The sequence below is a fragment of the Eucyclogobius newberryi genome, unplaced genomic scaffold (genome assembly GCF_026437365.1).
Source record: "Eucyclogobius newberryi isolate DKJ021-1_F unplaced genomic scaffold, fEucNew1.0.hap1 SCAF_23, whole genome shotgun sequence".
NCBI classification, from domain to species: Eukaryota; Metazoa; Chordata; class Actinopteri; order Gobiiformes; family Gobiidae; genus Eucyclogobius; species Eucyclogobius newberryi.
In genome coordinates this window covers 75,663-147,751 of record NW_027315868.1, presented here as the reverse complement: position 1 = coordinate 147,751, position 72,089 = coordinate 75,663, and the positions used below count along the sequence as shown (strand labels likewise).

Sequence of the window (72,089 nt, the reverse complement as noted above, 5' to 3'; positions counted from 1 at the left end):
TGACCCTGACCAAACACGTGATCTGACCCTGACCCTAACACGTGATCTGACCCTAACACGTGATCTGACCCTGACACGTGATCTAACCCTAACACGCGATCTGACCCTAACACGTGATCTAACCCTAACACGTGATCTGACCCTAACACGTGATCTGACCCTAACACGTGATCTGACCCCAACACGCGATCTGACCCTAACACGCGATCTGACCCTAACACGCGATCTGACCCTAACACGCGATCTGACCCTAACACGCGATCTGACCCTTACACGCGATCTGACCCTAACACGCGATCTGACCCTAACATGTGATCTGACCCTAACACGTGATCTGACCCTAACACGTGATCTAACCCTAACACGTGATCTAACCCTAACACGTGATCTGACCCTAGCACGCGATCTGACCCTAACACGTGATCTAACCCAGACCCAAACACGTGATCCGACCCCGATCCAAACACGTGATCTGACCCTGACACGTGATCTGACCCTAATCAAACACGTGATCTGACCCAAACACGTGATCTGACCCTGACCAAACACGTGATCTGACCCTGACATGCGATCTGACCCTGACCAAACACGTGATCTGACCCTGACCAAACACGTGATCTGACTTTGACCCTAACACGTGATCTGACCCTAACATGTGATCTGACCCTGACACGTGATCTAACCCTAACACGTGATCTGACCCTAACACGCGATCTGACCCTAACACGCGATCTAACCCTAACACGCGATCTGACCCTAACACACGATCTGACCCTAACACGCGATCTGACCCTAACACGCGATCTAACCCTAACACGCGATCTGACCCTAACACACGATCTGACCCTAACACGCGATCTGACCCTAACACGCGCTCTAACCCTAACACGCGATCTGACCCTAACACGCGATCTGACCCTAACACGCGATCTAACCCTAACACGTGATCTGACCCTAACACATGATCTAACTCAGACCCTAACACGTGATCTAACCCTAACACGTGATCTAACCCTAACACGTGATCTAACCCTAACACGTGATCTGACCCTAACACGCGATCTAACCCTAACACGCGATCTGACCCTAACACGTGATCTGACCCTAACACGTGATCTGACCCTAACACGTGATCTAACCCTAACACGTGATCTGACCCTAACACGTGATCTGACCCTAACACGTGATCTGACCCTAACACGCGATCTGACCCTAACACGCGATCTGACCCTAACACGCGATCTGACCCTAACACGTGATCTAACCCAGACCCAAACACGTGAACCGACCCCGATCTAAACACGTGATCTGACCCTAGCACGTGATCTGACCCTAACACGTGATCTGACCCTAACACGTGATCTGACCCTAACACGTGACCCTAACACGTGATCTGACCCTAACACGCGATCTGACCCTAACACGCGATCTGACCCTAACATGTGATCGGACCCTAACACGTGATCTGACCCTAACACGCGATCTGACCCTAACACGTGATCTAACCCTAACACGTGATCTAACCCTAACACGTGATCTGACCCTAGCACGCGATCTGACCCTAACACGTGATCTAACCCAGACCCAAACACGTGATCCGACCCCGATCCAAACACGTGATCTGACCCTGACACGTGATCTGACCCTAATCAAACACGTGATCTGACCCAAACACGTGATCTGACCCTGACCAAACACGTGATCTGACCCTGACACGCGATCTGACCCTGACCAAACACGTGATCTGACCCTGACCAAACACGTGATCTGACTCTGACCCTAACACGTGATCTGACCCTAACACGTGATCTGACCCTGACACGTGATCTAACCCTAACACGTGATCTGACCCTAACACGTGATCTGACCCTAACACGCGATCTGACCCTAACACGTGATCTGACCCTAACACGTGATCTGACCCTAACACGCGATCTGACCCTAACACGCGATCTGACCCTAACACGCGATCTGACCCTAACACGTGATCTGACCCTAACACACGATCTGACCCTAACACGCGATCTGACCCTAACACGCGATCTGACCCTAACACGTGATCTAACCCAGACCCAAACACGTGATCCGACCCCGATCCAAACACGTGATCTGACCCTGACACGTGATCTGACCCTGACACGTGATCTGACCCTGACCAAACACGTGATCTGACCCTGACACGCGATCTGACCCTGACGCGTGATCTGACCCAAACACGTGATCTGACCCTGACCAAACACGTGATCTGACCCTGACCAAACACGTGATCTGACTCTGACCCTAACACGTGATCTGACCCTAACATGTGATCTGACCCTAACACGTGATCTGACCCTAACACGTGATCTAACCCTAACACGTGATCTAACCCTAACACGTGATCTAACCCTAACACGTGATCTGACCCTAACACGTGATCTGACCCTAGCACGTGATCTGACCCTAACACGCGATCTGACCCTAACACGTGATCTGACCCTAACACGCGATCTGACCCTAACACGCGATCTGACCCTAACACGTGATCTGACCCTAACACGCGATCTGACCCTAACACGTGATCTGACCCTAACACGCGATCTGACCCTAACACGTGATCTGACCCTAACACGCGATCTGACCCTAACACGTGATCTGACCCTAACACGTGATCTAACCCGAACACGTGATCTAACCCTAACACGTGATCTGACCCTAGCACGTGATCTAACCCGAACACGTGATCTAACCCTAACACGTGATCTGACCCTAGTACGCGATCTGACCCTAACACGCGATCTGACCCTAACACGTGATCTGACCCTAACACGCAATCTGACCCTAACACTTGATCTGACCCTAACACGCGATCTGACCCTAACATGTGATCTGACCCTAACACGTGATCTGACCCTAACACGCGATCTGACCCTAACACGTGATCCAACCCTAACACGTGATCTAACCCTAACACGTGATCTGACCCTAGCACGCGATCTGACCCTAGCACGTGATCTGACCCTAACACGCGATCTGACCCTAACACGTGATCTGACCCTAACACGCGATCTGACCCTAACATGTGATCTGACCCTAACACGTGATCTGACCCTAACACGCGATCTGACCCTAACACGTGATCTAACCCTAACACGTGATCTGACCCTAACACGTGATCTGACCCTAACACGTGATCTAACCCAGACCCAAACACGTGATCCGACCCCGATCCAAACACGTGATCTGACCCTGACACGTGATCTGACCCTAATCAAACACGTGAGCTGACCCTGACACGCGATCTGACCCTGACGCGTGATCTGACCCAAACACGTGATCTGACCCTGACCAAACACGTGATCTGACCCTGACACGTGATCTGACCCTGACCAAACACGTGATCTGACCCTGACACGCGATCTGACCCTGACACGCGATCTGACCCTGACGCGCGATCTGACCCAAACACGTGATCTGACCCTAACACGTGATCTGACCCTGACCAAACACGTGATCTGACCCTGACCAAACACGTGATCTGACCCTGACCCTAACACGTGATCTGACCCTAACACGTGATCTGACCCTGACACGTGATCTGACCCTGACACGTGATCTGACCCTGACACGTGATCTGACCCTGACACGTGATCTGACCCTAACACGCGATCTGACCCTAACACGCGATCTAACCCTAACACGTGATCTGACCCTAACACATGATCTAACTCAGACCCTAACACGTGATCTAACCCTAACACGTGATCTAACCCTAACACGTGATCTGACCCTAACACGCGATCTAACCCTAACACGCGATCTGACCCTAACACGTGATCTGACCCTAACACGCGATCTGACCCTAACACGCGATCTGACCCTAACACGTGATCTAACCCTAACACGTGATCTGACCCTAACACGTGATCTGACCCTAACACGCGATCTGACCCTAACACGCGATCTGACCCTAACACGCGATCTGACCCTAACACGTGATCTAACCCAGACCCAAACACGTGAACCGACCCCGATCTAAACACGTGATCTGACCCTAGCACGTGATCTGACCCTAACACGTGATCTGACCCTAACACGTGATCTGACCCTAACACGTGATCTGACCCTAACACGTGATCTAACCCAGACCCAAACACGTGATCCGACCCCGATCCAAACACGTGATCTGACCCTGACACGTGATCTGACCCTGACACGCGATCTGACCCTAATCAAACACGTGATCTGACCCTGACACGCGATCTGACCCTGACGCGTGATCTGACCCAAACACGTGATCTGACCCTGACCAAACACGTGATCTGACCCTGACCCTAACACGTGATCTGACCCTAACACGTGATCTGACCCTGACACGTGATCTAACCCTAACACGCGATCTGACCCTAACACGTGATCTAACCCTAACACGTGATCTGACCCTAACACGTGATCTGACCCTAACACGTGATCTGACCCCAACACGCGATCTGACCCTAACACGCGATCTGACCCTAACACGCGATCTGACCCTAACACGCGATCTGACCCTAACACGCGATCTGACCCTTACACGCGATCTGACCCTAACACGCGATCTGACCCTAACATGTGATCTGACCCTAACACGTGATCTGACCCTAACACGTGATCTAACCCTAACACGTGATCTAACCCTAACACGTGATCTGACCCTAGCACGCGATCTGACCCTAACACGTGATCTAACCCAGACCCAAACACGTGATCCGACCCCGATCCAAACACGTGATCTGACCCTGACACGTGATCTGACCCTAATCAAACACGTGATCTGACCCAAACACGTGATCTGACCCTGACCAAACACGTGATCTGACCCTGACATGCGATCTGACCCTGACCAAACACGTGATCTGACCCTGACCAAACACGTGATCTGACTTTGACCCTAACACGTGATCTGACCCTAACATGTGATCTGACCCTGACACGTGATCTAACCCTAACACGTGATCTGACCCTAACACGCGATCTGACCCTAACACGCGATCTAACCCTAACACGCGATCTGACCCTAACACACGATCTGACCCTAACACGCGATCTGACCCTAACACGCGATCTAACCCTAACACGCGATCTGACCCTAACACACGATCTGACCCTAACACGCGATCTGACCCTAACACGCGCTCTAACCCTAACACGCGATCTGACCCTAACACGCGATCTGACCCTAACACGCGATCTAACCCTAACACGTGATCTGACCCTAACACATGATCTAACTCAGACCCTAACACGTGATCTAACCCTAACACGTGATCTAACCCTAACACGTGATCTAACCCTAACACGTGATCTGACCCTAACACGCGATCTAACCCTAACACGCGATCTGACCCTAACACGTGATCTGACCCTAACACGTGATCTGACCCTAACACGTGATCTAACCCTAACACGTGATCTGACCCTAACACGTGATCTGACCCTAACACGTGATCTGACCCTAACACGCGATCTGACCCTAACACGCGATCTGACCCTAACACGCGATCTGACCCTAACACGTGATCTAACCCAGACCCAAACACGTGAACCGACCCCGATCTAAACACGTGATCTGACCCTAGCACGTGATCTGACCCTAACACGTGATCTGACCCTAACACGTGATCTGACCCTAACACGTGACCCTAACACGTGATCTGACCCTAACACGTGATCTAACCCAGACCCAAACACGTGATCCGACCCCGATCCAAACACGTGATCTGACCCTGACACGTGATCTGACCCTGACACGCGATCTGACCCTAATCAAACACGTGATCTGACCCTGACACGCGATCTGACCCTGACGCGTGATCTGACCCAAACACGTGATCTGACCCTGACCAAACACGTGATCTGACCCTGACCCTAACACGTGATCTGACCCTAACACGTGATCTGACCCTGACACGTGATCTAACCCTAACACGCGATCTGACCCTAACACGCGATCTGACCCTAACACGTGATCTAACCCTAACACGTGATCTGACCCTAACACGTGATCTGACCCTAACACGCGATCTGACCCTAACACGCGATCTGACCCTAACACGCGATCTGACCCTAACACGCGATCTGACCCTAACACGCGATCTGACCCTAACATGTGATCTGACCCTAACACGTGATCTGACCCTAACACGCGATCTGACCCTAACACGTGATCTAACCCTAACACGTGATCTAACCCTAACACGTGATCTGACCCTAGCACGCGATCTGACCCAAACACGTGATCCGACCCCGATCCAAACACGTGATCTGACCCTGACACGTGATCTGACCCTAATCAAACACGTGATCTGACCCAAACACGTGATCTGACCCTGACCAAACACGTGATCTGACCCTGACATGCGATCTGACCCTGACCAAACACGTGATCTGACCCTGACCAAACACGTGATCTGACCCTAACACGTGATCTGACCCTGACACGTGATCTAACCCTAACACGTGATCTGACCCTAACACGTGATCTGACCCTAACACGCGATCTGACCCTAACACGCGATCTGACCCTAACACGTGATCTGACCCTAACACGCGATCTGACCCTAACACGCGATCTGACCCTAACACGCGATCTGACCCTAACACGCGATCTGACCCTAACACGCGATCTGACCCTAACATGTGATCTGACCCTAACACGTGATCTGACCCTAACACGCGATCTGACCCTAACACGTGATCTAACCCTAACACGTGATCTAACCCTAACACGTGATCTGACCCTAGCACGCGATCTGACCCTAACACGTGATCTAACCCAGACCCAAACACGTGATCCGACCCCGATCCAAACACGTGATCTGACCCTGACACGTGATCTGACCCTAATCAAACACGTGATCTGACCCAAACACGTGATCTGACCCTGACCAAACACGTGATCTGACCCTGACACGCGATCTGACCCTGACCAAACACGTGATCTGACCCTGACCAAACACGTGATCTGACTCTGACCCTAACACGTGATCTGACCCTAACACGTGATCTGACCCTGACACGTGATCTAACCCTAACACGTGATCTGACCCTAACACGTGATCTGACCCTAACACGCGATCTGACCCTAACACGTGATCTGACCCTAACACGTGATCTGACCCTAACACGCGATCTGACCCTAACACGCGATCTGACCCTAACACGCGATCTGACCCTAACACGTGATCTGACCCTAACACACGATCTGACCCTAACACGCGATCTGACCCTAACACGCGATCTGACCCTAACACGTGATCTAACCCAGACCCAAACACGTGATCCGACCCCGATCCAAACACGTGATCTGACCCTGACACGTGATCTGACCCTGACACGTGATCTGACCCTGACCAAACACGTGATCTGACCCTGACACGCGATCTGACCCTGACGCGTGATCTGACCCAAACACGTGATCTGACCCTGACCAAACACGTGATCTGACCCTGACCAAACACGTGATCTGACTCTGACCCTAACACGTGATCTGACCCTAACATGTGATCTGACCCTAACACGTGATCTGACCCTAACACGTGATCTAACCCTAACACGTGATCTAACCCTAACACGTGATCTAACCCTAACACGTGATCTGACCCTAACACGTGATCTGACCCTAGCACGTGATCTGACCCTAACACGCGATCTGACCCTAACACGTGATCTGACCCTAACACGCGATCTGACCCTAACACGCGATCTGACCCTAACACGTGATCTGACCCTAACACGCGATCTGACCCTAACACGTGATCTGACCCTAACACGCGATCTGACCCTAACACGTGATCTGACCCTAACACGTGATCTAACCCGAACACGTGATCTAACCCTAACACGTGATCTGACCCTAGCACGTGATCTAACCCGAACACGTGATCTAACCCTAACACGTGATCTGACCCTAGTACGCGATCTGACCCTAACACGCGATCTGACCCTAACACGTGATCTGACCCTAACACGCGATCTGACCCTAACACTTGATCTGACCCTAACACGCGATCTGACCCTAACATGTGATCTGACCCTAACACGTGATCTGACCCTAACACGCGATCTGACCCTAACACGCGATCCAACCCTAACACGTGATCTAACCCTAACACGTGATCTGACCCTAGCACGCGATCTGACCCTAGCACGTGATCTGACCCTAACACGCGATCTGACCCTAACACGTGATCTGACCCTAACACGCGATCTGACCCTAACATGTGATCTGACCCTAACACGTGATCTGACCCTAACACGCGATCTGACCCTAACACGTGATCTAACCCTAACACGTGATCTGACCCTAACACGTGATCTAACCCTAACACGTGATCTAACCCAGACCCAAACACGTGATCCGACACCGATCCAAACACGTGATCTGACCCTGACACGTGATCTGACCCTAATCAAACACGTGAGCTGACCCTGACACGCGATCTGACCCTGACGCGTGATCTGACCCAAACACGTGATCTGACCCTGACCAAACACGTGATCTGACCCTGACACGTGATCTGACCCTAATCAAACACGTGATCTGACCCTGACACGCGATCTGACCCTGACGCGTGATCTGACCCAAACACGTGATCTGACCCTGACCAAACACGTGATCTGACCCTGACACGCGATCTGACCCTGACACGCGATCTGACCCTGACGCGCGATCTGACCCAAACACGTGATCTGACCCTAACACGTGATCTGACCCTGACCAAACACGTGATCTGACCCTGACCAAACACGTGATCTGACCCTGACCCTAACACGTGATCTGACCCTAACACGTGATCTGACCCTGACACGTGATCTGACCCTGACACGTGATCTGACCCTGACACGTGATCTGACCCTGACACGTGATCTGACCCTGACACGTGATCTGACCCTAACACGTGATCTGACCCTAACACGTGATCTGACCCTGACCCTAACTTGTGATCTGACCCTAACACGTGATCTGACCCTGACACGTGATCTGACCCTGACACGTGATCTGACCCTGACACGTGATCTGACCCTGACACGTGATCTGACCCTGACACGTGATCTGACCCTAACACGTGATCTGACCCTAACACGTGATCTGACCCTAACACGTGATCTGACCCTAACACGTGATCTGACCCTAACACGTGATCTGACCCTAGCACGTGATCTGACCCTAACACGCGATCTGACCCTAACACGCGATCTGACCCTAACACGTGATCTGACCCTAACACGCGATCTGACCCTAACACGTGATCTGACCCTAACACGCGATCTGACCCTAACACGTGATCTGACCCTAACACGCGATCTGACCCTAACACGTGATCTGACCCTAACACGCGATCTGACCCTGACGCGTGATCTGACCCAAACACGTGATCTGACCCTGACCAAACACGTGATCTGACCCTGACACGTGATCTGACCCTAATCAAACACGTGATCTGACCCTGACACGCGATCTGACCCTGACGCGTGATCTGACCCAAACCAAACACGTGATCTGACCCTGACACGCGATCTGACCCTGACACGCGATCTGACCCTGACGCGCGATCTGACCCAAACACGTGATCTGACCCTAACACGTGATCTGACCCTGACCAAACACGTGATCTGACCCTGACCAAACACGTGATCTGACCCTGACCCTAACACGTGATCTGACCCTAACACGTGATCTGACCCTGACACGTGATCTGACCCTGACACGTGATCTGACCCTGACACGTGATCTGACCCTGACACGTGATCTGACCCTGACACGTGATCTGACCCTAACACGTGATCTGACCCTAACACGTGATCTGACCCTGACCCTAACTTGTGATCTGACCCTAACACGTGATCTGACCCTGACACGTGATCTGACCCTGACACGTGATCTGACCCTGACACGTGATCTGACCCTGACACGTGATCTGACCCTGACACGTGATCTGACCCTAACACATGATCTAACCCTAACACGTGATCTGACCCTAACACGTGATCTAACCCAGACCCTAACACGTGATCTGACCCTAACACGTGATCTGACCCTAGCACGTGATCTGACCCTAACACGCGATCTGACCCTAACACGCGATCTGACCCTAACACGTGATCTGACCCTAACACGCGATCTGACCCTAACACGTGATCTGACCCTAACACGCGATCTGACCCTAACACGTGATCTGACCCTAACACGCGATCTGACCCTAACACGTGATCTAACCCTAACACGTGATCTAACCCTAACACGTGATCTAACCCTAACACGTGATCTGACCCTAGCACGCGATCTGACCCTAACACGCGATCTGACCCTAACACGTGATCTGACCCTAACACGCGATCTGACCCTAACACGCGATCTGACCCTAACACGCGATCTGACCCTAACATGTGATCTGACCCTAACACGTGATCTGACCCTAACACGCGATCTGACCCTAACACGTGATCCAACCCTAACACGTGATCTAACCCTAACACGTGATCTGACCCTAGCACGCGATCTGACCCTAGCACGTGATCTGACCCTAACACGCGATCTGACCCTAACACGTGATCTGACCCTAACACGCGATCTGACCCTAACATGTGATCTGACCCTAACACGTGATCTGACCCTAACACGCGATCTGACCCTAACACGTGATCTAACCCTAACACGTGATCTGACCCTAACACGTGATCTGACCCTAGCACGCGATCTGACCCTAACACGTGATCTAACCCAGACCCAAACACGTGATCCGACCCCGATCCAAACACGTGATCTGACCCTGACACGTGATCTGACCCTAATCAAACACGTGATCTGACCCTGACACGCGATCTGACCCTGACGCGTGATCTGACCCAAACACGTGATCTGACCCTGACCAAACACGTGATCTGACCCTGACCCTAACACGTGATCTGACCCTGACACGTGATCTGACCCTGACACGTGATCTGACCCTGACACGTGATCTGACCCTAACACGTGATCTGACCCTAACAAGTGATCTGACCCTAACACGTGATCTGACCCAGACCCTAACACGTGATCTGACCCTAACACATGATCTAACTCTAACACGTGATCTGACCCTAACATGTGATCTAACCCTAACACGTGATCTGACCCTAACACGTGATCTAACCCTAACATGTGATCTAACCCTAACACGTGATCTGACCCTGACACGTGATCTGACCCAGACCCAAACACGTGATCTAACCCAGACCCTAACACGTTATCTGACCCCGACCCAAACACGTGATCCGACCCCGGCCCAAACACGTGATCTGACCCTAACACGTGATCTGACCCTAACACGTGATCTGACCCTAACACGTGATCTGACCAGACCCAAACACGTGATCTGACCCTAACACGTGATCTGACCAGACCCTAACACGTGATCTGACCCCAACATGTGATCTGACCAGACCCAAACACGTGATCTGACCCTAACACGTGATCTGACCAGACCCTAACACGTGATCTGACCCCAACATGTGATCTGACCAGACCCAAACACGTGATCTGACCCTAACACGTGATCTGACCCTAACATGTGATCTAACCCTAACACGTGATCTGACCCTAACACGTGATCTAACCCTAACATGTGATCTGACCCTAACACGTGATCTGACCCAGACACGTGATCTAACCCAGACCCTAACACGTGATCTAACCCAGACCCTAACACGTGATCTGACCCCGACCCAAACACGTGATCCGACCCCGGCCCAAACACGTGATCTGACCCTAACACGTGATCAGACCCCAACATGTGATCTGACCAGACCCAAACACGTGATCTGACCCTAACACGTGATCTGACCCAGACCCTAACACGTGATCTGACCCTAACACGTGATCTGACCCTGACACGTGATCTGACCCTGACACGTGATCTGACCCTAACCCAAACACGTGATCTAACCCAGACCCTAACACGTGATCTAACCCAGACACGTGATCTGACCCTAACACGTGATCTGACCCTAACACGTGATCTGACCCTAACACGCAATCTGACCCTAACACGTGATCTGACCCTAACACGTGATCTGACCCAGACCCTAACACGTGATCTGACCCTAACACGTGATCTGACCAGACCCAAACACGTTCACTCCAGGAACATGACAATAACCTTAAATGACACAATATGAAAGTGTTAGAGTCATAAACACAACACAGACCTCTGCACGTGGTACAAAAATGCGCTCAACTTTAACAGATTTAATTTCTGTCCCTGATTTGAGCTTGTGGCGTAACCGGAAAAGGCTATAACAGCTTCCGGTCAGGATCAGGAATAACCTTCACGAAACATATCTGACGTTTACCAAATATGACACTTTACAAAGACACGAGCCTGATGTTCACGTGGCTCCGCGGCGTCATTTCAACCTATTTACGATTAAAAACAGAAATAAATCAACGTGCAGCCTGCGATGACGAAGGCTAACGGTTAACGAAGCTAACCAAAAACACCAGTCAAATTCACCTTCAAACTTCACACATTTTAAAAACTGCACAGGTTTGAGATTATGTGGTGATGTTTTAGGACTGTTTTGACCAAATGGTCACTTGATTAGAAATAATTAACGTTAAATTGAGAGAGCTTGACGTCTTTAGCTCAATGCTAGTTAGCTGCTAGCGCACTAGCCCCAGCTGTTCAAAACATCACAAACTAGGATCAGATTTACATTAACTATACGTCTAAACGGTCTGAAACACGAACCCACGCGCCTCTGACCGGTGAATGACCGCTCTGACCCGCGGGTGACGGTTGTGTCCGTGTGTGTGCGTTTCTTACCGGTTGTTGGTCCTTGGGCTCGGCGGCCTTCCTTTTCCTGCTAACTGTTTTTCGGGCCATAGTCGGACACACACAGGTCTCTCACCCACATGGAGGTGCGCACAGCGGCCGACTCCAGGCTCATAAAGCGGGGGAAGCTCCTGTGTGCTGGGCGAGCGTGTGGCGCTGCTCTGCGGGAGAATACGCGCTCACATGCGGGATCCACAGCAGCAGCAGCCGCGACGGAGGCCTCTTGTCCGGGGGCGCTAACGGCTCTGCTGCCGCCGGGAGCTGCTCGATGCGGAGGCCGTGGGATCAGCGCTCATCCACGGGGTTAACTTCAGCCCAAAGCGGCCTGTGAGGCGGGCATCGGGCGCACAGACGCGGGGCACAGACGCGGGGCACGGCGGTGGAAACGGAGCGAGGCTGGAGCACAAACAAACCGAGGCACTCGCAGCGCGCAGGCGCACAACGCTCAAACGTCAACAACAACAAGAGCGTGCGCGCTAACGTGCTGACGTCACGAATGTCAAAACGTCGGAAAATAAAACAAAAAGTTAAAAATCTAAATCCTTTTGTCAAATTCCACGTACACAAAGCTAAAAAAAACGATTCAAATGATTAATTATTAAACTAATTAATTATACAAAATCTTTGGACAATACTCCCAGCAAAATGTTTTAATTCTTTCCCCCTTCATCTCTAAGTGAAAACACCTTTATTACGTGTCTGTAAACGGCTTTATAACTCTGAATGCTTTTTATTCTATATTCTAAATTGATTCATGAAGGTTTTGGGTGCTTTATTAAAAATAAATCTAATTTAATTGTCACAAAACATCAAAAACCCTTAAAGCTGAACAAAAAAGACTTTCAGGCATTTATATCATTTTATTCATTTTAATGGTTTAACTTTTTATTTATTGATACATTCGCTATAATTTGATTTGACTAGTTTTATCGCTTTATAAGAGGATAAAACTAGAGCTTTATTGTTTTGGTTGATGAAATGTGCTTATTTATATTCAGTCCATTTCTATTTAGCACTTTATTTTTTGAACGCATGTATTTTATCATAGTTTATGTTCTAAGGATTCACTGTCGTTTGGTTTAATGTCGTCAAAGCAAATTCTGTTTTTCTGATTAGGTAAACAAACATTCAATTGATTCCTTACATCTCGACTTCTCAACGACGGCTGAGCAAATGAACACAAATAAAACCTATTGAGACTGAAATAAACACCACGGCTCATTATTCAACGTTTCTGGGCTTTACAGTGGATTCTATGGAGTCTTTTGTTTGTGCTGCTGGTTCTTTTGGACGGACAAAACACCTGTAAAAAGAGACAAAATAACAGAAGAACGTCTCCTCTTCTGTCAGAACCAGCTCCTTTTACTTTGCAGCCGTTTCATCAAAACTTACATCAGTTTCAGTCACAGAGAACGCTGGGATCTGGCAACCTCTGCTGGGATCTGGCAACCTCTGCTGGGATCTGGCAACCTCTGCTGGGATCTGGCAACCTCTGCTGGGATCTGGCAACCTCTGCTGGGATCTGGCAACCTCTGCAGGCAGGAGAGGCCCGGTCTAGGCCTCATGTTCAGACCTCGTGTTTAGGCCTCATGTTTAGGCCTCATGTTCAGACCTCGTGTTTAGGCCTCATGTTTAGGCCTCATGTTCAGACCTCGTGTTTAGGCCTCATGTTTAGGCCTCATGTTCAAACCTCGTGTTTAGGCCTCATGTTCAGACCTCGTGTTTAGGCCTCATGTTTAGGCCTCATGTTCAAACCTCGTGTTTAGGCCTCATGTTCAGACCTCGTGTTTAGGCCTCACGTTCGGGCCTCATGTTTAGGCCTCGTGTTCAGACCTCGTGTTTAGGCCTCATGTTCGGGCCTCGTGTTTAGGCCTCATGTTCAGACCTCGTGTTCAGGCCTCATGTTCGGGCCTCGTGTTTAGGCCTCATGTTCGGGCCTCGTGTTTAGGCCTCATGTTCAGACCTCGTGTTTAGGCCTCACGTTCGGGCCTCATGTTTAGGCCTCATGTTCAGACCTCGTGTTCAGGCCTCATGTTCGGGCCTCGTGTTTAGGCCTCATGTTCGGGCCTCGTGTTTAGGCCTCATGTTCAGACCTCGTGTTTAGGCCTCATGTTTAGGCCTCATGTTCAGACCACGTGTTTAGGCCTCATGTTCAGACCTCGTGTTCGGGCCTCGTGTTTAGGCCTCGTGTTCGGGCCTCGTGTTTAGGCCTCATGTTCAGACCTCGTGTTTAGGTCTCGTGTTCAGGCCTCATGTTCAGACCTCGTGTTTAGGCCTCATGTTCAGACCTCGTGTTTAGGCCTCGTGTTCAGGCCTCATGTTCAGACCTCGTGTTTAGGCCTCATGTTCAGACCTCGTGTTTAGGCCTCACGTTCGGGCCTCGTGTTCAGGCCTCATGTTCAGACCTCGTGTTTAGGCCTCACGTTCGGGCCTCATGTTTAGGCCTCGTGTTCAGACCTCGTGTTTAGGCCTCATGTTCAGACCTCGTGTTTAGGCCTCGTGTTTAGGCCTCATGTTCAGACCTCGTGTTTAGGCCTCGTGTTTAGGCCTCATGTTCGGGCCTCATGTTTAGGCCTCATGTTCAGACCTCGTGTTTAGGCCTCATGTTCGGGCCTCGTGTTTAGGCCTCATGTTCGGGCCTCATGTTCGGGCCTCATGTTTAGGCCTCGTGTTTGGGCCTCATGTTTAGGCCTCATGTTCGGGCCTCATGTTTAGGCCTCATGTTTAGGCCCCGTGTTTAGGCCTCATGTTCGGGCCTCATGTTCGGGCCTCATGTTCAGGCCTCATGTTCGGGCCTCATGTTTAGGCCTCATGTTCGGGCCTCGTGTTCAGGCCTCATGTTTGGGCCTCATGTTTAGGCCTCATGTTTAGGCCTCATGTTCGGGCCTCATGTTTAGGCCTCGTGTTCAGGCCTCATGTTTAGGCCTCATGTTCGGGCCTCGTGTTTAGGCCTCGTGTTCAGGCCTCATGTTTAGGCCTCATGTTCGGGCCTCGTGTTCAGGCCTCATGTTTAGGCCTCGTGTTTAGGCCTCGTGTTTAGGCCTCATGTTCGGGCCTCATGTTTAGGCCTCATGTTCGGGCCTCATGTTCAGGCCTCATGTTCGGGCCTCATGTTCAGGCCTCATGTTCGGGCCTCATGTTCAGGCCTCATGTTCGGGCCTCATGTTTAGGCCTCATGTTCGGGCCTCATGTTTAGGCCTCATGTTTAGGCCTCATGTTCGGGCCTCATGTTTGGGCCTCATGTTTAGGCCTCATGTTCGGGCCTCATGTTTGGGCCTCATGTTCGGGCCTCATGTTCGGGCCTCATGTTTAGGCCTCATGTTCGGGCCTCGTGTTCAGGCCTCATGTTTAGGCCTCGTGTTTAGGCCTCGTGTTCAGGCCTCATGTTTAGGCCTCATGTTCGGGCCTCGTGTTCAGGCCTCGTGTTTAGGCCTCGTGTTTAGGCCTCATGTTCGGGCCTCATGTTTAGGCCTCATGTTCGGGCCTCGTGTTCAGGCCTCATGTTTAGGCCTCATGTTTAGGCCTCGTGTTTAGGCCTCGTGTTTAGGCCTCATGTTCGGGCCTCATGTTTAGGCCTCATGTTCGGGCCTCATGTTTAGGCCTCATGTTCGGGCCTCATGTTCAGGCCTCATGTTCGGGCCTCATGTTCAGGCCTCATGTTCGGGCCTCATGTTTAGGCCTCATGTTCGGGCCTCATGTTTGGGCCTCATGTTCGGGCCTCATGTTCGGGCCTCATGTTTAGGCCTCATGTTCGGGCCTCATGTTTGGGCCTCATGTTCGGGCCTCATGTTCAGGCCTCATGTTCGGGCCTCATGTTTAGGCCTCATGTTTAGGCCTCATGTTCGGGCCTCATGTTTGGGCCTCATGTTCGGGCCTCATGTTCAGGCCTCATGTTCGGGCCTCATGTTCAGGCCTCATGTTCGGGCCTCATGTTCAGGCCTCATGTTCGGGCCTCATGTTCAGGCCTCATGTTCGGGCCTCATGTTCGGGCCTCATGTTTAGGCCTCATGTTCGGGCCTCATGTTTGGGCCTCATGTTCGGGCCTCATGTTCAGGCCTCATGTTCGGGCCTCATGTTCAGGCCTCATGTTCGGGCCTCATGTTTAGGCCTCATGTTCGGGCCTCATGTTCAGGCCTCATGTTCGGGCCTCATGTTCAGGCCTCATGTTCGGGCCTCATGTTCGGGCCTCATGTTTGGGCCTCATGTTCGGGCCTCATGTTCAGGCCTCATGTTCGGGCCTCATGTTCAGGCCTCATGTTCGGGCCTCATGTTTAGGCCTCATGTTCGGGCCTCATGTTTCACACTCAGATTCTTTCAAACATCTTAAATAAACATGACCTTGTGCTTTGTTAGAAAGAGGACGTTTATTAAATTATTGAAGAAACGTGTCATTCTGTCGTGTGTTCACGGTCGCCCCAGACGAGCAAAAACTACTAATGATTCTTACAATAAATTATGTTTTGTTTCACAACGTAATTTCTTTACTTTGGGTAAAGCTGATTTCATAGACAACCAAATGCCTCAATAACTCGCTGCGCTCGTTTTAAAGGTCAAAGTTCAAACTCAACTTCAGTCACAACATCGACCTTCACTTGATACAAATGTGAGATTATTGAGGAAACTCGGGTTAAAGCGGCAGAATCTGAGAAATGTGTTTAAGCTCGGCCAATCAGAGCGCTGCGACCGCTCTTACTCCTGCTCAGCCAATCAGAGCGCTGCGACCGCTCTTACTCCTGCTCAGCCAATCAGAGCGCAGCCAATCAGAGCGCTGCGACCGCTCTAACTCCTGCTCAGCCAATCAGAGCGCAGCCAATCAGAGCGCAGCGACCGCTTCCGGGTCACACTTTAATATTCGATGCAGACGGCGCACAGTGGTCTCATTTTGTCTGGATAAAGCTGAGGTGGAGAACAATCAGAGACATGAGAAAGTGATCAGAGAAGATCATTTTACACTTATTATTTCAGTGTTGACTTTTTAAACACATTTTGAACCAAATAAAGGTGTAAATCTTTGACTGAAGCTTCAGAGAGAGAACACTTATGAATGAAGAGTGTTATTGAGGAAAATCTGAAATGGTTTATTCTTTTTGGACATGGTTCGTGTCGTCGTTCTAGAAAGTCGTCCTAGTGCGTTGTCGTCATAGCGTGTCATCGTCATAGCGTGTCATCGTCATAGCGTGTCATCGTCATAGCGTGTCATCGTCATAGCGTGTCATCGTCATAGCGTGTTGTTCTAGCGTGTCGTCATAGCGTGTCATCGTCATAGCGTGTCATCGTCATAGCGTGTCATCGTCATAGCGTGTCATCGTCATAGCGTGTCGTTCTAGCGTGTCGTCATAGCGTGTCATCGTCATAGCGTGTCGTCGTCATAGCGTGTCATCGTCATAGCGTGTCATCGTCATAGCGTGTCGTTCTAGCGTGTCGTCATAGCGTGTCATCGTCATAGCGTGTCGTCGTCATAGCGTGTCGTCATAGCGTGTCATTGTCATAGCGTGTCATCGTCATAGCGTGTCATCGTCATAGCGTGTCGTTCTAGCGTGTCGTCATAGCGTGTCATCGTCATAGCGTGTCGTCGTCATAGCGTGTCGTCATAGCGTGTCATTGTCATAGCGTGTCATCGTCATAGCGTGTCATCGTCATAGCGTGTCATCGTCATAGCGTGTCATCGTCATAGCGTGTCGTTCTAGCGTGTCGTCATAGCGTGTCATCGTCATAGCGTGTCATCGTCATAGCGTGTCATCGTCATAGCGTGTCATCGTCATAGCGTGTCATCGTCATAGCGTGTCGTCATAGCGTGTCGTCGTCATAGCGTGTCGTCGTCATAGCGTGTCGTCGTCATAGCGTGTCATCGTCATAGCGTGTCGTCCTAGCGTGTCATCGCCATAGCGTGTCATCGTCATAGCGTGTCGTCCTAGCGTGTCATCGTCATAGCGTGTCATCGTCATAGCGTGTCGTCGTCATAGCGTGTCATCGTCATAGCGTGTCATCGTCATAGCGTGTCGTCATAGCGTGTCGTCGTCATAGCGTGTCGTCGTCATAGCGTGTCGTCATAGCGTGTCATCGTCATAGCGTGTCGTCGTCATAGCGTGTCATCGTCATAGCGTGTCATCGTCATAGCGTGTCATCGTCATAGCATGTCATCGTCATAGCGTGTCGTCATAGCGTGTCGTCATAGCGTGTCATCGTCATAGCGTGTCGTCGTCATAGCGTGTCGTCATAGCGTGTCATTGTCATAGCGTGTCATCGTCATAGCGTGTCATCGTCATAGCGTGTCGTCCTAGCGTGTCATCGCCATAGCGTGTCATCGTCATAGCGTGTCGTCCTAGCGTGTCATCGCCATAGTGCGTCATCGTCATAGCGTGTCATCGTCATAGCGTGTCATCGTCATAGCGTGTCGTCCTAGCGTGTCATCGTCATAGCGTGTCATCGTCATAGCGTGTCATCGCCATAGCGTGTCATCTTCATAGCGTGTCATCGTCATAGCGTGTCATCGTCATAGCGTGTCATCGTCATAGCGTGTCGTCCTAGCGTGTCATCGCCATAGTGCGTCATCGTCATAGCGTGTCATCGTCATAGCGTGTCATCGCCATAGCGTGTCATCGTCATAGCGTGTCATCGTCATAGCGTGTCATCGTCATAGCGTGTCATCGTCATAGCGTGTCATCGCCATAGCGTGTCGTCGTCATAGCTTGTCATCGTCATAGCGTGTCGTCATAGCGTGTCATCGTCATAGCGTGTCGTTCTAGCGTGTCATCGTCATAGCATGTCATCGTCATAGCGTGTCATGGTCATAGCGTGTCATCGCCATAGCGTGTCATCGTCATAGCGTTTCATCGCCATAGCGTGTCATCGTCATAGCGTGTCATCGTCATAGCGTGTCGCCATAGCGTGTCATCGCCATAGCGTGTCGTCGTCATAGCTTGTCATCGCCATAGCGTGTCATCGCCATAGCGTGTCGTCATAGCTTGTCATCGCCATAGCGTGTCGCCATAGCGTGTCGTCATAGCGTGTCATCGTCATAGCGTGTCATCGTCATAGCGTGTCATCGTCATAGCGTGTCATCGTCATAGCGTGTCATCGTCATAGCGTGTCGTCATAGCGTGTCATCGTCATAGCGTGTCATCGTCATAGCGTGTCATCGTCATAGCGTGTCGTCATAGCGTGTCATCGTCATAGCGTGTCATCGTCATAGCGTGTCATCGTCATAGCGTGTCGTCATAGCGTGTCATCGTCATAGCGTGTCGTTCTGGGGAGACCGTGATTCCAGTGCGGAGCCTCGGTTCTGATAAAACATTTTATGGAAAGACTCAAAAATCACAACTTAAACGTCTGAAACAAAAGTGCTGAACAGTAAACGAGCGTCGCGAGCAGAACACAGCGGGGCAGCGAGGGCACTTGGTGAGTCAGACCGGGTCCAGAACCTCCTGAGACCCAGCACTGCCCCCTACGGACGAACCGAGAGAGAGCAGCTCGCGTCGCTCCATCACGAATCTCCAAATCAGTCTTTATCCCAAAACCTTCTGCGTTTCCCCCAAAACTCAAACCGTCTCGTGCTGTGAAAGGGGAAATGGGGTCGCTTTAAACGCTCTCCGCACGACTCCCTCTGGTCTTTGGCTTTCACAAACCCGCTCTTGCAGACGCGCTCTCCTGGGCTCCTCTGCTGCTGCTGCGTGGAGGCACAAAGTCAGTAGAAGCGTGTGTTCTGGAGCAGGAGAGAGGAGAGACCCGGCCCCGCTCAGCTGGCCGCCGCTCGGGACATCAGCTCCTCCAGCGCCTTGTCCTGGTCGTTGTTGTGGAACAGGAGGACCTCCTTTATGGCGTCGCGCTCGAATCCCATCTCCCCGAACCTGGACATGAGCTGGAGGAACTGCAGCGCCTGAGGAAGGACACGATTATCAACCCACAACTCTCCAAGCACACGTCATAACTAGTGTTCATAAGTAGTGTTCATGAGTGGTGTTCATGAGTGGTGTTCATGAGTGGTGTTCATGAGTGGTGTTCATGAGTGGTGTTCATGAGTGGTGTTCATAAGTAGTGTTCATAAGTAGTGTTCATAAGTGGTGTTCATAAGTAGTGTTCCTAAGTAGTGTTCATAAGTAGTGTTCATAAGTAGTGTTCATAAGTAGTGTTCATGAGTGGTGTTCATGAGTAGTGTTCATGAGTGGTGTTCATGAGTGGTGTTCATGAGTGGTGTTCATGAGTGGTGTTCATGAGTAGTGTTCATAAGTGGTGTTCATAAGTGGTGTTCATAAGTAGTGTTCATAAGTAGTGTTCATAAGTAGTGTTCATAAGTAGTGTTCATGAGTGGTGTTCATGAGTGGTGTTCATAAGTAGTGTTCATAAGTGGTGTTCATAAGTAGTGTTCATAAGTAGTGTCCATAAGTAGTGTTCATAAGTAGTGTTCATAATTGTTCATAAGTAGTGTCCATAAGTAGTGTTCATAAGTGGTGTTCATAAGTAGTGTTCATAAGTAGTGTTCATATGTAGTGTTCATAAGTGGTGTTCATAAGTAGTGTTCATGAGTGGTGTTCATGAGTAGTGTTCATGAGTAGTGTTCATGAGTGGTGTTCATGAGTGGTGTTCATGAGTGGTGTTCATAAGTAGTGTTCATGAGTGGTGTTCATGAGTAGTGTTCATGAGTAGTGTTCATGAGTGGTGTTCATGAGTGGTGTTCATGAGTGGTGTTCATAAGTGGTGTTCATAAGTAGTGTTCATAAGTAGTGTTCATAAGTGGTGTTCATAAGTAGTGTTCATAAGTAGTGTTCATAAGTAGTGTTCATAAGTAGTGTCCATAAGTAGTGTTCATGAGTGGTGTTCATAAGTAGTGTTCATAAGTAGTGTTCATAAGTAGTGTTCATAAGTAGTGTTCATAAGTAGTGTTCATAAGTGGTGTTCATGAGTGGTGTTCATGAGTGGTGTTCATGAGTGGTGTTCATGAGTGGTGTTCATGAGTAGTGTTCATAAGTAGTGTTCATAAGTGGTGTTCATAAGTAGTGTTCATAAGTAGTGTTCATAAGTGGTGTTCATAAGTAGTGTTCATAAGTAGTGTTCATAAGTAGTGTTCATGAGTGGTGTTCATGAGTGGTGTTCATAAGTAGTGTTCATAAGTGGTGTTCATAAGTAGTGTTCATAAGTAGTGTTCATAAGTAGTGTTCATAAGTAGTGTTCATAATTGTTCATAAGTAGTGTCCATAAGTAGTGTTCATAAGTAGTGTTCATAAGTAGTGTCCATAAGTAGTGTTCATAATTGTTCATAAGTAGTGTCCATAAGTAGTGTTCATAAGTGGTGTTCATAAGTAGTGTTCATAAGTAGTGTTCATAAGTAGTGTTCATAAGTAGTGTCCATAAGTAGTGTTCATAAGTGGTGTTCATAAGTAGTGTTCATAAGTAGTGTTCATAAGTAGTGTTCATAATTGTTCATAAGTAGTGTCCATAAGTAGTGTTCATAAGTGGTGTTCATAAGTAGTGTTCATAAGTAGTGTTCATAAGTAGTGTTCATAAGTAGTGTCCATAAGTAGTGTTCATAAGTGGTGTTCATAAGTAGTGTTCATAAGTAGTGTTCATAAGTAGTGTTCATAATTGTTCATAAGTAGTGTCCATAAGTAGTGTTCATAAGTGGTGTTCATAAGTAGTGTTCATAAGTAGTGTTCATAAGTAGTGTTCATAATTGTTCATAAGTAGTGTTCATAAGTAGTGTTCATAAGTAGTGTTCATGAGTGGTGTTCATGAGTGGTGTTCATAAGTAGTGTCCATAAGTAGTGTCCATAAGTAGTGTTCATAAGTAGTGTTCATAAGTAGTGTTCATAATTGTTCATAAGTAGTGGAAGGACACTATTATCGACCGACAACTCTCATCCAAGCACACGTCCTCACACTCTGTTAAAACATCCAGCTGATATAAAATGTAGAGCTACAGCCAGAACGTTCTCCCACTTAGAAGAACATAGATGCATTTCCACCGTGAGAGTGGAGGACATACTTTATGACCTCCTCACTGTAGACTGCTTCAGAGTCTCAGGTCTCAGGGTCCTGGTCTGGACTCAGAAGGACCTACAGCAGGGTTATGGACTCAGAAGGACCTACAGCAGGGTTATGGACTCAGAAGGACCTACAGTTATGGACTCAGAAGGACCTACAGCAGGGTTATGGACTCAGAAGGACCTACAGCAGGGTTATGGACTCAGAGGGACCTACAGCAGGGTTATGGACTCAGAAGGACCTACAGCAGGGTTATGGACTCAGAAGGACCTACAGCAGGGTTATGGTCTCAGAAGGACCTACAGCAGGGTTATGGACTCAGAGGGACCTACAGCAGGGTTATGGACTCAGAAGGACCTACAGCAGGGTTATGGACTCAGAAGGACCTACAGCAGGGTTATGGACTCAGAAGGACCTACAGCAGGGTTATGGACTCAGAGGGACCTACAGCAGGGTTATGGACTCAGAAGGACCTACAGTTATGGACTCAGAAGGACCTACAGCAGGGTTATGGACTCGGAAGGACCTACAGCAGGGTTATGGACTCAGAGGGACCTACAGCAGGGTTATGGACTCAGAAGGACCTACAGCAGGGTTATGGACTCGGAAGGACCTACAGCAGGGTTATGGACTCGGAAGGACCTACAGCAGGGTTATGGACTCGGAAGGACCTACAGCAGGGTTATGGACTCAGAGGGACCTACAGCAGGGTTATGGACTCAGAAGGACCTACAGCAGGGTTATGGACTCAGAAGGACCTACAGCAGGGTTATGGACTCAGAAGGACCTACAGCAGGGTTATGGACTCAGAAGGACCTACAGCAGGGTTATGGACTCAGAAGAACCTACAGCAGGGTTATGGACTCAGAAGGACCAAGAGCACGGTTATGGACTCAGAAGGACCTACAGCAGGGTTATGGACTCAGAGGGACCTACAGCAGGGTTATGGACTCAGAAGGACCTACAGCAGGGTTATGGACTCAGAAGGACCTACAGCAGGGTTATGGACTCAGAAGGACCTACAGCAGGGTTATGGACTCAGAAGGACCTACAGCAGGGTTATGGACTCAGAAGGACCTACAGCAGGGTTATGGACTCAGAAGAACCTACAGCAGGGTTATGGACTCAGAAGGACCTACAGCAGGGTTATGGACTCAGAAGAACCTACAGCAGGGTTATGGACTCAGAAGGACCTACAGCAGGGTTAGTGTGCATGTTCTGGGTGCATTAAGGTCTGCAGTGTGGTACCTTCTCCTCTGAGCACTGGTACATCTCCAGACACTCCTCCACAGCCGAGGAATCAAAGCCTCGATCGCACAGACGACTGTGGACGAACAGGTAATCCAGCACCTGCAGAGACACAGTTATATCTGACGCTCAGCTCCAGCGGCAACAAAGTCTGCACAGCATTAGGCATGTTACATACTCATTTCAATAAGTATTAGTGTTCATAAGTAGTGTCCATAAGTAGTGTCCATAAGTAGTGCCCATAAGTAGTGTCCATAAGTAGTGTCCATAAGTAGTGTCCATAAGTAGTGTCCATAAGTAGTGTCCATAAGTAGTGTCCATAAGTAGTGTCCATAAGTAGTGTCCATAAGTAGTGTTCATAAGAAGCGTCCATAAGTAGTGTCCATAAGTAGTGTCCATAAGTAGTGTCCATAAGTAGTGTTCATAAGTAGTGTTCATAAGAAGCGTCCAAAAGTAGCGTCCACCAGTGTTCACCAGTGTTCACCAGTGTCCACCAGTGTCCACCAGCGTCCACCAGCGTTCACCAGTGTTCACCAGTGTTCACCAGTGTTCACCAGTGTCCACCAGTGTTCACCAGTGTCCACCAGTGTCCACCAGTGTCCACCAGTGTTCACCAGTGTTCACCAGTGTCCACCAGTGTCCACCAGTGTTCACCAGTGTCCACCAGTGTTCACCAGTGTTCACCAGTGTTCACCAGTGTTCACCAGTGTCCACCAGTGTTCACCAGTGTCCACCAGTGTTCACCAGTGTTCACCAGTGTTCAGTGTTCACCAGTGTTCACCAGTGTTCACCAGTGTTCACCAGTGTTCACCAGTGTTCAGTGTTCACCAGTGTTCAGTGTTCACCAGTGTTCACCAGTGTTCACCAGTGTTCAGTGTTCACCAGTGTTCAGTGTTCACCAGTGTTCACCAGTGTTCACCAGTGTTCACCAGTGTTCAGTGTTCACCAGTGTTCAGTGTTCACCAGTGTTCACCAGTGTTCACCAGTGTTCACCAGTGTTCACCAGTGTCCACCAGTGTTCGCCAGTGTTCACCAGTGTTGAGTCTTTGCTCCTCTGGTTCTAATCTCAGCCTCATGAAGGTCACACTCCTTTATAGGACACTTCCTCTCGTTCTTCTGCAGAATGACTTTGTTCAGCGTTGGTTCAGACATGTTCAGATCTCTCCACAATCACAATCAGAAAAGGTTTATTTCCATCGTCAATGAACAGAATTCACAAACAAAAGAACTTGTTTTGGTGATTCAGTGCAACATAAAACAATGAACAATGAATAAATCAAAAGAGAAACCATTTAAATCTGCGATGGGATAAAATAACAGTAATCTAGAAAAAAATAAAGAAAAGTGAACAGTGAGTGATTAAATGATGGTTACGGTGACAGTGTTGGGGCGCGTGGGGGGGCGGGGTTGGGATGGCAGAGGTGGCCACAGTGGGGGAGGGCGGGGTAGGGATGGCAGAGGTGGCCACAGTGGGGGAGGAGGAGTTTAGATGGCAGGGGTGGCCACAGTGGGGGAGGGGGGGTTGGGATGGCAGAGGTGGCCACAGTGGGGGAGGGGGGTTGGGATGGCAGAGGTGGCCACAGTGGGGGAGGGGGGGGAATGGGATGGCAGAGGTGGCCACAGTGGGGGGGGGGGGTTGGGATGGCAGAGGTGGCCACAGTCGGGGAGGGCGGGGTTGGGATGGCAGAGGTGGCCACAGTCGGGGAGGGGGGGGTTGGGATGGCAGAGGTGGCCACAGTCGGGGAGGGGGGGGTTGGGATGGCAGAGGTGGCCACAGTGGGGGAGGAGGAGTTTAGATGGCAGGGGTGGCCACAGTGGGGGAGGGGGGGTTGGGATGGCAGAGGTGGCCACAGTGGGGGAGGGCGGGGTAGGGATGGCAGAGGTGGCCACAGTGGGGGAGGAGGAGTTTAGATGGCAGGGGTGGCCACAGTGGGGGAGGGGGGGTTGGGATGGCAGAGGTGGCCACAGTGGGGGAGGGGGGGGGTTGGGATGGCAGAGGTGGCCACAGTGGGGGGGGGGGGTTGGGATGGCAGAGGTGGCCACAGTCGGGGAGGGCGGGGTTGGGATGGCAGAGGTGGCCACAGTCGGGGAGGGGGGGGTTGGGATGGCAGAGGTGGCCACAGTCGGGGAGGGGGGGGTTGGGATGGCAGAGGTGGCCACAGTGGGGGAGGAGGAGTTTAGATGGCAGGGGTGGCCACAGTGGGGGAGGGGGGGTTGGGATGGCAGAGGTGGCCACAGTGGGGGAGGGGGGGGTTGGGATGGCAGAGGTGGCCACAGTGGGGGGGGGGGGTTGGGATGGCAGAGGTGGCCACAGTCGGGGAGGGGGGGGTTGGGATGGCAGAGGTGGCCACAGTCGGGGAGGGCGGGGTCAAATCTTCAGTAGAAGGAGAAGTTTTAGAAGTTTGGGTATGAATCAGGGTTTGTTATTGTTGAAGGTCACGTTGGTGTGTGATGGTATCATGCTGTCCTCACAGAATGTATGACATCACAGTGTCTGTGTAGCTCCTCCACTGCCTTGTTGGTCCACGTCTTAGAAGTCCTCACTACAAGTTTGCAGAGCTTCAGCCTCCGTCTGTACGCGGGGATCAGGTGAACCAGGTTTACAGAGTTCTCCTGTAGCAGCTCCTTTGTTCTCCTGTAGCAGCTCCTTTGTTCTCCTGTAGCAGCTCCTTTGTTCTCCTGTAGCAGCTCCTTTGTTCTCCTGTAGCAGCTCCTTTGTTCTCCTGTAGCAGCTCCTTTGTTCTCCTGTAGCAGCTCCTTTGTTCTCCTGTAGCAGCTCCTTTGTTCTCCTGGCTCTGAGCTGAGGGTCGTTGTCTTGTTGGAGATGAACCTTGGCTCTAGTCTGAGCTCCAGAGCCTCAGGTTCTCCTCTCTCCACAGAGACACTGGACATGTGTCAGAGTGACCATCAGGTTCTTAAGGCCCAGGCTCAGTCAAATCATGTCCAACTGAAGTGACCTCAGGTGGACAGGTCAGACTGTCGAAACATCTCAAGAACGTTCAGAGGGAAAAGCATGAAGCTGAGCTCAGAGTGTCAGGGCTTTTAATTTTAATCTTTAATACATTTGCAAAGAATTCAAACAACATTCTTTCACATTGTCATGATGATGAGGTGGTGGTGTTTGTTTGTTTGTTTGTTTGTTTGTTTGTTTGTTTGTTTGTTCCTCCTTTGTGGAATGAGACTGTAGTAGAATAAAGAGTGTAGAGCTCGAGCCTCACCTGCTCCACGTTCTGGCCCTGCCTCTGCATGGCTCGCAGAACGCCCTCGTATGAGTAGCCCATCCCCACCAGGGTCTCCACACACTGCCTCTCTGCAGGGGTCATGCTGAGCAGAGCGCCCCCACATGGCAGACCTCCACCACCTCCACCACAGCTCACAGAGTTCACCTGAGGAGCAGAGCACACTCAGACACCTGAAGGTCCCAGCACACTCCAGCACCACCAGCACGCTCCAGCACCACCAGCACGCTCCAGCACCACCACCACCACGCTCCAGCACGCTCCAGCAGCACGCTCCAGCACCACCACCACGCTCCAGCACCACGCTCCAGCACCACCAGCACGCTCCAGCACCACCACCACCACGCTCCAGCACGCTCCAGCAGCACGCTCCAGCACCACCACCACGCTCCAGCACCACGCTCCAGCACCACCAGCACGCTCCAGCACGCTCCAGCACCACGCTCCAGCACCACCACCACGCTCCAGCACGCTCCAGCACGCTCCAGCACCACCACCACGCTCCAGCACCACCAGCACACTCCAGCACCACCAGCACGCTCCAGCACCACCACCAGCACGCTCCAGCACCACCAGCACGCTCCAGCACGCTCCAGCACCACGCTCCAGCACCACCACCACGCTCCAGCACGCTCCAGCACGCTCCAGCACCACCACCACGCTCCAGCACGCTCCAGCACGCTCCAGCACCACCACCACGCTCCAGCACGCTCCAGCACGCTCCAGCACCACCAGCACGCTCCAGCACCACCAGCACGCTCCAGCACCACCACCACCACGCTCCAGCACGCTCCAGCAGCACGCTCCAGCACCACCACCACGCTCCAGCACCACGCTCCAGCACCACCAGCACGCTCCAGCACGCTCCAGCACCACGCTCCAGCACCACCACCACGCTCCAGCACGCTCCAGCACGCTCCAGCACCACCACCACGCTCCAGCACCACCAGCACACTCCAGCACCACCAGCACGCTCCAGCACCACCACCAGCACGCTCCAGCACCACCAGCACGCTCCAGCACGCTCCAGCACCACGCTCCAGCACCACCACCACGCTCCAGCACGCTCCAGCACGCTCCAGCACCACCACCACGCTCCAGCACCACCAGCACACTCCAGCACCACCAGCACGCTCCAGCACCACCACCACCACGCTCCAGCACGCTCCAGCACCACCAGCACGCTCCAGCACCACCACCAGCACGCTCCAGCACCACCAGCACGCTCCAGCACCACCACCAGCACGCTCCAGCACCACCAGCACGCTCCAGCACGCTCCAGCACCACGCTCCAGCACCACCACCACGCTCCAGCACGCTCCAGCACGCTCCAGCACCACCACCACGCTCCAGCACGCTCCAGCACGCTCCAGCACCACCACCACGCTCCAGCACGCTCCAGCACGCTCCAGCACCACCAGCACGCTCCAGCACCACCAGCACGCTCCAGCACCACCACCACCACGCTCCAGCACGCTCCAGCAGCACGCTCCAGCACCACCACCACGCTCCAGCACCACGCTCCAGCACCACCAGCACGCTCCAGCACGCTCCAGCACCACGCTCCAGCACCACCACCACGCTCCAGCACGCTCCAGCACGCTCCAGCACCACCACCACGCTCCAGCACCACCAGCACACTCCAGCACCACCAGCACGCTCCAGCACCACCACCAGCACGCTCCAGCACCACCAGCACGCTCCAGCACGCTCCAGCACCACGCTCCAGCACCACCACCACGCTCCAGCACGCTCCAGCACGCTCCAGCACCACCACCACGCTCCAGCACCACCAGCACACTCCAGCACCACCAGCACGCTCCAGCACCACCACCACCACGCTCCAGCACGCTCCAGCACCACGCTCCAGCACCACCACCACGCTCCAGCACCACCAGCACCACCAGCACGCTCCAGCACCACGCTCCAGCACCACCACCACGCTCCAGCACCACCACCACGCTCCAGCACCACCAGCACGCTCCAGCACCACCAGCACGCTCCAGCACCACCACCACGCTCCAGCACCACCAGCACGCTCCAGCACCACCAGCACGCTCCAGCACGCTCCAGCACCACGCTCCAGCACCACCACCACGCTCCAGCACGCTCCAGCACGCTCCAGCACCACCACCACGCTCCAGCACCACCAGCACACTCCAGCACCACCAGCACGCTCCAGCACCACCACCACCACGCTCCAGCACGCTCCAGCACCACGCTCCAGCACCACCACCACGCTCCAGCACCACCAGCACCACCAGCACGCTCCAGCACCACGCTCCAGCACCACCACCACGCTCCAGCACCACCACCACGCTCCAGCACCACCAGCACGCTCCAGCACCACCAGCACGCTCCAGCACCACCACCACGCTCCAGCACCACCAGCACGCTCCAGCACCACCAGCACGCTCCAGCACCACCACCACGCTCCAGCACCACCAGCACGCTCCAGCACCACCACCACGCTCCAGCACCACCACCATGCTCCAGCACCACCAGCACGCTCCAGCACGCTCCAGCACCACCAGCACGCTCCAGCACCACCAGCACGCTCCAGCACCACGCTCCAGCACCACCACCACGCTCCAGCACCACCAGCACCACCAGCACGCTCCAGCACCACGCTCCAGCACCACCACCACGCTCCAGCACCACCACCACGCTCCAGCACCACCAGCACGCTCCAGCACCACCAGCACGCTCCAGCACCACCACCACGCTCCAGCACCACCAGCACGCTCCAGCACCACCAGCACGCTCCAGCACCACCACCACGCTCCAGCACCACCAGCACGCTCCAGCACCACCACCACGCTCCAGCACCACCACCATGCTCCAGCACCACCAGCACGCTCCAGCACGCTCCAGCACCACCAGCACGCTCCAGCACCACCAGCACGCTCCAGCACCACGCTCCAGCACCACCACCACGCTCCAGCACCACCAGCACCACCAGCACGCTCCAGCACCACGCTCCAGCACCACCACCACGCTCCAGCACCACCACCACGCTCCAGCACCACCAGCACGCTCCAGCACCACCAGCACGCTCCAGCACCACCACCACGCTCCAGCACCACCAGCACGCTCCAGCACCACCAGCACGCTCCAGCACCACCACCACGCTCCAGCACCACCAGCACGCTCCAGCACCACCACCACGCTCCAGCACCACCACCATGCTCCAGCACCACCAGCACGCTCCAGCACGCTCCAGCACCACCAGCACGCTCCAGCACCACCAGCACGCTCCAGCACCACGCTCCAGCACCACCACCACGCTCCAGCACCACCAGCACCACCAGCACGCTCCAGCACCACCACCACGCTCCAGCACCACCAGCACGCTCCAGCACCACCAGCACGCTCCAGCACCACCACCACGCTCCAGCACCACCAGCACGCTCCAGCACCACCAGCACGCTCCAGCACCACCACCACGCTCCAGCACCACCAGCACGCTCCAGCACCACCACCACGCTCCAGCACCACCACCATGCTCCAGCACCACCAGCACGCTCCAGCACGCTCCAGCACCACCAGCACGCTCCAGCACCACCAGCACGCTCCAGCAGCACCACCAGCACGCTCCAGCACCACCACCACCACGCTCCAGCACCACCAGCACGCTCCAGCACCACCAGCACGCTCCAGCACACGTGTGACTAACGAGGCCGGACTCAGGACTTACACAGACTTTAAAAATAAGAAAGAGCCTTTGGCAGCACTGGTCATGTGACTTTAAAGATCCCATTTCATGCTATTGGATCATAATAAGTGTTGCACCCATAACATAATAGTTATAAATATATATATATATATAAAAAGTGTGTCCCCGGCCACCCCGTGACGTAGTCTCAGTGAGAGGGTGTGTCCCCGCCCACCCCGTGACGTAGTCTCAGTGAGAGGGTGTGTCCCCGCCCACCCCGTGACGTAGTCTCAGTGAGAGGGTGTGTCCCCGCCCACCCCGTGACGTAGTCTCAGTGAGAGGGTGTGTCCCCGCCCACCCCGTGACGTAGTCTCAGTGAGAGGGTGTGTCCCCGCCCACCCCGTGACGTAGTCTCAGTGAGAGGGTGTGTCCCCGCCCACCCCGTGACGTAGTCTCAGTGAGAGCGTGTGTCCCCGCCCACCCCGTGACGTAGTCTCAGTGAGAGCGTGTGTCCCCGCCCACCCCGCGACGTAGTCTCAGTGAGAGCGTGTGTCCCCGCCCACCCCGCGACGTAGTCTCAGTGAGAGCGTTTCCTCTCGATTGCGGGGGCGGGGCCGGGGGGCGTGTTACAGGTACAGAGTGCTTCCTGGAGGAGGGGCTGGAACAGCGTGCTGCGGGGCCCCGTTCTTCTGCTCACCCGAGGGGAAGGAGAGAGACTGTTCTCTAGCTAAAGACTTTGGGCTCATACACGAGGACAATGGCTCTGAGAAGGTTAAAGCTCTGATGATACGGGACCTTTAATGTCAGAATGTTTCATGTGAAGTAACTCACAGCTTTGGCGTTTCCACTCTTGTTCAGCGCAGGCTCCGGTGCCACGATCACTTCTCCCCTCTGCGTCCTCTGGGGGGAACCGTTGGGCAGCCTCGTGGAGGGAGGCGGGGCCTGTTTGAGAGAGGACGGGGCCACGTGGTGCTCAGAGTCTGACAGTTTGGGAAAAGAGAGCGAGCGGATGTTACACGGCCGATCGTCCACGAGGCCGTTTGGTTTGTGTGTGAAGGCTTTGCTCGCCGCGCCGCCGCCGGCCGAGACGGTCGCGGTGCTGGAGGCGGTCGAGGCGGCTGAAGGCGGCGAGGGGCTGCTCCCGCGTGAGCCCGGCCCCAGGCGAGGCCCTTCAGACGGCGAGGAGAAGGGCTGAGGCTGACTCTGGAGGATGCTCCTCAGCTCTTCTTTGTCGTCCAGAGTTTTGAGCTCTAGTTTGTCAAAAGGATCCTCCTCGCGCTCGAAGTCGGTCAGGTCGAGCGAGTGCAGCGCCGGAGCGGGCAGCGAGCTGCGCGGGCCCAGGGAGGGAGCGGGCAGCGGCGTCAGGATGGCGTTGTGGCTCATAGCGGCTAACACGGGGTTGAGCGCCGGCGGTGGAGGCTCGTGAGCGTCTGCGGAGCCAGCGTCGGGCTCTTCTCCACGACCGTCTGCGTCGCCCCGTCCAATCACGGCCTCGTCTGCTCGAGTCTGAGCCAATCGAGCCTCAGCCAGCTCCAGACCCCACTGCACGCTGCGGCGCTCCAGAGAGAAGTCATACTGAGGACAACAGACACAACCACAGACACGTTCAGGTCATACTGAGGACCACAGACACGTTTAGGTCATACTGAGGACCACAGACACAACCACAGACACGTTCAGGTCATACTGAGGACCACAGACACGTTTAGGTCATACTGAGGACCACAGACACGTTCAGGTCATGCTGAGGACCACAGACACGTTCAGGTCATGCTGAGGACCACAGACACGTTCAGGTCATACTGAGGACCACAGACACGTTCAGGTCATGCTGAGGACCACAGACACGGTTAGGTCATGCTGAGGACCACAGACACGTTCAGGTCATACTGAGGACCACAGACACGTTCAGGTCATACTGAGGACCACAGACAAGTTCAGGTCATACTGAGGACCACAGACACGTTCAGGTCATACTGAGGACCACAGACACGTTTAGGTCATACTGAGGACCACAGACACGTTCAGGTCATACTGAGGACCACAGACAAGTTCAGGTCATACTGAGGACCACAGACACGTTCAGGTCATACTGAGGACCACAGACACAGTTAGGTCATACTGAGGACCACAGACACGGTTAGGTCATACTGAGGACCACAGACACGTTTAGGTCATACTGAGGACCACCGACACGTTTAGGTCAAACTGAGGACCACAGACACGTTTAGGTCATACTGAGGACCACAGACACGTTTAGGTCATACTGAGGACCACAGACACGGTTAGGTCATACTGAGGACCACAGACACGGTTAGGTCATACTGAGGACCACAGACACGTTTAGGTCATACTCAGGACCACAGACACGTTTAGGTCATACTGAGGACCACAGACACGGTTAGGTCATACTGAGGACCACAGACACGTTTAGGTCATACTCAGGACCACAGACACGTTTAGGTCATACTGAGGACCACAGACACGTTTAGGTCATACTGAGGACCACAGACACGGTTAGGTCATGCTGAGGACCACAGACACGTTTAGGTCAAACTGAGGACCACAGACACGTTTAGGTCATACTGAGGACCACAGACACGGTTAGGTCATGCTGAGGACCACAGACACGTTTAGGTCATACTGAGGACCACAGACACGTTTAGGTCATACTGAGGACCACAGACACGGTTAGGTCATACTGAGGACCACAGACACGGTTAGGTCATACTGAGGACCACAGACACGGTTAGGTCATGCTGAGGACCACAGACACGTTTAGGTCATGCTGAGGACCACAGACACGGTTAGGTCATACTGAGGACCACAGACACGTTTAGGTCATGCTGAGGACCACAGACACGGTTAGGTCATACTGAGGACCACAGACACGGTTAGGTCATACTGAGGACCACAGACACGGTTAGGTCATGCTGAGGACCACAGACACGTTCAGGTCATACTGAGGACCACAGACACGGTTAGGTTATGCTGAGGACCACAGACACCTTCAGGTCATACTGAGGACCACAGACACGGTTAGGTCATGCTGAGGACCACAGACACGTTTAGGTCATGCTGAGGACCACAGACACGGTTAGGTCATACTGAGGACCACAGACACGTTTAGGTCATGCTGAGGACCACAGACACGGTTAGGTCATACTGAGGACCACAGACACGGTTAGGTCATACTGAGGACCACAGACACGGTTAGGTCATGCTGAGGACCACAGACACGTTCAGGTCATACTGAGGACCACAGACACGGTTAGGTTATGCTGAGGACCACAGACACCTTCAGGTCATACTGAGGACCACAGACACGGTTAGGTCATACTGAGGACCACAGACACGGTTAGGTCATGCTGAGGACCACAGACACGTTCAGGTCATACTGAGGACCACAGACACGTTTAGGTCATACTGAGGACCACAGACACGGTTAGGTCAGGACATGGTCAGGACATGGTCAGGACATGGTCAGGACATGGTCAGGACATGGTCAGGACAGTTGGTGTCAATGCTAATCATAACAACAAAGTGAAGTGACATAAACATGGGGCTTTATCACAGACTGGATTATTCTTCTCATTATGGTCTTATTTTATGGCACATTACAGAGGCGTCTGTGATCACATGACTCACGGTCAGTAAACAAAACTGTTGAACACTGACACATATTGTTTAGTTCTGGACAGACACTGACCTGAGCGAGCAGCAGCGCTGAGTCGGGCACGCAGAAGCCCACAGGGAAACCCACTTTGGACGGGCACCGGAACCTCTCATTCACCTTAAAGGGCACGTCCTCCAGGTAACTCACAGGGCCTGGGCACAGACACAAGCACGTCACAACTACAGACGCAACAACAGACAGCAACGTCACAGACACAACCACAACCACAGACACAAGCACGTCACAACTACAGACGCAACAACAGACAGCAACGTCACAGACACAACCACAACCACAGACACAAGCACGTCACAACTACAGACGCAACAACAGACAGCAACGTCACAGACACAACCACAACCACAGACACAAGCACGTCACAACTACAGACGCAACAACAGACAGCAACGTCACAGACACAACCACAGACACAAGCACGTCACAACTACAGACGCAACAACACAGACACAACCACAGACACAACCACAGACACAACCACAGACACAAGCACAGACACAAGCACGTCACAACTACAGACGCAACAACAGACAGCAACGTCACAGACACAACCACAACCACAGACACAAGCACGTCACAACTACAGACGCAACAACAGACAGCAACGTCACAGACACAACCACAACCACAGACACAAGCACGTCACAACTACAGACGCAACAACAGACAGCAACGTCACAGACACAACCACAACCACAGACACAAGCACGTCACAACTACAGACGCAACAACAGACAGCAACGTCACAGACACAACCACAACCACAGACACAAGCACGTCACAACTACAGACGCAACAACAGACAGCAACGTCACAGACACAACCACAACCACAGACACAAGCACGTCACAACTACAGACGCAACAACAGACAGCAACGTCACAGACACAACCACAGACACAAGCACGTCACAACTACAGACGCAACAACACAGACACAACCACAGACACAACCACAGACACAACCACAGACACAAGCACAGACACAAGCACGTCACAACTACAGACGCAACAACAGACAGCAACGTCACAGACACAACCACAGACACAAGCACGTCACAACTACAGACGCAACAACAGACAACCACGTCACAGACACAACCACAGACACAACCACGTCACAACTACAGACGCAACAACAGACAACCACGTCACAGACACAACCACAACCACAGACACAAGCACGTCACAACTACAGACGCAACAACAGACAGCAACGTCACAGACACAACCACAACCACAGACACAAGCACGTCACAACTACAGACGCAACAACAGACAGCAACGTCACAGACACAACCACAACCATAGACACAAGCACGTCACAACTACAGACGCAACAACAGACAGCAACGTCACAGACACAACCACAGACACAAGCACGTCACAACTACAGACGCAACAACACAGACACAACCACAGACACAACCACAGACACAACCACAGACACAAGCACAGACACAAGCACGTCACAACTACAGACGCAACAACAGACAGCAACGTCACAGACACAACCACAGACACAAGCACGTCACAACTACAGACGCAACAACAGACAACCACGTCACAGACACAACCACAGACACAACCACGTCACAACTACAGACGCAACAACAGACAACCACGTCACAGACACAACCACAGACACAAGCACGTCAAAACTACAGACGCAACAACAGACAACCACTTCACAGACACAAGCACGTCACAACTACAGACGCAACAACAGACAACCACGTCACAGACACAACCACAGACACAAGCACGTCACAACTACAGACGCAACAACAGACAACCACGTCACAGACACAACCACAGACACAAGCACGTCACAACTACAGACGCAACAACAGACAACCACGTCACAGACACAACCACAGACACAAGCACGTCACAACTACAGACGCAACAACAGACAACCACGTCACAGACACAACCACAGACACAAGCACGTCACAACTACAGACGCAACAACAGACTTCCATGTCACAGACACAACCACAGACACAAGCACGTCACAACTACAGACGCAACAACAGACTTCCACGTCACAGGCACAAGCACGTCACAACTACAGACGCAACAACAGACAACCACGTCACAGACACAACCACAGACACGTCACAACTACAGACGCAACAACAGACAAAAACGTCACAGGCACACATCACAGACGCAACAACAGACAACCACAGACACAAGCACGTCACAACTACAGCCGCAACAACAGACAACCACGTCACAGACACAACCACAGACACACAACCACAGACACAAGCACGTCACAACTACAGACGCAACAACAGACAACCACGTCACAGACCCACATCACAGACACAACCACAGACGCAACAACAGTCAACCACATCCACAGACACAAGCACGTCACAACTACAGACGCAACAACAGACAACCACGTCACAGACACAACCACAGACACACAACCACAGATACAAGCACGTCACAACTACAGACGCAACAGACAACCACGTCACAGACACACAACCACGTCACAACCACAGACGCACAACCACAGACGCACAACATCACAACCACTGGCACAACGCCCACAGACGCAACCACGTCACAACCACAGACACACAACACCACAACCACAGACACAGCCACGTCACAACCACAGACACAACCACAGACACAACCACAGACAAAACCACGTCACAGACACAGCCAGAGACGCAACCATGTCACAACCACAGACACAACCACAGACACAGCCAGAGACGCAACCATGTCACAACCACAGACACAACCATGTCACAACTACAGACACAGCCAGAGACGCAATCATGTCCCAACCAGACACAACCACGTCACAACCACAGACACAACCACGTCACAACCACAGACACAACCACGTCACAACCACAGACGCAACCACGTCACAACCACAGATGCAACCAGACACATCCACACAGACACAACCATAGACACAAGCAGGTCACAACCACAGACACACAACAACACAACCACGTCACATTGATTGATCATGGATTGGTCCTCACCGTTGTTGTGTGCGTCTGATCCTGATCCAGACTTCCTCGCAGCCATTGAGAGAGTCTGAAGAAGAAGAAGAGTTACAGACACGATCCTGGACACAAAATAAAGCTCTTGAGCCAGAGGACATGGGACAAAGAGCCACAGCCTCCTGAGCCAGAGGACATGGGACAAAGAGCCACAGCCTCCTGAGACAGAGGAGATGGGACAAAGAGCCACAGCCTCCTGAGCCAGAGGAGATGGGACAAAGAGCCACAGCCTCCTGAGCCAGAGGAGATGGGACAAAGAGCCACAGCCTCCTGAGCCAGAGGAGATGGGACAAAGAGCCACAGCCTCCTGAGCCAGAGGAGATGGGACAAAGAGCCACAGCCTCCTGAGCCAGAGGAGATGGGACAAAGAGCCACAGCCTCCTGAGCCAGAGGAGATGGGACAAAGAGCCACAGCCTCCTGAGCCAGAGGAGATGGGACAAAGAGCCACAGCCTCCTGAGCCAGAGGAGATGGGACAAAGAGCCACAGCCTCCTGAGACAGAGGAGATGGGACAAAGAGCCACAGCCTCCTGAGCCAGAGGAGATGGGACAAAGAGCCACAGCCTCCTGAGACAGAGGAGATGGGACAAAGAGCCACAGCCTCCTGAGACAGAGGAGATGGGACAAAGAGCCACAGCCTCCTGAGCCAGAGGAGATGGGACAAAGAGCCACAGCCTCCTGAGACAGAGGAGATGGGACAAAGAGCCACACATTTAGAGACTCATTCAGAGAGTGTTTCTTGAGTGGCTCCTGAAGAATGTCTCTTTGAGCCGCTCCTCTGCCCGAGGCGTGACACAGAAACTGTTTCAGACGTTAATAACAAACTCTAAAGCTTTTGAGGAGCCATATAGTCCTACACCAGAGTCATAGTCCTACACCAGAGTTATAGTCCTGCACCAGAGTCATAGTCCTACACCAGAGTTATAGTCCTGCACCAGAGTCATAGTCCTACACCAGAGTCATAGTCCTACACCAGAGTTATAGTCCTGCACCAGAGTCATAGTCCTACACCAGAGTTATAGTCCTGCACCAGAGTCATAGTCCTACACCAGAGTCATAGTCCTACACCAGAGTTATAGTCCTGCACCAGAGTCATAGTCCTACACCAGAGTTATAGTCCTGCACCAGAGTCATAGTCCTACACCAGAGTTATAGTCCTACACCAGAGTCATAGTCCTACACCAGAGTTAGTCACATACCAGAGTCATAGTCCTACACCAGAGTCATAGTCCTGCACCAGTTATAGTCCTACACCAGAGTCATAGTCCTACACCAGAGTCATAGTCCTACACCAGAGTTAGTCACATACCAGAGTTATAGTCCTACACCAGAGTTATAGTCCTACGCCAGTTATAGTCCTACACCAGAGTTATATTCCTACACCAGAGTCATAGTCACATACCAGAGTTATAGTCCTACACCAGAGTTATAGTCACATACCAGAGTTATAGTCCTACACCAGAGTTATAGTCCTACACCAGAGTCATAGTCCTACACCAGAGTTATAGACCTACACCAGAGTCATAGTCCTACACCAGAGTTATAGTCACATACCAGAGTTATAGTCCTACACCAGAGTTATAGTCCTACACCAGTTATAGTCCTACACCAGAGTCATAGTCACATACCAGAGTTATAGTCCTACACCAGAGTTATAGTCCTACACCAGAGTCATAGTCCTACACCAGAGTTATAGTCCTACACCAGAGTTATAGTGCTACACCAGAGTTATAGTCCTACACCAGAGTCATAGTCCTACACCAGAGTCATACACCAGAGTCATAGTCCTACACCAGAGTTATAGTCCTACACCAGAGTTATAGTGCTACACCAGAGTCATAGTCCTACACCAGAGTCATAGTCCTACACCAGAGTTATAGTCCTACACCAGAGTTATAGTGCTACACCAGAGTTATAGTCCTACACCAGAGTCATAGTCCTACACCAGAGTCAAAGTCCTACACCAGAGTTATAGTCACATACCAGAGTTATAGTCCTACACCAGAGTTATAGTCCTACATCAGAGTTATAGTCCTACACCAGAGTCATAGTCCTACACCAGAGTCATAGTCCTACACCAGAGTTATAGTCCTACACCAGAGTCATAGTCCTACACCAGAGTTAGTCACATACCAGAGTTATAGTCCTACACCAGAGTTATAGTCCTACACCAGAGTCATAGTCACATACCAGAGTTATAGTCCTACACCAGAGTTATAGTCCTACACCAGAGTTATAGTCCTACACCAGTCATAGTCCTACACCAGAGTCATAGTCCTACACCAGAGTTATAGTCCTACACCAGAGTCAAAGTCCTACACCAGAGTCAAAGTCCTACACCAGAGTTATAGTCCTACACCAGAGTTATAGTCCTACACCAGAGTTATAGTCCTACACCAGAGTCATAGTCCTACACCAGAGTCATAGTCACATACCAGAGTTATAGTCCTACACCAGAGTCATAGTGCTACACCAGAGTCATAGTGCTACACCAGAGTTATAGTCCTACACCAGAGTTATAGTCCTACACCAGAGTTATAGTGCTACACCAGAGTTATAGTCCTACACCAGAGTTATAGTCCTACACCAGAGTCATAGTCCTACACCAGAGTTAGTCACATACCAGAGTTATAGTCCTACACCAGAGTCATAGTCCTACACCAGAGTCATAGTCCTACACCAGAGTTATAGTCCTACACCAGAGTCATAGTCCTACACCAGAGTTATAGTCCTACACCAGAGTCATAGTCCTACACCAGAGTTATAGTCACATACCAGAGTTATAGTCCTACACCAGAGTCATAGTCCTACACCAGAGTCATAGTCACATACCAGAGTTATAGTCCTTAACCAGAGTTATAGTCCTACACCAGAGTTATAGTCCTACACCAGAGTTATAGTCCTACACCAGAGTCATAGTCCTACACCAGAGTCAGTCACATACCAGAGTTATAGTCCTACACCAGAGTCATAGTCCTACACCAGAGTTATAGTGCTACACCAGAGTTATAGTGCTACACCAGAGTTATAGTGCTACACCAGAGTTATAGTCCTAAACCAGAGTCATAGTCCTACACCAGAGTCATAGTCACATACCAGAGTCATAGTCCTACACCAGAGTCATAGTCACATACCAGAGTCATAGTCCTACACCAGAGTTATAGTCCTACACTAGAGTTATAGTCCTACACCAGAGTTATAGTCCTACACCAGAGTCATAGTCCTACATCAGAGTTATAGTCCTACACCAGAGTTATAGTGCTACACCAGAGTTATAGTCCTACACCAGAGTTATAGTCCTACACCAGTCATAGTCCTACACCAGAGTTATAGTCCTACACCAGAGTCATAGTCCTACACCAGAGTTATAGTCCTACACCAGAGTTATAGTCACATACCAGAGTTATAGTCCTACACCAGAGTTATAGTCACATACCAGAGGAGATGGGACAAAGAGCCACAGCCTCCTGAGACAGAGGAGATGGGACAAAGAGCCACACATTTAGAGACTCATTCAGAGAGTGTTTCTTGAGTGGCTCCTGAAGAATGTCTCTTTGAGCCGCTCCTCTGCCCGAGGCGTGACACAGAAACTGTTTCAGACGTTAATAACAAACTCTAAAGCTTTTGAGGAGCCATATAGTCCTACACCAGAGTCATAGTCCTACACCAGAGTTATAGTCCTGCACCAGAGTCATAGTCCTACACCAGAGTTATAGTCCTGCACCAGAGTCACAGTCCTACACCAGAGTCATAGTCCTACACCAGAGTTATAGTCCTGCACCAGAGTCATAGTCCTACACCAGAGTTATAGTCCTGCACCAGAGTCATAGTCCTACACCAGAGTTATAGTCCTACACCAGAGTCATAGTCCTACACCAGAGTTAGTCACATACCAGAGTCATAGTCCTACACCAGAGTCATAGTCCTGCACCAGTTATAGTCCTACACCAGAGTCATAGTCCTACACCAGAGTCATAGTCCTACACCAGAGTTAGTCACATACCAGAGTTATAGTCCTACACCAGAGTTATAGTCCTACGCCAGTTATAGTCCTACACCAGAGTTATATTCCTACACCAGAGTCATAGTCACATACCAGAGTTATAGTCCTACACCAGAGTTATATTCCTACACCAGAGTTATAGTCACATACCAGAGTTATAGTCCTACACCAGAGTTATAGTCCTACACCAGAGTCATAGTCCTACACCAGAGTTATAGACCTACACCAGAGTCATAGTCCTACACCAGAGTTATAGTCACATACCAGAGTTATAGTCCTACACCAGAGTTATAGTCCTACACCAGTTATAGTCCTACACCAGAGTCATAGTCACATACCAGAGTTATAGTCCTACACCAGAGTTATAGTCCTACACCAGAGTCATAGTCCTACACCAGAGTTATAGTCCTACACCAGAGTTATAGTGCTACACCAGAGTTATAGTCCTACACCAGAGTCATAGTCCTACACCAGAGTCATACACCAGAGTCATAGTCCTACACCAGAGTTATAGTCCTACACCAGAGTTATAGTGCTACACCAGAGTCATAGTCCTACACCAGAGTCATAGTCCTACACCAGAGTTATAGTCCTACACCAGAGTTATAGTGCTACACCAGAGTTATAGTCCTACACCAGAGTCATAGTCCTACACCAGAGTCAAAGTCCTACACCAGAGTTATAGTCACATACCAGAGTTATAGTCCTACACCAGAGTTATAGTCCTACATCAGAGTTATAGTCCTACACCAGAGTCATAGTCCTACACCAGAGTCATAGTCCTACACCAGAGTTATAGTCCTACACCAGAGTCATAGTCCTACACCAGAGTTAGTCACATACCAGAGTTATAGTCCTACACCAGAGTTATAGTCCTACACCAGAGTCATAGTCACATACCAGAGTTATAGTCCTACACCAGAGTTATAGTCCTACACCAGAGTTATAGTCCTACACCAGAGTTATAGTCCTACACCAGTCATAGTCCTACACCAGAGTCATAGTCCTACACCAGAGTTATAGTCCTACACCAGAGTCATAGTCACATACCAGAGTTATAGTCCTACACCAGAGTTATAGTCCTACACCAGAGTTATAGTCCTACACCAGTCATAGTCCTACACCAGAGTCATAGTCCTACACCAGAGTTATAGTCCTACACCAGAGTCAAAGTCCTACACCAGAGTTAGTCCTACACCAGAGTTATAGTCCTACACCAGAGTCATAGTCCTACACCAGAGTCATAGTCACATACCAGAGTTATAGTCCTACACCAGAGTCATAGTGCTACACCAGAGTCATAGTGCTACACCAGAGTTATAGTCCTACACCAGAGTTATAGTCCTACACCAGAGTTATAGTGCTACACCAGAGTCGTAGTCCTACACCAGAGTTATAGTGCTACACCAGAGTTATAGTCCTACACCAGAGTTATAGTCCTACACCAGAGTCATAGTCCTACACCAGAGTTAGTCCTACACCAGAGTCATAGTCCTACACCAGAGTCATAGTCCTACACCAGAGTCATAGTCCTACACCAGAGTTATAGTCCTACACCAGAGTCATAGTCCTACACCAGAGTTATAGTCCTACACCAGAGTCATAGTCCTACACCAGAGTTATAGTCACATACCAGAGTTATAGTCCTACACCAGAGTCATAGTCCTACACCAGAGTCATAGTCACATACCAGAGTTATAGTCCTTAACCAGAGTTATAGTCCTACACCAGAGTTATAGTCCTACACCAGAGTTATAGTCCTACACCAGAGTCATAGTCCTACACCAGAGTCAGTCACATACCAGAGTTATAGTCCTACACCAGAGTCATAGTCCTACACCAGAGTTATAGTGCTACACCAGAGTTATAGTGCTACACCAGAGTTATAGTGCTACACCAGAGTTATAGTCCTAAACCAGAGTCATAGTCCTACACCAGAGTCATAGTCACATACCAGAGTCATAGTCCTACACCAGAGTCATAGTCACATACCAGAGTCATAGTCCTACACCAGAGTTATAGTCCTACACTAGAGTTATAGTCCTACACCTGAGTTATAGTCCTACACCAGAGTCATAGTCCTACACCAGAGTTATAGTCCTACACCAGAGTTATAGTGCTACACCAGAGTTATAGTCCTACACCAGTCATAGTCCTACACCAGAGTTATAGTCCTACACCAGAGTCATAGTCCTACACCAGAGTTATAGTCCTACACCAGAGTTATAGTCACATACCAGAGTTATAGTCCTACACCAGAGTTATAGTCCTACGCCAGAGTTATAGTCCTGCGCCAGAGTTATAGTCCTGCACCAGTTATAGTCCTACACCAGAGTCATAGTCCTACACCAGAGTTAGTCACATACCAGAGTTATAGTCCTACACCAGAGTTATAGTCCTACGCCAGTTATAGTCCTACACCAGTCATAGTCCTACACCAGAGTTATAGTCCTACACCAGAGTCATAGTCCTACACCAGAGTTATAGTCCTACACCAGAGTTATAGTCCCACACCAGAGTTATAGTCCTACACCAGAGTTATAGTGCTACACCAGAGTCATAGTCCTACACCAGAGTTATAGTCCTACACCAGAGTTATAGTCCTACACCAGTCATAGTCCTACACCAGAGTTATAGTCCCACACCAGAGTTATAGTCCTACACCAGAGTTATAGTCCTACACCAGAGTCATAGTCCTACACCAGAGTCATAGTCCTACACCAGAGTTATAGTCCCACACCAGAGTTATAGTCCCACACCAGAGTTATAGTCCTACACCAGAGTCATAGTCCTACACCAGAGTCATAGTCCTACACCAGAGTTATAGTCCCACACTAGAGTTATAGTCCCACACCAGAGTTATAGTCCCACACCAGAGTTAGTCCTACACCAGAGTTATAGTCCTACACCAGAGTTATAGTGCTACACCAGAGTCATAGTCCTACACCAGAGTTATAGTCCTACACCAGAGTCATAGTCCTACACCAGAGTCATAGTCCTACACCAGAGTTATAGTCACATACCAGAGTTATAGTCCTACACCAGAGTTATAGTCCTACACCAGAGTCATAGTCCTACACCAGAGTCATAGTCCTACACCAGAGTTATAGTCACATACCAGAGTTATAGTCCTACACCAGAGTTATAGTCCTACACCAGAGTTATAGTCCTAAACCAGAGTCATAGTCCTACACCAGAGTCATAGTCACATACAAGAGTCATAGTCCTACACCAGAGTCATAGTCACATACCAGAGTCATAGTCCTACACCAGAGTTATAGTCCTACACCAGAGTCATAGTCCTACACCAGAGTTATAGTCCTACACCAGAGTTATAGTCCTACACCAGAGTTATAGTCCTACACCAGAGTCATAGTCCTACACCAGAGTTATAGTCCTACACCAGAGTTATAGTGCTACACCAGAGTTATAGTCCTACAACAGAGTCACAGTCCTACACCAGAGTCATACACCAGAGTCATAGTCCTACACCAGAGTTATAGTCCTACACCAGAGTTATAGTGCTACACCAGAGTCATAGTCCTACACCAGAGTCCTAGTCCTACACCAGAGTTATAGTCCTACACCAGAGTTATAGTGCTACACCAGAGTTATAGTCCTACACCAGAGTCATAGTCCTACACCAGAGTCAAAGTCCTACACCAGAGTTATAGTCACATACCAGAGTTATAGTCCTACACCAGAGTTATAGTCCTACATCAGAGTTATAGTCCTACACCAGAGTCATAGTCCTACACCAGAGTTATAGTCCTACACCAGAGTTATAGTCCTACACCAGAGTCATAGTCCTACACCAGAGTTAGTCACATACCAGAGTTATAGTCCTATACCAGAGTTATAGTCCTACACCAGAGTCATAGTCACATACCAGAGTTATAGTCCTACACCAGAGTTATAGTCCTACACCAGAGTTATAGTCCTACACCAGAGTTATAGTCCTACACCAGTCATAGTCCTACACCAGAGTCATAGTCCTACACCAGAGTTATAGTCCTACACCAGAGTCAAAGTCCTACACCAGAGTTATAGACCTACACCAGAGTTATAGTCCTACACCAGAGTCATAGTCCTACACCAGAGTTATAGTCCTACACCAGAGTTATAGTCCTACACCAGAGTCATAGTCCTACACCAGAGTCATAGTCACATACCAGTTATAGTCCTACACCAGAGTCATAGTGCTACACCAGAGTCATAGTGCTACACCAGAGTTATAGTCCTACACCAGAGTTATAGTCCTACACCAGAGTTATAGTGCTACACCAGAGTCATAGTCCTACACCAGAGTTATAGTGCTACACCAGAGTTATAGTCCTACACCAGAGTTATAGTCCTACACCAGAGTCATAGTCCTACACCAGAGTTATAGTCACATACCAGAGTTATAGTCCTACACCAGAGTCATAGTCCTACACCAGAGTCATAGTCCTACACCAGAGTTATAGTCCTACACCAGAGTCATAGTCCTACACCAGAGTTATAGTCCTACACCAGAGTCATAGTCCTACACCAGAGTTATAGTTACATACCAGAGTTATAGTCCTACACCAGAGTCATAGTCCTACACCAGAGTCATAGTCACATACCAGAGTTATAGTCCTTAACCAGAGTTATAGTCCTACACCAGAGTTATAGTCCTACACCAGAGTTATAGTCCTACACCAGAGTCATAGTCCTACACCAGAGTCAGTCACATACCAGAGTTATAGTCCTACACCAGAGTCATAGTCCTACACCAGAGTTATAGTGCTACACCAGAGTTATAGTGCTACACCAGAGTTATAGTGCTACACCAGAGTTATAGTCCTAAACCAGAGTCATAGTCCTACACCAGAGTCATAGTCACATACCAGAGTCATAGTCCTACACCAGAGTCATAGTCACATACCAGAGTCATAGTCCTACACCAGAGTTATAGTCCTACACCAGAGTCATAGTCCTACACCAGAGTTAGTCCTACACCAGAGTTATAGTCCTACACCAGAGTTATAGTCCTACACCAGAGTCATAGTCCTACACCAGAGTTATAGTCCTACACCAGAGTTATAGTGCTACACCAGAGTTATAGTCCTACACCAGTCATAGTCCTACACCAGAGTTATAGTCCTACACCAGAGTCATAGTCCTACACCAGAGTTATAGTCCTACACCAGAGTTATAGTCACATACCAGAGTTATAGTCCTACACCAGAGTTATAGTCACATACCAGAGTTATAGTCCTACACCAGAGTTATAGTCCTACGCCAGAGTTATAGTCCTGCGCCAGAGTTATAGTCCTGCACCAGTTATAGTCCTACACCAGAGTCATAGTCCTACACCAGAGTTAGTCACATACCAGAGTTATAGTCCTACACCAGAGTTATAGTCCTACGCCAGTTATAGTCCTACACCAGTCATAGTCCTACACCAGAGTTATAGTCCTACACCAGAGTCATAGTCCTACACCAGAGTTATAGTCCTACACCAGAGTTATAGTCCCACACCAGAGTTATAGTCCTACACCAGAGTTATAGTTCTACACCAGAGTCATAGTCCTACACCAGAGTTATAGTCCTACACCAGAGTTATAGTCCTACACCAGTCATAGTCCTACACCAGAGTTATAGTCCCACACCAGAGTTATAGTCCTACACCAGAGTTATAGTCCTACACCAGAGTCATAGTCCTACACCAGAGTCATAGTCCTACACCAGAGTTATAGTCCCACACCAGAGTTATAGTCCCACACCAGAGTTATAGTCCTACACCAGAGTCATAGTCCTACACCAGAGTCATAGTCCTACACCAGAGTCATAGTCCTACACCAGAGTTATAGTCCCACACCAGAGTTATAGTCCTACACCAGAGTTATAGTCCTACACCAGAGTCATAGTCCTACACCAGAGTCATAGTCCTACACCAGAGTTATAGTCCCACACCAGAGTTATAGTCCCACACCAGAGTTATAGTCCTACACCAGAGTCATAGTCCTACACCAGAGTCATAGTCCTACACCAGAGTCATAGTCCTACACCAGAGTTATAGTCCCACACTAGAGTTATAGTCCCACACCAGAGTTATAGTCCCACACCAGAGTTAGTCCTACACCAGAGTTATAGTCCTACACCAGAGTTATAGTGCTACACCAGAGTCATAGTCCTACACCAGAGTTATAGTCCTACACCAGAGTCATAGTCCTACACCAGAGTCATAGTTCTACACCAGAGTTATAGTCACATACCAGAGTTATAGTCCTACACCAGAGTTATAGTCCTACACCAGAGTCATAGTCCTACACCAGAGTCATAGTCCTACACCAGAGTTATAGTCACATACCAGAGTTATAGTCCTACACCAGAGTTATAGTCCTACACCAGAGTTATAGTCCTACACCAGAGTTATAGTGCTACACCAGAGTCATAGTCCTACACCAGAGTTATAGTCCTACACCAGAGTTATAGTCCTACACCAGAGTCATAGTCCTACACCAGAGTTATAGTCCTACACCAGAGTCATAGTCCTACACCAGAGTTATAGTCCCACACCAGAGTTATAGTCCTACACCAGAGTTATAGTGCTACACCAGAGTCATAGTCCTACACCAGAGTTATAGTCCTACACCAGAGTTATAGTCCTACACCAGAGTCATAGTCCTACACCAGAGTTATAGTCCTACACCAGAGTCATAGTCACATACCAGAGTTATAGTCCTACACCAGAGTTATAGTCCTACACCAGAGTCATAGTCCTACACCAGAGTTATAGTCCCACACCAGAGTTATAGTCCCACACCAGAGTTATAGTCCTACACCAGAGTCATAGTCCTACACCAGAGTCATGCAACAGCCACGAGTCCAGATAAAGCGAGACAAAACTCTGATTCTTATCAAAAGTCATCAAACAGCGCAGTTCTCCTCATACACTTTTACTTTCAACATTTAAAATAGGAACTTTCTCCAACATTTGTGACATCTGTGACCGGGAAAATTTCATTATTTATGAAGACATGTGTCATAATGAGTTGTTTGACGTTGTTGTCTTTAGTTAATTGCGTTTACGATCATTAGCATCAGGCTAAGCTACGGCTAGCAGCTTTTCCTCAAAGTACAACGTGTTCAAATCTAATAATTAACCTGTACATCCATGACATGTGTGCAAATGTAAAGTGACGCCTGTTATAGTCAGGACAGTTATGGTATTTCATGACTTTGCAGTGGATTCCCTGTTCATTTTGTGCTTGTCGGCGCGTTAGCTTTGGCCTGGCTAATGTGGCTAATGTTATGAGACGCTGGCACCACCCCTCGCTCCGAAAAGCCTCCGAAAACCCGAGCCAAACTCGGCTTCCGCGGCTCTCACCTGGTCCTGCCCCGCGCTCTTCACTCGAAACACGGACCACGCTTTTCCCCGGGACCACCGCGGACCCGAGCCGCCCTCACACGCGCAACAATCGGCTTTAGTTCGGACAGAAACCGCTTTTCTCCGCCGCTTCTTCGTGCGTCGCCATCTTGAGTTCCGTCCGTGTGCCTGGTTCCTGGTGTGACGTCACAGGCCGGGGTGACGTCAACGGTGTCGTCACAGAGCTTCCGCTGAACAGAAAAATAATATTCTAGAAAACACAAGAATAAAGTCTACAGTCTAACTAGAGTGGGTGGCGATCATGTAACACCGCCACAAAAACATCTTCTTTGAGTTACATTACCTTTATCTACTGTAATTTTTAGACGATATTTTCATTCTTTAGACTTTAGACTTCATTCTATAGACTTCCATTAGACTTTATTCTTCCAGACGCTTTAGAAACCCTTTATTCTCCTTCCTCCTGTTTGGTGTTTAATGGCGGTTTGTTTCCAAGTGTTACATTACCGCCCCCTACTGGAGTTGTACATTCAGTCAAAAGAATGAAGTCTAAAGAGTCAAGTCTAAAGAGTCAAGTCTAAAGAGCCATACCGGCCGACACAGTCTCTTCAGGGCTGGCCTCCTGCTGGTGCCAGAGTCAGGCCTCCTGCTGGTGCCAGAGTCAGGCCTCCTGTTGGTGCCAGAGTCAGGCCTCCTGCTGGTGTCAGAGTCAGGCCTCCTGCTGGTGCCAGAGTCAGGCCCTCTGCTGGTGCCAGAGTCAGGCCTCCTGTTGGTGCCAGAGTCAGGCCTCCTGCTGGTGCCAGAGTCAGGCCTCCTGCTGGTGCCAGAGTCAGGCCTCTTGCTGGTGCCAGAGTCAGGCCTCTTGCTGGTGCCAGAGTCAGGCCTCCTGCTGGTGCCAGAGTCAGGCCTCCTGCTGGTGCCAGAGTCAGGCCTCTTGCTGGTGCCAGAGTCAGGCCTCTTGCTGGTGCCAGAGTCAGGCCTCCTGCTGGTGCCAGAGTCAGGCCTCCTGCTGGTGCCAGAGTCAGGCCTCTTGCTGGTGCCAGAGTCAGGCCTCCTGCTGGTGCCAGAGTCAGGCCTCCTGCTGGTGCCAGAGTCAGGCCTCCTGCTGGTGCCAGAGTCAGGCCTCTTGCTGGTGCCAGGGTCAGGCCTCCTGCTGGTGCCAGAGTCAGGCCTCCTGCTGGTGCCAGAGTCAGGCCTCTTGCTGGTGCCAGAGTCAGGCCTCCTGCTGGTGCCAGAGTCAGGCCTCCTGCTGGTGCCAGAGTCAGGCCTCATATTGTACATAGAATAAACAGTATTACGACTGTAATTCATTTTTTAACTACTTATTTTACAGGAATTCACTGCAATGTTCTTCACTTTATTGTGCTCAAAAAACTACATAAAATACAATGAAACACAGATCTGTGCCAAAACAAGACATCAGTATATTTATAACTTATTTATGTTTGAGCTCTTTATCCGTGCATCACATTTGTCCTTGAGCCTTTGAATCTCTCTCTGTTCAATAACATCTTATTCAGAACGTTCATAATTGTATGATTATGTCAGGAACACCAGGTGCCACAGGGGGCGCTAGAGGGAGTGCCTTTGTGTCCATTGGCAAGACATTGGCCGGTGTGCAATGGCTGGTGGTGGTGGGAGGGGCCGATGGCGCAGATTAGCAGCCTCACTTCTGTCAGTCTACCCCACGGCAGAGACAACTGCACATGTACCGCTAATGTGATTATCTATAGTTTTGTTTGTGTTTAAAATATAGAATAAAGTGTTCTTGTGCTCGGGAGCGCGCACGTCACGTCCTGCGTGTTACGTGCAGCGGACACGCGCAGTAGCCGGAAGCGTCGACGAAAGGAAAATAAAATCGATCGAAGCTCCAAAAGAATCCCGCGTTTGAAGCTTTTGTGTCACATTTTCTGTCAAAGTGTCACATCTGAAACAACACGGAACATTTAGATGGACAAAAGCGCCGCGGAACCGAGCGGACAGCGGCTGTTTGTGCGCCGTGTTCCCCGTGAGTGAAGCTGACGTGTGGGCAACTTCAGCCCCGGACAAACGTAAACAACAGCTGTGTCCGAGCCGAACCGAGCCGAGCCAAACCGGGCCAAACCGAGCCAAACCGAGCCAGCGGCGGACAGCGAGGCCCCGGGTTCAGCATGACCCAGCACGGACACTGAAACACGGTCTGTGCCCCGTCACGAGCCGCAAACAGCCCCGGAGAAGAAGCGCCTCGCACCCGGGGAAAGAAGAGAGCAGCAGCCGCCGAACGAAGCCCCGAGCCCCGCGTCCGAGCACCGAGCACCGAGGCCCGGCCACCATGAGCCGCTGATCCGCCTCTGAGCCACGGAAGAGCGCGGACACACGGAGGTAAGCGGGCTTTTCGGGGCTCTTTTCACACAAAGGCCCCGGAAAAGAGGAACAGGAGCTGCGGGCCACGCCGCTGTCATGTCCGCTCACACTTTGTTTACCACATAACATTCAGCACCATTCAGACAGGACTTCAGCCTCTAATTACTCAGGAATTCACCCTAGAACTCACTCTCTAATTCACCCTAGAATTCACCCTAGAACTCACTCTCTAATTCACCCTAGAACTCACTCTAATTACCCAGGAATTCACTCTCTAATTCACCCTAGAACTCACTCTCTAATTCACCCTAGAATTCACCCTAGAACTCACTCTCTAATTCACACTAGAATTCACCCAGGAATTCACTCTAGAATTCACCCTAGAACTCACTCTAAGTACCCAGGAATTCACTCTCTAATTCGCCCTAGAATTCACCCTAGAACTCACTCTAATTCACCCTAGAACTCACTCTAGAATTCACCCTAGAACTCACTCTAATTACCCAGGAATTCAGCCAGGAATTCACTCTCTAATTCACTCTCTAATTCACTCTCTAATTCACCCTTGAATTCACCCTAGAACTCACCCTAGAATTCACATTTGAATTCACCCTAGAATTCACCCTAGAACTCACTCTAATTCACCCTAGAATTCACTCACCCTAGAATTCATCCTCTAATTCACCCAGGAATTCACTCTCTAATTCACCCTAGAATTCACCCTAGAATTCACCCTAGAACTCACCCTAGAACTCACCCTAGAACTCACCCTAGAATTCACCCTAGAACTCACTCTAATTCACCATAGAATTCACACTAGAATTCACCCTAGAACTCACTCTAATTCACCCTAGAATTCACCCTAGAACTCACTCTAATTCACCCTTGAATTCACCCTAGAACTCACCCTTGAATTCACCCTAGAACTCACCCTAGAATTCACCTTTGAATTCACCCTAGAATTCACCCTAGAACTCACTCTAATTCACCCTAGAATTCACTCACCCTAGAATTCACCCTCTAATTCACCCAGGAATTCCCTCTCTAATTCACTTTCTAATTCACCCTAGAATTCACCCTAGAACTCACTCTAATTCACCCTAGAATTCACCCTAGAATTCACCCTAGAATTCACCCTAAAACTCACTCTAATTCACCCTAGAATTCACCCTAGAACTCACTCTAATTCACCCTTGAATTCACCCTAGAACTCACTCTAGAATTCACCCCAGAACTCACCCTTGAATTCACCCTAGAACTCACTCTAATTCACCCTAGAATTCACCCTAGAACCCACTCTAATTCACCCTAGAATTCACCCTAGAACTCACCCTTGAATTCACCCTTAGAACTCACCCTAGAATTCACCTTTGAATTCACCCTAGAATTCACCCTAGAACTCAACTTACCCTAGAATTCACCCTCTAATTCACCCACGAATTCACTCTCTAATTCACTCTCTAATTCACTCTCTAATTCACCCTAGAATTCACCCTAGAACTCACCCTAGAATTCACCCTAGAACTAACTCTAATTCACCATAGAATTCACTCGAATTCACCCTAGAATTCACCCTAGAATTCACCCTAGAACTCACCCTAGAATTCACCCTAGAATTCACCCTAGAATTCACCCTAGAACTCACTCTCTAATTCACCCTAGAACTCACTCTAATTACCCAGGAATTCACTCTCTAATTCACCCTAGAATTCACCCTAGAACTCACTCTCTAATTCACCCTAGAATTCACCCAGGAATTCACTCTAGAATTCACCCTAGAACTCACTCTAATTACCCAGGAATTCACTCTCTAATTCACCCTAGAATTCACCCTAGAACTCACTCTCTAATTCACCCTAGAACTCACTCTAATTACCCAGGAATTCACTCTCTAATTCACCCTAGAATTCACCCTAGAACTCACTCTCTAATTCACCCTAGAATTCACCCTAGAACTCACTCTCTAATTCACACTAGAATTCACCCAGGAATTCACTCTAGAATTCACCCTAGAACTCACTCTAAGTACCCAGGAATTCACTCTCTAATTCACCCTAGAATTCACCCTAGAACTCACTCTAATTCACCCTAGAACTCACTCTAGAATTCACCCTAGAACTCACTCTAATTACCCAGGAATTCAGCCAGGAATTCACTCTCTAATTCACTCTCTAATTCACTCTCTAATTCACCCTTGAATTCACCCTAGAACTCACCCTAGAATTCACGTTTGAATTCACCCTAGAATTCACCCTAGAACTCACTCTAATTCACCCTAGAATTCACTCACCCTAGAATTCATCCTCTAATTCACCCAGGAATTCACTCTCTAATTCACCCTAGAATTCACCCTAGAACTCACCCTAGAACTCACCCTAGAACTCACCCTAGAATTCACCCTAGAACTCACTCTAATTCACCATAGAATTCACCCTAGAATTCACCCTAGAACTCACTCTAATTCACCCTAGAATTCACCCTAGAACTCACTCTAATTCACCCTTGAATTCACCCTAGAACTCACCCTTGAATTCACCCTAGAACTCACCCTAGAATTCACCTTTGAACTCACCCTAGAATTCACCTTTGAATTCACCCTAGAATTCACCCTAGAACTCACTCTAATTCACCCTAGAATTCACTCACCCTAGAATTCACCCTCTAATTCACCCAGGAATTCCCTCTCTAATTCACTTTCTAATTCACCCTAGAATTCACCCTAGAACTCACTCTAATTCACCCTAGAATTCACCCTAGAATTCACCCTAGAATTCACCCTAGAATTCACCATAAAACTCACTCTAATTCACCCTAGAATTCACCCTAGAACTCACTCTAATTCACCCTTGAATTCACCCTAGAACTCACTCTAGAATTCACCCCAGAACTCACCCTTGAATTCACCCTAGAACTCACTCTAATTCACCCTAGAATTCACCCTAGAACCCACTCTAATTCACCCTAGAATTCACCCTAGAACTCACCCTTGAATTCACCCTTAGAACTCACCCTAGAATTCACCTTTGAATTCACCCTAGAATTCACCCTAGAACTCAACTTACCCTAGAATTCACCCTCTAATTCACCCACGAATTCACTCTCTAATTCACTCTCTAATTCACCCTAGAATTCACCCTAGAACTCACCCTAGAATTCACCCTAGAACTAACTCTAATTCACCATAGAATTCACCCTAGAACTCACTCGAATTCACCCTAGAATTCACCCTAGAACTCACCCTAGAATTCACCCTAGAATTCACCCTAGAATTCACCCTAGAATTCACCCTAGAACTCACTCTCTAATTCACCCTAGAACTCACTCTAATTACCCAGGAATTCACTCTCTAATTCACCCTAGAATTCACCCTAGAACTCACTCTCTAATTCACCCTAGAATTCACCCAGGAATTCACTCTAGAATTCACCCTAGAACTCACTCTAATTACCCAGGAATTCACTCTCTAATTCACCCTAGAATTCACCCTAGAACTCACTCTAATTCACCCTAGAACTCACTCTAGAATTCACCCTAGAACTCACTCTAATTACCCAGGAATTCAGCCAGGAATTCACTCTCTAATTCACTCTCTAATTCACCCTTGAATTCACCCTAGAACTCACCCTAGAATTCACGTTTGAATTCACCCTAGAATTCACCCTAGAACTCACTCTAATTCACCCTAGAATTCACTCACCCTAGAATTCATCCTCTAATTCATCCAGGAATTCACTCTCTAATTCACCCTAGAACTCACCCTAGAATTCACCCTAGAACTCATTCTAATTCACCATAGAATTCACCATAGAATTCACCCTAGAATTCACCCTAGAACTCACTCTAATTCACCCTAGAATTCACCCTAGAACTCACTCTAATTCACCCTTGAATTCACCCTAGAACTCACCCTTGAATTCACCCTAGAACTCACCCTAGAATTCACCTTTGAATTCACCCTAGAATTCTCCCTAGAACTCACTCTAATTCACCCTAGAATTCACTCACCCTAGAATTCACCCTCTAATTCACCCAGGAATTCCCTCTCTAATTCACTCTCTAATTCACTCTCTAATTCACCCTAGAATTCACCCTAGAACTCACTCTAATTCACCCTAGAATTCACCCTAGAATTCACCCTAGAATTCACCCTAAAACTCACTCTAATTCACCCTAGAATTCACCCTAGAACTCACTCTAATTCACCCTTGAATTCACCCTAGAACTCACTCTAAAATTCACCCCAGAACTCACCCTTGAATTCACCCTAGAACTCACTCTAATTCACCCTAGAATTCACCCTAGAATTCACCCTAGAACCCACTCTAATTCACCCTAGAATTCACCCTAGAACTCACCCTTGAATTCACCCTTAGAACTCACCCTAGAATTCACCTTTGAATTCACCCTAGAATTCACCCTAGAACTCAACTTACCCTAGAATTCACCCTCTAATTCACCCACGAATTCACTCTCTAATTCACCCTAGAATTCACCCTAGAACTCACCCTAGAATTCACCCTAGAACTAACTCTAATTCACCATAGAATTCACCCTAGAACTCACTCGAATTCACCCTAGAACTCACCCTAGAATTCACCCTAGAATTCACCCTAGAATTCACCCTAGAATTCACCCTAGAACTCACTCTCTAATTCACCCTAGAACTCACTCTAATTACCCAGGAATTCACTCTCTAATTCACCCTAGAATTCACCCTAGAACTCACTCTCTAATTCACTCTAGAATTCACCCCAGAACTCACCCTTGAATTCACCCTAGAACTCACACTAGAATTCACCCTAGAACTCACTCTAATTCACCCTAGAACTCACACTAGAATTCACCCTAGAACTCACTCTAATTCACCCTAGAATTCACCCTAGAATACATCCTAGAATTCACCCTAGAACTCACTCTAATTCACCCTAGAATTCACCCTAGAATACATCCTAGAATTCACCCTAGAACTCACTCTAATTCACCCTAGAACTCCCCCTAGAACTCACTCCAATTCACCCTAGAATTCACCCTAGAATTCACCCTAGAACTCACTCTAATTCACCCTTGAATTCACCCTAGAACTCACTCTAGAATTCACCCCAGAACTCACCCTTGAATTCACCCTAGAACTCACCCTAGAATTCACCCTAGAACTCACTCTAATTCACCCTAGAATTCACCCTAGAACTCACTCTAATTTACCCTAGAATTCACCCTAGAACTCACCCTAGAATTCACCCTAGAACTCACTCTAATTCACCCTAGAATTCACCCTAGAATACACCCTAGAACTCACTCTAATTCACCCTAGAACTCACCCTAGAACTCACCCTAGAATTCACCCTAGAACTCACTCTAATTCACCCTAGAATTCACCCTAATTCACCCTAGAATTCAATCACCCTAGAATTCACCCTCTAATTCACCCAGGAATTCACTCTCTAATTCACTCTCTAATTCACCCTAGAATTCACCCTAGAACTCACCCTAGAATTCACCCTAGAACTCACTCTAATTCACCATAGAATTCACCCTAGAATTCACCCCAGAACTCACCCTTAAATTCACCCTAGAACTCACCCTAGAATTCACCCTAGAATTCACCCTAGAACTCACTCTAATTCACCCTAGAATTCACTCACCCTAGAATTCACCCTCTAATTCGCCCAGGAATTCACTCTCTAATTCACTCTCTAATTCACTCTCTAATTCACCCTAGAACTCACCCTAGAACTCACCCTAGAATTCACCCTAGAACTCACTCTAATTCACCCTAGAATTCACCCTAAAACTCACTCTAATTCATCCTAGAATTCACCCTAGAACTCACTCTAATTCACCCTAGAATTCACCCTAGAACTCACTCTAGAATTCACCCCAAAACTCACCCTTGAATTCACCCTAGAACTCACTCTAATTCACCCTAGAATTCACCCTAGAATACACCCTAGAACTCACTCTAATTCACCCTAGAACTCACCCTAGAACTCACCCTAGAATTCACCCTAGAACTCACTCTAATTCACCCTAGAATTCACCCTAATTCACCCTAGAATTCAATCACCCTAGAATTCACCCAGGAATTCACTCTCTAATTCACTCTCTAATTCACTCTCTAATTCACCCTAGAACTCACCCTAGAACTCACCCTAGAATTCACCCTAGAACTCACTCTAATTCACCCTAGAATTCACCCTAAAACTCACTCTAATTCATCCTAGAATTCACCCTAGAACTCACTCTAATTCACCCTAGAATTCACCCTAGAACTCACTCTAGAATTCACCCCAAAACTCACCCTTGAATTCACCCTAGAACTCACTCTAATTCACCCTAGAACTCACCCTAGAACTCACCCTAGAACTCACCCTAGAACTCACTCTACTTCCCCCTGGTGTTCACGGCGCAGCTCTGACTCAGGTCCTCTGTGGCAGGTCAGAGAAGCGTCATGGCGCAGCAGGCCACGCCCAGCTCGCAGAAGGCTCTGATGGTGGAGCTGAAGTCGCTCCAGGAGCAGCCGGTCGAGGGCTTCAGGATCACGCTGGTCGAAGAGTCCGACCTCTACAACTGGGAGGTGGCCATCTTCGGACCGCCCAACACGCTCTACGAGGGCGGGTACTTCAAGGTCAGTGATGATGGCTCTGACCCTGACCCCTGCTCTGACCCTGGCTCTGACCCCTGCTCAGACTCTGACCCCTGGCTCTGACCCCTGGCTCTGACCCTGGCTCTGACCCTGGCTCTGACCCCGGCTCAGACTCTGACCCTGGCTCTGACCCCGGCTCTGACCCTGGCTCTGACCCCGACTCTGACCCTGGCTCTGACCCTGGCTCTGACCCCGGCTCTGACCCCGGCTCAGACTCTGACCCTGACTCTGACCCCGACTCTGACCCCGGCTCTGACCCCGACTCTGACCCCGGCTCTGACCCTGGCTCTGACCCCGGCTCTGACCCCGGGTCTGACCCCTGCTCTGACCCCGGCTCAGACTCTGACCCTGGCTCTGACACCGGCTCTGACACCGGCTCTGACACCGGCTCTGACACCGGCTCTGACACCTGCTCTGACACCTGCTCTGACCCTGGCTCTGACCCTGGCTCTGACCCCGGCTCTGACCCCGCCTCTGACCCTGGCTCTGACCCTGGCTCTGACCCCGACTCAGACTCTGACCCTGGCTCTGACCCTGGCTCTGACCCATATTGTGCATTTCTATCGCTTATTGGGAATTGTGAACCAGCGTGCACAGGAACAGTTTGGCCCCCGGGGGGCCGACTCTATAGCTTTTATATAGTGCCCATGCTCGTACACAGGTTTGAAAAACACCCCTAATCACTGACCTCCTTACCCCTGAAAATATACCCTTTTCACTGACCAAGCCCAAAAAAATACCCCTTTTCATTGACAAAGCCTGAAAATATACCCTTTTTCACTTTAAAAGTTAGAAAAGTGCACTGAAACATATTACCATAGTATTGTTATACAAATTTACAATTCAATGACATGAAAATTCTCAGAAATAACTTTATTTCAAACATATATACAAGTACACAATGATATTTATAGCAATGAGTTGTCAAAAAAACAGGTTCAGATCAAGATAGCTCACTGTATGTTCAAGCACATGAACATAACTCACATATGCAAGGCAGACATTTTATGTACAGATAGTTATTTAGCACATACAACAGTTTTTTAATGTACACAAGTTTCATAGCACAAATAAATATGTTTGTATAATATGATTTAGAGGAAGGACACATTCTGAACGTCCTATTACTCACTGATAGCTTTACCGTGACAAGTCAACAAACATTAGCATGCTAACAAACGTTATGCTAACGTTTGCTGAGTGTTTTCTCGTCTGTTTCAGGCTCATATAAAGTTCCCAGTGGATTATCCCTACTCTCCCCCGACCTTCAGGTTCCTCACCAAGATGTGGCACCCAAACATCTACGAGGTACTCTCTCTGTAGCATGTAGCTAGCCTGTTAGCCGCCGTGTCATGTGTTTAATCTGTGTGTCAGAACGGAGACGTGTGCATCTCCATTCTTCATCCTCCTGTGGACGATCCTCAGAGTGGAGAACTGCCTTCAGAACGCTGGAACCCCACGCAGAACGTCAGGTACGCCCTCTGGGACCGCCCTCTGGGACCGCCCTCTGGGACCGCCCTCTGGGGCCGCCCTCTGGGACCGCCCTCTGGGGCCGCCCTCTGGGACCGCCCTCTGGGGCCGCCCTCTGGGACCGTGAGATGTGATCATGTGACGTTTATCTGACTCTGAAACGCGTATGAAAAGACAGTTGCATTATTCATCACTAAATCTCTCTAGAAGTCACATATTTACACCTTTATTTAGTTAAAATGTCTTCAATAACATAAGATAACACTCCTTTAGTCATGATCATTACTGTGTCCACTCATTGGTCAATAAAGAACAAATGGGTCCATACTTTCAAGGGTCCATACTTTCAAGGGTCCATACTTTCAAGGGTCCATACTTTCAAGGGTCCATACTATCAGGGGTCCATACTATCAGGGGTCCATACTATCAGGGGTCCATACTATCAGGGGTCCATACTATCAGGGGTCCATACTATCAGGGGTCCATACTTTCAGGGGTCCATACTTTCAGGGGTCCATACTTTCAGGGGTCCCATACTTTCAAGGGTCCCATACTTTCAAGGGTCCCATACTTTCAGGGTCCCATACTTTCAGGGTCCCATACTTTCAAGGGTCCATACTTTCAGGGGTCCATACTTTCAAGGGTCCCATACTTTCAGGGTCCCATACTTTCAAGGGTCCATACTTTCAGGGGTCCATACTTTCAGGGGTCCATACTTTCAGGGTCCCATACTTTCAAGGGTCCATACTTTCAGGGGTCCATACTTTCAGGGGTCCATACTTCCAGGGGTGCATACTTCCAGGGGTGCATACTTCCAGGGGGGCATACTTCCAGGGGGGCATACTTCCAGGGGTCCATACTTCCAGGGGTCCATACTTCCAGGGGTGCATACTTCCAGGGGTCCATACTTCCAGGGGTCCATACTTCCAGGGGTCCATACTTCCAGGGGTCCATACTAACAGGGGTACATACTCTCAGGGGTCCATACTAACAGGGGTACATACTCTCAGGGACCCATACTAACAGGGGTACATACTCTCAGGGACCCATACTTAAATACCCAGACGTAAATAAACGGCGCGCCACAGAGTTTTGAACAGAATCAGAAACTGTAACGTTTGAGTCTTTGACATTTGAAGTATTCCGGCCCAAAGACACAGACGGCGTCTGAGCAGGTTCTGGTTGTTCTCTCACGTTGTGTGCGCCCTCTGCTGGACACGGGGCAGAAGTGTCCAAGCGGCCTCACGTTCAGCTTGTGTTTTTGTCCCAGGACGATTCTGCTGAGTGTGATCTCGCTGCTCAACGAACCCAACACCTTTTCCCCCGCCAACGTCGACGCCTCTGTGATGTTCAGGAAGTGGCGAGACAGCAAAGGGAAGGAGAAGGAGTACGCCGAGATCATCAGGTGACGTTCTACCTGAAGGTGTTGAGTTCAAGTCCTGGCCTCGAGCACACGAATGAAAAGAAAAGAAATATTGAGAAATGTGTTTACTAAAAAAATATGATAATTCTTTAGTCTGGTCAGTCTAAGGTCTCATGTGGAGGTCCGGTCTAAGGTCTCATGTGGAGGTCTAAGGACTCATGTGGAGGTCCGGTCTAAGGTCTCATGTGGAGGTCTAAGGACTCATGTGGAGGTCCGGTCTAAGGTCTCATGTGGAGGTCCGGTCTAAGGTCTCATGTGGAGGTCTAAGGACTCATGTGGAGGTCCGGTCTAAGGTCTCATGTGGAGGTCCGGTCTAAGGTCTCATGTGGAGGCCCGGTCTAAGGTCTCATGTGGAGGTCCGGTCTAAGGTCTCATGTGGAGGTCCGGTCTAAGGTCTCATGTGGAGGTCCGGTCTAAGGTCTCATGTGGAGGTCCGGTCTAAGGTCTCATGTGGAGGTCCGGTCTAAGGTCTCATGTGGAGGTCCGGTCTAAGGTCTCATGTGGAGGTCCGGTCTAAGGTCTCATGTGGAGGTCCGGTCTAAGGTCTCATGTGGAGGTCCGGTCTAAGGTCTCATGTGGAGGTCTAAGGACTCATGTGGAGGTCCGGTCTAAGGTCTCATGTGGAGGTCCGGTCTAAGGTCTCATGTGGAGGTCCGGTCTAAGGTCTCATGTGGAGGTCCGGTCTAAGGTCTCATGTGGAGGTACGGTCTAAGGTCTCATGTGGAGGTCTAAGGTCTCATGTGGAGGTCCGGTTTAAGGTCTCATGTGGAGGTCCGGTCTAAGGTCTCATGTGGAGGTCCGGTCTAAAGTCTCATGTGGAGGTCCGGTCTAAGGTCTCATGTGGAGGTCCGGTCTAAGGTCTCATGTGGAGGTCCGGTCTAAAGTCTCATGTGGAGGTCCGGTCTAAAGTCTCATGTGGAGGTCCGGTCTAAGGTCTCATGTGGAGGTCCGGTCTAAGGTCTCATGTGGAGGTCCGGTCTAAGGTCTCATGTGGAGGTCCGGTCTAAAGTCTCATGTGGAGGTCCGGTCTAAGGTCTCATGTGGAGGTCCGGTCTAAAGTCTCATGTGGAGGTCCGGTCTAAGGTCTCATGTGGAGGTCTAAGGTCTCATGTGGAGGTCCGGTCTAAGGTCTCATGTGGAGGTCCGGTCTAAGGTCTCATGTGGAGGTCCGGTCTAAGGTCTCATGTGGAGGTCCGGTCTAAGGACTCATGTGGAGGTCCGGTCTAAGGTCTCATGTGGAGGTCCGGTCTAAGGTCTCATGTGGAGGTCCGGTCTAAGGTCTCATGTGGAGGTCCGGTCTAAAGTCTCATGTGGAGGTCCGGTCTAAGGTCTCATGTGGAGGTCCGGTCTAAGGTCTCATGTGGAGGTCTAAGGTCTCATGTGGAGGTCCGGTCTAAAGTCTCATGTGGAGGTCCGGTCTAAGGTCTCATGTGGAGGTCCGGTCTAAGGTCTCATGTGGAGGTCCGGTCTAAGGTCTCATGTGGAGGTCCGGTCTAAGGTCTCATGTGGAGGTCCGGTCTAAGGTCTCATGTGGAGGTCCGGTCTAAGGTCTCATGTGGAGGTCCGGTCTAAGGTCTCATGATGTGGAGGTCCAGTCTAAGGTCTCATGTGGAGGTCTAAAGTCTCATGTGGAGGTCCGGTCTAAAGTCTCATGTGGAGGTCCGGTCTAAGGTCTCATGTGGAGGTCCGGTCTAAAGTCTCATGTGGAGGTCCGGTCTAAAGTCTCATGTGGAGGTCTAAAGTCTCATGTGGAGGTCCGGTCTAAGGTCTCATGTGGAGGTCCGGTCTAAGGTCTCATGTGGAGGTCCGGTCTAAAGTCTCATGTGGAGGTCCGGTCTAAAGTCTCATGTGGAGGTCCGGTCTAAGGTCTCATGTGGACTTGAAGGTTCTGCTCTCACATCCGTGCTTCGTGTGTCCCACAGGAAGCAGGTCCTGTCGACGGCCGCAGACGCTGACCGCGACGGCGTCAAAGTGCCCCGGACTCTGGCCGAGTACTGCATCCAGACCCGGGTGCCCTCCCAGGACTCCAGCTCCGACCTTCTCTACGACGACCTCTACGACGACATGGAAGAGAGCGAGGAAGACGAGAGCGACGGAGAGAGCGTTGGAGGAGCGCAGGGAGGAAGGGTTTATGAAGACCAGGACGACTCTGGGAACGAGGACTCATGATGGAGAGAAGAGGGGGAGGGACGGGGGGAGGGAGGGAGAGAGGAGAGAGGGAGGGAGAGAAAAGAGAGGAGCGAGAGGATGGCAGGGAGGAAGGGTTTATGAAGACCAAGACGACTCTGGGAACGAGGACTCATGATGGAGAGGGAGGAGAGAGGAGGAGAGGAGGAGAGGAGGAGAGAGAGAGGAGGAGAGGGAGGAGAGAGGGGGGAGGGAGAGAGAGAGGAGGAGAGAGGGGGGAGGGAGAGAGGAGGAGAGAGAGAGGAGGAGAGGGAGGAGAGAGGGGGGAGGGAGAGAGAGGAGGAGAAAGGAGAGGGAGGAGAGAGGGGGGAGGGAGAGAGGAGGAGAGAGCGAGGAGGAGAGGGAGGAGAGAGGGGGGAGGGAGAGAGGAGGAGAGAGCGAGGAGGAGAGGGAGGAGAGAGGGGGGAGGGAGAGAGGAGGAGAGAGCGAGGAGGAGAGGGAGGAGAGAGGGGGGAGGGAGAGAGGAGGAGAGAGCGAGGAGGAGAGGGAGGAGAGAGGGGGGAGGGAGAGAGAGAGGGGGGAGGGAGAGAGAGAGGAGGAGAGAGGGGGGAGGGAGGGAGAGAGGAGGAGAGGGAGGAGTGAAGAAGAGAGGGAGGGAGGAAGAGGAGAGGGAGAGAGGAGGAGAGTCTTTGTTTGAGGCGGAGGAACGACTCCAGGTTTGTGAAACAGGAGGAGCAGATCTTTTCAGAACGTTCCATTTGAAGTTTTCATCTTGACCGTTTGCCTTAAACTGCAGCGATTGAAACTGCTGACATTCTCACTCTGACATTCTCCCCCGGACGCTCTCCAATCTGACAATCTCGCTGGCGCTCTCCCTCTGTCGTTCTCCCTCTGTCGTTCTCCCTCTGTCGTTTTCCCTCTGGCGTTTTCCCTTTGACCTTCTCCCTCTGGCGTTCTCCCTCTGTCGTTTTCCCTCTGGCGTTTTCCCTCTGACCTTCTCCCTCTGGCGTTTTCCCTCTGGCGTTCTCCCTCTGGCGTTCTCCCTCTGGCGTTTTCCCTCTGGCGTTCTCCCTCTGGCGTTCTCCCTCTGGCGTTTTCCCTCTGGCGTTTTCCCTCTGGCGTTCTCCCTCTGGCGTTCTTCAGTCATGATGAATAAACATCATTCTGGAGGGTTTATATTCAGATTTGCAGGATTCTTCTCTAAACAAACCAAATAAAATCACTTGATGGAGAAGCCTCTGCTCTCTTTGGTCATCCTCTCTGCTCAGGTCATTCTCTCTGCTCATGTTCTGTTTGGTCATCCTCTCTGCTCAGGTCATTCTCTCTGCTCATGTTCTGTTTGGTCATCCTCTCTGCTCAGGTCATTCTCTCTGCTCATGTTCTGTTTGGTCATCCTCTCTGCTCAGGTCATTCTCTCTGCTCATGTTCTGTTTGGTCATCCTCTCTGCTCAGGTCATTCTCTCTCTCTCTCTCTCTCTCTCACAAAAGGTCAAATGTTCTTTCTGGAGGTTTAAACTCTCTTTTCACTCAAACCACAGACTTTGAGGTTTAGTGTTTTCTCTCTCGCTGGTTTCAAACTGATGGACGAAGAAGTTTAGAACTGTAGGACCTGAACCAGGACTGGACCAGGACTGGACCAGTACTGCGTTCACACTTGGTATTTGGTCTTAAATTGAGCCAATTTTAGTCCTGTTGAGGACATGGTTCTGGTTCTGGTCCTGGTTCAGTCTTGGTTCCTGGTCCCTGGTCCCTGATCCCTAGTCCAGGTCCTGGTCCTGGTCCGATTACATGTGTTTTCTGCTTTTGTGTGACTCTTGTTTTAAATATTCGCTGCACCAGGACTTTTTTGGTGCAAGTTTAAGATTTAAAAAACTCTGGACGAATCGTTTTCAAATCTGGAGATAAACTTTACAATCAGCTCTGGAACTCTTGAACTCTGGAACTCTGGAGCTCTGGAGCTCTGGAGCTCTGGAGCTCTGGAACTCTGCTGACGTTTCCAACGCCAAAAACAGGACGTTTTGGTGGAAGTGTCTGACGTGGCGAATGCATGAGATTTTTGAAAAACTGCAGATTTGTGGATGTAAACGCGTGTTTTTGCCTTTTAAGGAGAGTTAAAATTGTGTAATTTCATGTTTTGTTTGTTTTGTTTTGAAATGTGTGGAATTGTCTCGAGTTAAACCTTCTCTCATTATCAGCCAATATTTCTGAATAAAAGCCTCAGTTTGCCACACGGAGCCAGTGTCACTCACGTTTAACATTCACGCTGTCTTAGAAAGGCCCTCAAGGACCAGCCGGAGCTGGAGTTTGATTAAAGTTCAGTCGATGAAAAGGCCATGATTTCATTGACTCAAACTAAGAAAACACCAATAAAAGTATCGGGTCACAACAGCGACAGTGAAAAACAGATTAAACTATGTTCATAGGGACATTTCCCAGCGTCCAGTGTCCTTAGACAAATGTCTCAGTCGCATTAGTCTCATTATCGTCACATAAGTCTCATCATCACATTATAGTCTCAACGTCACATAGTCTCATTATCACATCATAGTCTCATTATCGTCACAATATAGTCTCATTATCATCTCATAGTCTCATTATCGTCACATCATAGTCTCATCGTCACATCATAGTCTCATTATCGTCACAATATAGTCTCATTATCATCTCATAGTCTCATTATCGTCACATCATAGTCTCATCGTCACATCATAGTCTCATTATCGTCACAATATAGTCTCATCGTCACATAGTCTCATTATCGTCACAATATAGTCTCATTATCATCTCATAGTCTCATTATCGTCACATCATAGTCTCATCGTCACATCATAGTCTCATTATCGTCACAATATAGTCTCATCGTCACATAGTCTCATTATCGTCACAATATAGTCTCATTATCATCTCATAGTCTCATTATCGTCACAATATAGTCTCATTATCGTCACATCATAGTCTCATTATCGTCACACTATAGTCTCATTATCGTCACAATATAGTCTCATCGTCACATCATAGTCTCATTATCGTCACATTATAGTCTCATAGTCTCATTATCGTCACACTATAGTCTCATTATCGTCACACTATAGTCTCATTATCATCTCATAGTCTCATTATCGTCACATTATAGTCTCATTATCGTCACATCATTGTCACATAGTCTCATTATAGTCTCATGATCATCTCATTATAGTCTCATCGTCTCATTATCGTCACATCATAGTCTCATCGTCACATCATAGTCTCATTATCGTCACAATATAGTCTCATCGTCACATAGTCTCATTATCGTCACAATATAGTCTCATTATCATCTCATAGTCTCATTATCGTCACAATATAGTCTCATTATCGTCACATCATAGTCTCATTATCGTCACACTATAGTCTCATTATCGTCACACTATAGTCTCATTATCATCTCATAGTCTCATTATCGTCACATTATAGTCTCATTATCGTCACATCATTGTCACATAGTCTCATTATAGTCTCATCGTCACATTATAGTCTCATGATCATCTCATTATAGTCTCATCGTCTCATTATAGTCTCATCATGTCGGTGTAATCCCTCATTCGTCCAGGCGTGTTCCATTGTAGAAAAAACTTCTATCCCTTATGTCTCTGGCCTGTCGGAAAAACTGCAGAGAATTTTTAGACAACATGAAGTCCCTGTTTATTTCAAACCAGGAAACTAAGACAAAAACTGGTTCATCCTAAGGACAAGTTGCCGACTCAAAAACAGAGCAATGTAGTTTATTCGATCCAATGCAGTGAAGAAAGTTGAAAGAACGTTACATAGTGAGACTAAACAGCCTCTACACAAGAGGCTTTATCAGCACAGAAGACACTGGAGTTCAGGACCACAGGGCGCCGTGCATCTCCATCTTGAAGCCTCTAATCACTCGTTTGAAGACGGTGAGGTGAAGATTTGAAGCAGGAGAAAAGATGGTTTGAAAGAGGAGTGAAGGAAGCTATTTTTGTTAAAAAAAGAAAAACCTTCTTTAAACAGAAACGGAGGGCTAAGGTTTAATCTTCCTGTAGTCTACAATGGTATTCTGAACCCCTGGAGAGGTAGAGGACCAGGACCAGGACATTTAGATGCTAATCAGGTCCTCAGGGCGAGTGAGCCAGGGTCTCACAAAGACAAAGAGGATTCTAATAGCCCATTAAAGGGTTGAATAGGCTCGGTAGATACAAGGGGGGGAGTTTCTGTTGAAACAAACAACTCTTTCCTCTTCAGGAGGCTCCTCCCAATGGGCTGGACTTACCACAGAATAGTATAAATATCGGAGTTCTCGACCTAAATTCTTTTATTGACAATGACTCTTGGATGAAGTCGAAACGTCTAATTTTTCTAACTGAGTCCAGATGAAACAACTGAAGCTTTTTCTACAATGTCTCATTATCATCTTATTATAGTCTCATTTTCATCACATTATCGTCTCTTTATAGTCTCATCGTCTCATTATAGTCTCATTATCGTCACATCATAGTCTCATTATTGTCACACTATAGTCTCATTATCATCTCATAGTCTCATTATCGTCACACTATAGTCTTATTATCATCTCATAGTCTCATTATAGTCTCATTATCATCTCAGTCTCATTATCGTCACATTATAGTCTCATTATCGTCACATCATAGTCTCATTATAGTCTCATCGTCACATTATAGTCTCATAGTCTCATCGTCACATTATCGTCTCATCGTCACATTATAGTCTCATTATAGTCTCATCGTCACATTATAGTCTCATTATCGTCACATCATAGTCTCATTATAGTCTCATCGTCACATTATAGTCTCATAGTCTCATCGTCACATTATCGTCTCATCGTCACATTATAGTCTCATTATAGTCTCATCGTCACATTATAGTCTCATTATAGTCTCATCGTCACATTATAGTCTCATTATAGTCTCATCGTCACATTATAGTCTCATTATAGTCTCATCGTCACATTATAGTCTCATTATAGTCTCATCGTCACATTATCGTCTCATAGTCTCATTATTGTCTCATTATAGTCTCATTATCGTCTAATTATTGTCACATTATCTCATTATAGTCTCGTTATTTTCACATTATCATCTCATTATCGTCTAAATATTGTCACATTATCTCATTATAGTCTTGTTAATTTCACATTATAGTCTCATTATCATCTCATTATTGTCTCATCGTCTCATTATCATCTTATTATATTCTCATTTTCATCACATTAGTCTCATTATCATCTCATTATAGTCTCATTATCGTCACATCATAGTCTCATTATCGTCACACTATAGTCTCATTATCATCTCATAGTCTCATTATCGTCACATTATAGTCTCAATGTCACATTATCATCTCTTTATCGTATCATTATCGTCACATTATCATCTTATTATAGTCTCATTTTCATCACATTCTAGTCTCATTATCATCTCATTATAGTCTCATTATCGTCACATTGCCATGTCTTTATTGTCTCATCGTCTCATTATAGTCTCATTATCGTCACATTATAGTCTCATTATCATCTCAGTCTCATTATCGTCACATTATAGTCTCATTATCATCTCAGTCTCATTATCGTCACATTAGTCTCATCGTCACATTATCGTCTCATAGTCTCATTATCGTCTCATTATAGTCTCATCATCACATTATAGTCTCATTATTGTCACACTATAGTCTCATTATCATCTCATAGTCTCATTATCGTCACATTATAGTCTCATTATCATCTCATAGTCTCATTATCGTCACATTATAGTCTCATCGTCTCATTATAGTCTCATTATCTTCACATCATAGTCTCATTATAGTCTCATTATCATCTCATAGTCTCATTATCGTCACATACATTATAGTCTCATTATCGTCTCATAGTCTCATTATCGTCTCATTATAGTCTCATTATCGTCACATCATAGTCTCATTATTGTCACACTATAGTCTCATTATCATCTCATAGTCTCATTATCGTCACATTATAGTCTCATTATCATCTCATAGTCTCATTATCGTCACATTATAGTCTCATTATCATCTCATAGTCTCATTATCGTCTCATTATAGTCTCATCATCACATTATAGTCTCATTATTGTCACACTATAGTCTCATTATCATCTCATAGTCTCATTATCGTCACATTATAGTCTCATTATCATCTCATAGTCTCATTATCGTCACATTATAGTCTCATCGTCTCATTATAGTCTCATTATCTTCACATCATAGTCTCATTATAGTCTCATTATCATCTCAGTCTCATTATCGTCACATACATTATAGTCTCATTATCGTCTCATAGTCTCATTATCGTCACATTATAGTCTCATCGTCTCATTATAGTCTCATTATCTTCACATCATAGTCTCATTATAGTCTCATTATCATCTCATAGTCTCATTATCGTCACATACATTATAGTCTCATTATCGTCTCATAGTCTCATTATCGTCTCATTATAGTCTCATTATCGTCACATCATAGTCTCATTATTGTCACACTATAGTCTCATTATCATCTCATAGTCTCATTATCGTCACATCATAGTCTCATTATCATCTCATAGTCTCATTATCGTCACATCATAGTCTCATTATAGTCTCATTATCATCTCATAGTCTCCTTATCGTCACATTAGTCTCATCGTCACATTATTGTCTCATAGTCTCATTATAGTTTCGTTATTTTCACATTATCATCTCATTATTGTCTCAGTCTCATTATCATCTTATTATAGCCTCATTATCATCACATCATAGTCTCATTATAGTCTCATCGTCACATTATAGTCTCATCGTCACATTATAGTCTCATTATCTTCTCATAGTCTCATCGTCGTCTCATTATTGTCACATTATCATCTCATTATCGTCTAATTATTGTCATATTATCATCTCATTATAGTCTCATAGTCACATTATCATCTCTTTATCATATCATTCTCGTCGCATTATCATCTCTTTAGTGTCTCATCGTCTCATTATAGTCTCATTATCACATTATAGTCTCATTATCATCTCATTATAGTCTCATTATCATCACATTATAGTCTCATTATCATCTCTTTATTGTCTCATCGTCACATTATCGTCACATTATAGTCTCTTTATCGTCTAATTATTGTCACTATTGACATTTACGTTTAACATTTACGCTGTCGTAGAAAGGCCCTCAAGGACCAGCCGGAGTTTGATTAAAGTTCAATGAAAAGGCCATGATTTCATTGACTTAAACTAGTATGAAACTAGAAACTAGAGTATCAATACTTTTTTTTTTCTTAATTTTTTTTATTTTGTATTGCTCAAAATCACAACAGCGACAGTGAAAAACAGATTAAACTGTGTTCATAGGGACATGTCCCAGCGTCCTTAGACAAATGTCTCAGTCACATTAGTCTCATTATCGTCACATTATCATCTCATAGTCTCATTATTATCACATGCTCTGACTGGAACTCTAAACCAGGACTAAACTCTGGAACAATCATTTTGGGGCTCAGTATTTGTGTAAATCAGATTTGAGCTAAAGAGTAGAGTAATTATTAATGCTTTATTTATCAGAGCTCATGTTTTTTTCGTTTTTCTGTAGAAACATTTCAAACGGTGATGTCACCAAACTAAAGATTCAAACTCAGACTTCAATTTCTAACTCTATTATCAATTATTATTGAAACTCATTTTAAAGTGCTCTTTTTTAGCTTATAGACAAAAGACTGACATTTTCTACACTAAAGAATTGTACTTTCTTTATTAAACCCTGATTCGTATCGTCACATTAGTCAGATTATCATCACATCGTCATCTCATTATCATCACATTATCATCACATTATCATCTCATTATCATCTCATTATCATCACATTATCATCTCATTATCATCTCATTATCATCACATTATCATCTCATTATCATCTCATTATCATCTCATTATCATCACATCATCTCATTATCATCACATTATCATCACATGATCATCACATTATCATCTCATTATCATCACATTATCATCTCATTATCATCTCATTATCATCTCATTATCATCTCATTATCATCTCATTATCATCTCATTATCATCTCATTATCATCTCATAGTCTGCTCAAGATGATTCTCAAACTGTAAATGTAGTTCTGTTTATGTGATTTCCAAACTGCATTTGGCAGCTCTGATGGTCCAGGCCTGGACATATCTGGACATATCTGGACATATCGTTCCTTCAGACTTGGCTGGTCACTCGTTCCTCTTCAGCACAAAGTGGTGCGCCTCCCGCAGCGTCTCCTGGATGTCCGAGTACTGGACCAGAGCGCAGGCCTGGTCCAGCCCCGCCCAGCGGAAGGCCGTGTGCTCCGGGGACAGCGTGACGGTCGTGTGCGGGTCGCGGAGCTCGGCCAGCCAGTACAGCACGTCTTTGGATCGACCGCGGACCTCGTAACGAAGCGTCTGCAAGAACCCGTCCACCACAGAGAGCTGCTCAAGGCCCAGACCCGCCTCCTCCTGCGTTTCTCTGAGAGCCGTGGTCAGGTCGTCCTCCCCAGGGTCAACGTGTCCTACAGCGAGAACAACACCAGAGTGAGGGTGATCTACAGAAGGACCTGATCTACAGAAGGACGTGATCTACAGAAGGACGTGATCTACAGAAGGACGTGATCTACAGAAGGACCTGATCTAAAGAAGGACGTGATCTACAGAAGGACGTGATCTACAGAAGGACGTGATCTACAGAAGGACGTGATCTACAGAAGGACCTGACCGACAGAAGGACCTGACCGACAGAAGGACCTGATCTACAGAAGGACGTGATCTACAGAAGGACCTGACCTACAGAAGGACCTGATCTACAGAAGGACGTGATCTACAGAAGGACCTGACCTACAGAAGGACCTGATCTACAGAAGGACCTGACCTACAGAAGGACCTGACCTACAGAAGGACCTGACCGACAGAAGGACCTGATCTACAGAAGGACGTGATCTACAGAAGGACCTGACCTACAGAAGGACCTGACCTACAGAAGGACCTGATCT

At 49.0% G+C, this 72,089-nt stretch overlaps 4 protein-coding genes across 4 annotated transcripts in view; 1 reads left to right on the top strand and 3 right to left on the bottom strand.

Moving 5' to 3' along the window:
* LOC140372444 (DDB1- and CUL4-associated factor 12-like) overlaps positions 1-13,281 on the bottom strand; it is a 34,724-nt gene extending 21,443 nt beyond the window's left edge. Inside the window, exon 1 of the mRNA XM_072459543.1 lies at positions 12,825-13,281. Within this exon, the coding sequence (XP_072315644.1) occupies positions 12,825-12,884 (60 nt within the window). The 5' untranslated portion in view covers positions 12,885-13,281. The remainder of the gene's footprint in view (positions 1-12,824) is intronic.
* A 3,897-nt stretch (positions 13,282-17,178) lies between these two features.
* LOC140372448 (ubiquitin-associated protein 1-like) lies at positions 17,179-49,232 on the bottom strand. The gene is made up of 7 exons (XM_072459547.1): positions 49,050-49,232; positions 37,670-37,724; positions 34,663-34,781; positions 31,785-32,528; positions 27,278-27,445; positions 24,060-24,161; positions 17,179-20,709 (listed from the first exon to the last, which is right to left on the bottom strand). Exons 2-7 carry the CDS (start codon positions 37,713-37,715, stop codon positions 20,569-20,571), a joined length of 1,320 nt encoding a protein of 439 aa, XP_072315648.1. The 5' UTR covers positions 37,716-37,724; positions 49,050-49,232; the 3' UTR covers positions 17,179-20,568.
* A 1,638-nt stretch (positions 49,233-50,870) lies between these two features.
* LOC140372453 (ubiquitin-conjugating enzyme E2 R2-like) lies at positions 50,871-63,138 on the top strand. The gene is made up of 6 exons (XM_072459550.1): positions 50,871-51,410; positions 57,827-58,017; positions 59,257-59,343; positions 59,410-59,507; positions 60,776-60,910; positions 62,851-63,138. The coding sequence occupies exons 2-6, from the start codon at positions 57,841-57,843 to the stop codon at positions 63,095-63,097; spliced, it is 744 nt and encodes a 247-aa protein (XP_072315651.1). The 5' UTR covers positions 50,871-51,410; positions 57,827-57,840; the 3' UTR covers positions 63,098-63,138.
* Positions 63,139-71,228: 8,090 nt separating this feature from the next.
* LOC140372446 (bis(5'-nucleosyl)-tetraphosphatase [asymmetrical]-like) overlaps positions 71,229-72,089 on the bottom strand; it is a 2,135-nt gene continuing 1,274 nt past the window's right edge. The window contains exon 2 of the mRNA XM_072459545.1: positions 71,229-71,612. Within this exon, the coding sequence (XP_072315646.1) occupies positions 71,296-71,612 (317 nt within the window). The 3' untranslated portion in view covers positions 71,229-71,295. The remainder of the gene's footprint in view (positions 71,613-72,089) is intronic.

Bases quoted from the DNA above. Each gene is read 5' to 3' on its own strand.
- LOC140372448 (XM_072459547.1), bottom strand. From the start codon at position 37,715: ATGGCTGCGAGGAAGTCTGGATCAGGATCAGACGCACACAACAACG. The intron at 32,529-34,662 runs GTCAGTGTCTGT...TGTTGTCCTCAG, and splicing joins CAGCGCTGCTGCTCGCTCAG to TATGACTTCTCTCTGGAGCG. The intron at 20,710-24,059 runs GTACCACACTGC...GTCCTTCCTCAG, and splicing joins ACCAGTGCTCAGAGGAGAAG to GCGCTGCAGTTCCTCCAGCT.
- LOC140372453 (XM_072459550.1), top strand. From the start codon at position 57,841: ATGGCGCAGCAGGCCACGCCCAGCTCGCAGAAGGCTCTGATGGTGGAG. The intron at 58,018-59,256 runs GTCAGTGATGAT...CGTCTGTTTCAG, and splicing joins ACGAGGGCGGGTACTTCAAG to GCTCATATAAAGTTCCCAGT. The intron at 59,508-60,775 runs GTACGCCCTCTG...TTTTTGTCCCAG, and splicing joins AACCCCACGCAGAACGTCAG to GACGATTCTGCTGAGTGTGA.